The following is a 60,948-nucleotide window of genomic DNA, read 5'->3' as shown; positions in this document are numbered from 1 at the left end:
GTAGTTGGAGTCCCAAACACCCCTGCTAAAAAGATGTAAGTACTAGGCAGCCATGGAAACTGGACACAACCTATGTCACTGATGATTTCCCTGCTGAATAAGCCTCCATGACTTCAGAGCCCAACTGTGCCAAGCAGTTCCCCTATGTTCCACGCTATGGACTGATTTATGCCCAAGTTTGGGTCCAATCACAGGAACTAATGCTTAGTAGAAATCACTTACATTTATTACTAGGATAATATTATTTTTTTTCAGTTCAACACAACATGGCGTTGTGGCGCATCTCTTCATAGAACATGTCCCCAAACAAGCTTTGTAATTAAATAAATGGTGAGCGAGGAGGAAGGGTCTTAAAATACTGAATCGCTTAATTTTCAGGAATGAGAAAGGCAATGTAATATATACTATGTAATATATAGATATACACTCTATATACACATGCAAGTTATGCTGTGCAGAAGGAAATATATTTATTATTTCTCTTCTAAGGTGAGTTCTAAATTTGTAAACATTGCTCTTCTACTTCAAAAATGGCTCTCGCCTTTTTGAATAATTTTAAAATTTCTTAAACATTTAATGCATCAGGGGGCTGATCTGAAGCCCAGAGATATCACAGGGAGTCTTTCCATTAACTTCAGTGAGCTCTGAATCACATTCTGTGTCTTTAATATCCTGTTAATGGGAAGTGATCAAACTCCTTGTTTTTTCTCTCTCTTCTCTTGCTGACGCACGCAGCTGGTGAATATGAGCAGCCCTCTTCCTTTTCGTGGGCTTCTGATTTGCAGAGTTTATTGTCCATAAGCAGTAACCTGAGAGGCTTGTGGGGGCCGGTTCAGTCACTTCAATATCTCATCACCATTTTACACAGGGTGGCTGTTTCAGCTTTGAAAAGGCTATTTGGTGTCAGAACTTCTTCTGAATTATTCAGGCACTTTTCAGAGGCTAAACAAGAATTCCTTTACTTCTAAATTATTAACCTTAGTGTATTTGTATGTGTGAAGGACAGTGCGATTAGACATGCTGTATAAAGGCAATGAATTGCATATCGCAGATATCTTTTTATTTCTCATAGTTTTTCAAAAGTAACCTGGATATGCTTGGGACCATTCTTTCTGAATGTTTATTCCTACATATATGAATTTCCTGTGTTTTTAAACTCTTCTGCTTATCAGAAAATTTTTTTGGTTAAAAAGACAGACCAATCTTGAAATCTGTAAGATTCAAAGCAGTTAACCTTATTGCTATGGTTTCAGTGACATGCTGGAATTAATTGATTCCATTTCCTATAAGTAGACTTCGAGTTTTTAATAAATGAATATAACACTAAGGGAAGGAGGGAAATTTTGTCCTATGTTTTCACTGGGGATCCATTCGGATGCCAGGATCTGCTTGCATGGATCCTGGTGCAGGATCTGGGCTTAAAGGTCAAATTCTGGTTGTTTGCAGAAAGTCTGGATAAAAGGGAGTCATGGGAGTTGTGAGATAAGATGGAATGCTCCCCCAGAAACAGGGCTTGTGGGAGTCCATTGGTAAAATTTTGCCATCAAATTAAAGCAGGGTGGAGTGATTTCCTTGCCTCCTGAGTTCACCTCTCCCTGGATGCCATGAGATTTTTCCCACTAGAGATGACTCTTACCACCAAGAATCATAACAAGATTGCCCCAAGCATTACATATTTTCAGTATCCTTTCCCAAGGTAGGATACCTCAGACCCCTGTGCCAGGCATTCACTCCCCTCTTCATTTAAATTACACAGCCTGAATGCTGTTCTACAGTACTGAGTATATTTCTGGCCAAGTGCATCTTATCATAAGTTTCTTTTCCAAGTGGTGATGCCGTTTTCCTTGGTTGTGAGAGTATTTTTGTTTTACAGAGAAACAAGTGGATAGGTTCCAGAGTTCCTTACTTCTCTTTGCAGGCACATGCATACCCAAGGCACGGAATTTATCACCCACTGAAGGGGAACATCTTTGTGCGAGTCACTTGTTTCAAATATTGGCAGCACATCGTTGCCCTGGTCACCCATGCAGTTCAGCTGTAGGTGTTTCTGTAGCCCTGAGCTGTGTTATTCTATGACACTCTGCGTTTCCTGCTCTCCCCCACCTAACACATGATCTGTGGCCAGTGGATTCACACTTGTCTCTGATCTACTAACCAGGTCCGTCTGCAGTTCCACGGAGGGACTATGTGGTTTGGCTTTAGAAGTGTTAAGGCATAAAATAGATAGAAGGTCCTTTATAAAAGTGGCCATGGCTGCTTTATTCTGTGATGGCTGCAGATGCACTATTCAGTGGGATTGAAACAAATCTAGAAAATGGCCAAGTTGTGGCTGGCCTTTACGCTGGTATGTGGAGGGGGAAGATACAAAGAGCCTTCCTATTCCTTTTTGCATGGTCCATGTGAGGGCCAACCCAGTTGTAGTCCTTGTGCCCTGAGGAGCAGAGGTACTTTTTCCTCCCTATTTCTCAGGAGTGCATCATGCTCTGAATGGGCCAAGAGGTGCAGAGACAGGGTCACTGCCCTGCTCAACCAGCAAATTGGCCGAAGGGGCAAGACTTTTCCAGGGGTGTGATATGTTGAAGACTGTACTGTATTGGAATCGCAAACTATCACTTTGAGAGTGGGGGTGGAGGGAGAGAAAGGAGAAGGCTTCCTGGTCCTACTTTCAAGCTAGGGGTTCTCTGTAGTGAAGCATGTGATGTGGGAGCAGCAGTCAGTCTGGAAAAAGCCAGCCCTGGACAAGGTAGGGTGAGTTATACCTCTCTGCTTTAGGGAGCAGCCTGCTTTCTCTCTCTCTTTTTGGTTACTGTGTGTTGTTCTGGATTCTAAGGATAAAAGTACTGTAATTACGTTGCAACCTTCCAGAAAGAGTATTTGATGTGTTTTTTTATCTAACTTCTCTGTTGATATGCCATGAACACAACAACAGGGGAGAATGCTGTACAGCAGAAGGGGGATAGCAATGGATGTGTGCCAGGAAGGCTTTCTGTCTTTTTGAGTGTTGGTACTGTCACTTGGAATGCCCCTGGGACAGTGCCTCTACATCGCCACCAACACAGGGCTGTGCCTAGCAGGCACAGCTAAGCCCCAAAGTGTGTGTGGAGTTGGGGGATGGGGAGCAGAAATAAGGATTTTGCATTATTGGGTATGTGGGAAGGTTAGTTCTTCAACCCAGTGAATGGCAATATACCGCAGTGGATGTATCCATGATGAATATCATGAATCCACTCTGCTGCTGAGCTGGACCTTTTCAATGTTGGTCTTTCAGGAGGTGCCACTGTGGGAATTGCTTGTTCACTCACGGCTTTATGTATTTATGCAGATATGTATATGTGTGCAGCCCGTGTGTGTGTGTGTGTGTGTGTGTGTGTGTGCAAGGAGTCTCCCCCTCCAATCTTGCACTGTCTACATAAGAGACAAGTAGAACTGCAATTCTCTTTGGGCAGGAGTTCCTCCTGTGCTGTGGTTTAGTTCTGCATTGTCCCCAACTCAAGGCTATGCCTAAATGTCATCAGCTGTCTGTGATGGATTTGGAGCAGCTCTGTAATAACTGATGAATACTGTATGATGACCTGGTTATTGGAATGCTTACTGTATGAATATTTGGCTTAGTTTAATAAGGAACACAAGCAGAAAGGAAAAATAGTGGCTCAAGGTAAGCCCCTTCTTTGCAGATACTTGAGGGCTGTTAAGAGACGATGCCAGGACAGGAAAGGCCTGGGATCACAGATCAAAAGAATGGTTGCAGGTTTATAAAGGAACTCTTTCAGGAAAGGGGTCAGTTGTTCGGGCAGTCAGACTGACAGGGGTACCTGCTGGGTGTGTGTGAAAAAGTTAGGCCTGCTAGGTTACCATCAGGGAATAGTGAGCCTTTGGGTAAGGTAGACATGCATGTAGATTGTTTTAAAAACCTTTTGTCTCTAAAAGCTTTGTTCCTATTGCAAAATAAAGAACATGTTTTGTTTTGTTTTAAGAAGACTGTTTGATCACTGTATACTACTGCTCACAGACTCCAGAAGGGAAGAATCATAGGAGTCTGAACTCAGTCAGACCTGCAAGGTAAGCCTGGGGTCACAGGCTACATCTACACTACAGGGGGGGTCGATTTAAGATACGCAAATTCAGCTACGTGAATAGCATAGCTGAATTCGACGTATCGCAGCCGACTTACCCCGCTGTAGGGACGGCGGCAAAATCGACCTCTGCGGCTTCCCGTCAACGGCCCTTACTCCCACCTCCGCTGGTGGAGTAAGAGTGTCGATTCGGGGATCGACTGTTGCGTCCCGACGGGACACGATAAATCGATCCCCGAGAGGCCGATTTCTACCCACCGATTCAGGTGGGTAGTGTAGACCCAGCCTAAGAGTGGGAGAATTGCAGAATTCTGCCCAAGGTTTGATAAAGGCCCATGGTGTGCCATGACATTTTTAGTAAGACATGCATGCAAGGCATGACCTCACATGTATGGTTCCTTCAGGCCCATCTGGGGGCCAGATGGAATCATCCAATGGGCACAGTTGGTGAGAGTCACATTCAGGGCTTTCATGGGCATGCATTGCATACATAGCATGCCACCAGTAAAGATACAAGGCCTAAAACCTTCGGGATTCGCTCAGAAAGACTCATAGACTTTACCAGGAAGGGGACTGAGGTGTAGCTAGCCCTGTAACTGTGACACTATCCTCAATTAATTGTATGGCATCTTGCTGAGAAGAACTAGGAGAATGTTCGGTCTGCATACATGTAAATCATTAACAGATAAGGTGCCAGTAGCTGGTGCAAAATAATACATAGCATAGATCCTGGCAGAACTGTTTAGAAAATTGAATTTCCACCCCAGAGAAAATTTTGATATTTTGTCATTCATTTTCATTAAATGAAATGTCCTGAAAAATATCGATGTGGAAACATCTACGTGAAAACTTGAAAAATGTAATCAAAACTGGCATATTCCCTGGGAAAATGTACATTTTGGGAAATGACATTTTCCAACAAGAAATACTTTTGCTGGAAAATTTTTAACCAGTTGTAGTTCCTGGCATCTGTAGGGCTAATAAAACTTGTTATTGTGTGTACTGCAAATGATTCCTTTGCGTGCAGGTCTTTAGATCAGGCCTTAGCAAAGGGGAGCTCCCATTTCTGTGTGTGAATGGATCAAGCTTGCATGTGTATGGTTGTATTTTCCCACTCATGTTCTGTGGTGGCTACTTTGTTTTTAATTCTCTCTTGTGTGTTGTGCTACTGTTTGAAAACATACTAAAGAAAGAACTGTGAGAACAGCAAACATTGTCTTCCAGGAATTCTAAGTGCACGGGAAGGGATTTTTCCATTGTTTCTTCCCTTTCATTGACTGACTAATCCTGGGGATTGTATTTCAAAATCCAATGGTGTCTCTGCACTTTGGATGGCGTGGGGAAGGGAAACCTTCATTTTCAAGGGAGGGGTTTTGACATAATTAGACAATATACAGAGGTTTGGGATTGTATCTATGATGTGGCTGGATATACATACTGTGCAGGAGAAAGGGAATAAGTAGCTTCTCTTTTTGTTGTTGTAATGTCTGTTCAATATACTGAAGTTTTCGGAATGATTTTCAGGAAATTGCTTGGGCTCTCTGGCAATTTGAGTCATGTATCATAGCACACACTAAGGCCAAGAGATATCCTTCTTGGCCACCCCCATTTCATGTGGCCCATAAGACAAAACTTTAAAAAAAATAAATCCCAAGCAGTTTATAAGAACTGTCCTTTGCATCTCTGTTTATAAAGATTCTTATAGCATCACCAGAACAAATGGTGGTGAAGGGTTTTTTGCACTAAATCCAAAAGGGGCATTTGGCCTTTTTGGTGATTTTGAGAAAAAGCAGCAGATTGTTTCCTGGCTCAGAGGTGCATTCGGCCTTAGGATAGGCGGACACAACCCTCGTCGGCTTCAGTTTTGGATGTGTTTGCAAATAGCTTCAGGGAGGAGTCATTGCTTTAGGCATTGCAACGGCTTCTGTGCTCATAATGTTGTGCTGGAGGGTGTTGATGGCTGTCATCGGGCATATCTTTGACCTATAGTCAATCCCAGACCTTGTAGCTTTTGGTTGTGTGACCTTCATTCAGGTCAAATGGAAGAAGCAATTAAGCTCCTTTTCTATAGAGAAAGCTAGCTGGAGAAAACAGAAGCCACTGCCCAAGGCACTAAGCTCACATGCAATGCCAAGCAGCAGCAAAACTGTAAGCAAGGAAATTGTCTGGTGGTGTTTGTTCCTACTGTGTTCCAGGAAACAGGACACAGTCTTTGTAAATAAACAGGATTGCACCAAATAAACACCTGACTCATCAATTTCTCCTCCTAATGGAAATAACCGGACAAGGCCGTAGATACTGGCTAATTATTCAGGCTAAGGATCAACATTGTCTTACTTTACAGTCCCAATTCCCAAGTCAGGAAGTACCTGACACTGTTAGTAGCCCAAAGAAACTGATGGGAGTGCTCACAGCCTGAGATGGAATTGAGCCTCAGAAAAGCACAATTCCTCCCTTGCTCTGGGAGGAGTTGTCAATATGTTGCTTTACTCCTTATGGGTTGTAGTTTACTCCTTTTGTGTGCCTACCCATCTACCCTGGTCTCTGCCACTTCCTCCCACTTGCTCACAATGGGGAAGATATCAGGTGTTCCTGTTCTCCCGCCCCGTGCAGCTGGGGCCACAATCTGGGCGGCCTGTATTCAGCTGAGCCATGTGGGGGCTCACTTTTCTGTGCAGCCAAGTAAAGAGCAAGGGATTGTCTAGCTCAGAGAGCGCACATTTATTTGCTACCTTTGTTGTTATCAAAGACAGTTGTGCATATGTTACCTCTGTCCTCTGCTTAAAGCCAGTTCATGGTAATTTTGACATTGATTAAATTTTCACAGACACACAAGAAAATATTCTTTTTATTTGTACAAAACCAAGCTGTGTACTAAAACTGGATCCATTTCAAATAACTACAGACAAAACAATGTGGACAGCCAGGTCGCAAATACTCCCAGTTGCCTGTATCACCGTAGCTTGGATCACCCTTCATCCCTTTTCTCAACACTCACCTCCCTCAGTTAGCCTTCCACCACTGACCTCCACTCCTTTGTCATCTGCTTCTGCCCTCAGGCCTGACCCTGTGTTCTCAAACTGAAGAGGAGACGAAAAGTGCAACTAACTGGGGGGAGGATGGGAACTAACAAGCATACACAGCTTTACAAAGTAAAGCATGTGATCTTATTCATTGTTACCCTCTCCCTTCCCGCCTAGCACTATTTGCCTCTGACATTGTTCACTGTATTCAATTGTATTTAAGGTCCAATCCTCTGCAGTGCTGAGCCCTTTCACGTCCCAAGCATTTCACAGCAGGCACACAACAGCTTGTAGGGTCGAGCCTTTAGATAGTGAACTTTGTGGGGCAATGATCTGTCATACAGTTTTGAAAGCAACTGGGCACCTACATTTGAGTGCTGTGTAAATATTTATCGATAATTATACATTGTTTTCTGTATTTCTTTTAAAGATTTTATATCTTAAGCCCCCCCCGCCCTTTTTAAAAAGCTTTCCATTTCACTTTTAACTTTAATATTATTTTGCACCAATACAATTAATTTGAGTGGCCCCCATTTCCCTAAGGGACAGACTGTGATTCTCTTCCTCATGTTGAATAGTATCTTACACCATGAGCAATCCCACTAAGGTCAGCTCTGGCTCATAGTAAACACAATGGTACAATTAAGCACGGTTAGTTGTAACAATAATAATTAAAAAAACTCCAACTGTATATAGTTATACACTGACTTCTTATGGCACAGATTTTAGAGATGCTCCCTATGAAAGCAGAATAGATGCGCACAGCTTTTGATATGTGAAATATAGATGAAAGAAAAGACTGCTACCAGTGACTGAGCATAATTAATACAAGTTTGGCAGATCTTTCATATGCCATGGCTAGATACTACCATCCTTACTCACATTGGATCCTTGTTCCTTCTATCTGAGGTACTTGTATGGATCACCATAGCATCTGTGCACCTCACAATCTTCAATATGTTATCCTCACAATACCCCTGTGAGGTAAGGAGGGGCTAAGAGACTTGCCCAAGATCACATAGGAAGTCTGTAGTGGAGCAGGGAATTGAATGAAGGTCTATCAAGTCATAGGCCAGTACCCTAACCACTGGACCACAAATGAATGGTTCTAGTTGATAGGTGAGATGCTATATCATGGGTATGGGTATTAGACCATGGTCTTATGTTAAAAAGAATGATGATGTAATTTTTAGAGCTGGTCAAAAACATTTTTTTTATTTAAAAATAAGGGAATTTTTTTTCACAAAACAATTTTCCTATCTGTTCTAGTGGTTTTTATTAATGTTGAGAAATTAACACTTTAAGGGCCGGGCTGGAAACCCTTACTTCCACGGAATAGTACCCCATACCAGAAGAGGCCCCACAGGAGTCAGTTGTGGAGTGAGGGGGCTGATAATGTGGCCCCAAGGCAGTTTGTTGGTCCTCACTGAATGTTGTGTCTACTTACATTTTCTATATGTAACAATGTGAAATGTTTTGATTTAAAAAAGTGAACTTTTAGCTCTTAAAGTCCTTGGCTGCCTTTTTAGCAATAGCACTTTTGGGCTGCCACACTTTATACAGCAAAGTTTACTGGAAGGCACAATTATTCTGTCCTTCAAGCAGGTCAGAATTCATGTGTAACTGCTGACCGGTTTTATACCTGGTCTGTAGTATAAAAACACAAAGACAGTGGGACAAATTGTGAGCTGACCTATGTCATTAATCTAATTGGGGTTGCACGGGATGTAAGCAAATAAGAAACTTAAGTTGATATATTGTGTACAACTCATGTGGAGCAACAGGATGCACATTGAGGCCAGATTCTGCTTTCAGTTATGTCAGGCAACTCTCTTGAAGTCAGTGAGTGCAACTGAGAGCAGAACTTAATATGCTGTATCTGGCTTCCTTTATCCATTTCCATCTGCCTTCTGAAAAATACTGTGCTAGAGCTTAGGAATTCCTCTTTAAGCTTTTAAAATGTCACCTTTGATTTCTGTATTTCAAATCATTGTCTGGAACATGACATATGCAAACTAGGGGCCCATTCCTTCAAACTCACATTTGGATAACTTGAGTAATCCCCTGAAAAGTTACCCAAGTATGTGTTTGCAGAATCACGCCTTAAGTAGGCAATAAAGCCTCGTGTCAGCAAGGTACTTAACACATGCCTGACTTTAAGCATACGTGTAGTCCCACTGAAGTCAAAATTCTGACATTTCACAATTCACTTCAAGGGCACTACTCATTTGCTTACAGTTAGACACATTTGTGTGAGTACCTTGCTGAAACAGGCCTAAAACACTATAACTAAGGGAGCCATGAGGTACAGATTAACAGACATTACAGTCAGGGTCTCTGGAAAACCGGGGTGCACGAACATGGAGGTTCTTACAGCTTTAATGTCTCTTCATATTTGTTGTTTGCATTTCTTAGAAGACACTGCTGCTTGTCTTCTCTCTGCCAGCAGAACCAATATTTAGTATGTCACCACTGTTCCCCATAGAGTTGCCAGGCATCCATTTTTTGACCGGAATGCCCGTTGAAAAGGGACCTTGGCAGCTTACTGGGCCGCTAAAAGTTCAGTTGGCGGTGCAGCAGGGCTAGGGCTGGCTTCGCGTGGTTCCCAGAAGCAGCTGGCATGTCTGGCTCCTAGGCAGAGGGGTGGCCATAGGGGCTCTGCACCCTGCCCCCGCCCTGAGCGCTGGTTCCGCAGCTCCCATTGGCTGAGAACCATGACCAATAGGAGCTGTGGGGTGGTGCCTGTGGACAGGGGCAGTGTGCAGAGCCCCCTGGATGCCCCTCCACGTAGGAGCCGGACAAGCCGGACGCTTCCGGGAGCCACGTGAGGTAAGCGCCACCCAGTCGCAGCCCCTCCTGCACTCCGACTCCCTGCCCCATCCTGGAGCCCCCTTCCACACCCTGAACCCCTAATTTCTGCCCCCATCTTGGAGCCCACATGCCCAGTCGGAGCCCTCACCCCCTCTCACACATCAGCCCTCTTCCCCATCCCGGTGAAAGTGAGTGAGGGTAGGGGAGAGTGAGCGATGGAGGGAGGGGGGATGGAATGAGCGGGAGGCAGGGCCTCAGAGAAGGGGTAGGACCTCGGGGAAGGGCAGGGCAGGGGACAGGGCAAGATTGTTCGGTTTTGTGCGATTAGAAAATTGGCAACCCTAGTCCCCCAGTCTACTTTTACCAAAAAATGGAGTCAAATCCTGTTTATTTCCCCCCCTTTTTTTCTGACAAAACTCCAGGAAACTGACCACAAGGTTGACAAGTTTAGAATGAATTTACAAAATTTTGTACATTGGGGGGAAATGTTTACAAAGCCCTGTTGTCTGTGAAATATATCCATCCAGCTTTAATAATGAAGATGATATATAAGCTAATGGCCCAATTCTGGGAGTTACACCCATGTATGGCCCTAGTTCAGGAAAGCACTTAATCACATGCTGAATTTTCACTACATGATGAAGTCCCATTGCTTTCAATGGAACTGAAGCATGTGCTTAAGTGCTATCTTGAATAGGGATACTTTCCTGAATCTTGGCCCAAGGGAGGGCAGAATTAGGCTCTTGAGCATTCAATGCAATTACTGTGGGCTCCATGGATATACCTTCTTTGTATCACTCTAAATATTATATTCTATTTTTGCTCTTGGAGGTGAAATTTGACCATCTCCCAGAAAAAACAGCAGAATTCATAAGTGGCTGCACAGCCTTTCTGACTGCTGGCTCTTACACACAAGACACACTGGCATTTGAAATTCACACATTTTTCACATTTAGACTCATTCTTTATCTCCCTCCAAAGACCTTCCCAATATATTCTTTTATGGCAGCCATGTTGGTAGAACAATGGTTCCCAAACTTGTTCTGCCGCTTGTGCAGGAAAAGCCCCTGGTGAGCTGGGCCGGTTTGTGTACCTGCCGCGTCCGCAGATTTGGCCGATGGCGGCTCCCAGTGGCCGCGGTTCGCTGCTCTGGGCCAATGGGGGCTGCGGGAAGCGGCGCAGGCCAAGGGACGTACTGGCTGCTGCTTCCCGCAGTTCCCATTGGCCCGGAGCACCGAACCGCGGCCACTGGGAGCCGCAATCGGCCAAACCCGTGGACGCGGCAAGTAAACAAACCGGCCCGGCCCACCAGGGGCTTTCCCTGCACAAGCGGCGGAACAAGTTTGGGAACCACTGTGGTAGAAATATGGGAGGGCAAATCTTGACAAGATGACACACAATGCATTCCAAATACAGTTTAGAAATCCTTTGTAACCCTTAACTTGTAAGCTCACACCTCACATGAACATTTCAAAGCTGCAAACACAAAACCTGATTCTCCTCTTGCTCACATAAGTATCAATGAAGAGTAACTCCACTGAAGTCAAGGAAGTTATATTAGGATGAGAAGAGAATTAGGCCCAAAGTCTAGTAATAAAAAAAGGAAATGTAAATAAGGAGGATTAATCATTGGAATTTAAAACAAAAGGGATACATTTTACTTTATCACATGTGTGTAGCCCTAATTAATTAATTAATGCAGTGAAGTTGGATGCAAAATTTGTTCTTCTCTTTTTGGAACATAGTTGGGTTAAAGTGCCATTGTCTGGTTAAAATTCATATAGCTAATACGAAAAAATTCCTGACGTCTTACTAATGCTGTATTTTATTAAAATGGAAAGAGGATTTTTAAAATCTACTTTTCCATCATTATAACAATTTGTTTATATTTGCTCTTTATTCAGCTAGAACAATCAAAATAGACTAGTTAGTTTTATTTTCTGGATCTTTTGCCCTAACACAATGATCCACAGCTTGGGTGCAAACAATGTACATAGACAAAAAATTCACAATCAAATATTATTGTGAATTGTCTTCTTACAACCTCAAATTTTGCATCTACATTAAACAGACTTCTGACATCATGTGACATCATGGTATTCAGCTAAAACCTATCAGCTTTATACTTTGTGGAAAGTTTACAGATGCTGTTATTTTCTTTATCTCTCACACACACACCCCTCCCTTTTTTCTTATATGGCTGTGCACTGTATTTATGCAAAATCTAACCTTAAAATCTCAGACTTTTTCCCTGACCTGGTTTGGTATGGTGGAGATAATACTGGAAGATTCAGGTCTGTAACTTTATGGGTATGCTTGATTTGGACTAAGTTTCTTTTAATCTTCATGTTGTTGTTGAAAAAGGTTTTCGGGTTTTCTTTAGATTGCCTCAAACTTCTTACCATATGTGTTTGCAGTTGGGATATAGGGAAAATTGGTGGTCTTGAGCCATTGACCAAAAATGGAGGGGAACCACTTGTTTGTTGATGTGATGTTCCCATACATGAAATCTTTTTAACTATGGTGTCTCTCAAGGCAGCTTGTCTCAGCCTGGGCAAAGGGGAAAGCTGTGGTGTTTCAATCATTAGTAGATTAGGACTTTCTTTTTCTGAGTACAGCCATGCTGAGGTTGGAATAGTCTCATCCATTGCTGTGAGAAGGTCTTTAAATTTTGTATCCTGATGAGGACTGTGGTCTACAACTCTATTTTCTATTAGAGACCGTGGGGTTATTCTGCTTGTACATGATCTTTGAGACTGGTGATTTGCAGAACGTGTTGGGTTATTTGCTAATGTAGGAGGTGGTTTCTCAGGAAGATATAATTTCCTCACATCAGCTAAGTCTTTATAATCATCCAAATTCTCCTGCAGATCCAAAAGGTGCTGATTCATTGGCTCACATGAAGTATTTTTATTTGGTGATTTAGGAGGTTCAAGATGAACCCATTCTCTATCTGCAAACATGGAAACTAAATGGAATATAGAATGGATAAGATCAGTTCACGCTGGAATTATAGCGTCAATAAAAGTAACAAGTTATTACTGAAAGTACCTCCCCTGGGGACTGTGAATTTTGCTGACTGTTGGTAGAGTTTTTGCAATATTATAAATAATAAACAATCTTGATATAGTGCCATAAGTTTACACATAGGCTTTCAAAAGTAACTAGTTGCATCCGAAGAAGTGAGGTTTTTACTCACGAAAGCTTATGCCCAAATAAATCTGTTAGTCTTTAAGGTGCCACCAGACTCCTTGTTGTTTTAGTAATTTTAGTGGCCAACTTTAGATGCTTTAAAGGGTCCTGATTTTCAGAGGAGAGGTGATCAGCACTCTGAAAATCAGACCCCTTTTAAAATGCTGGCATTCAACACTGAGGCACTCACAATTGATAATCGTTGAAAAATTACACCTGTGTGTAACCATAATTGCTTATAAGTGGTGTAAGGTTCAGTAGCAGTGATGACACAGCATAGCTCACATCCAAATGAGGAGGAAGCTATTGATGCTATGATGGAACAGAAAGGGGACAGCTGGGCAGAGGGTTGTCTCCCTTTTTGTTATTTCTGTACGGCTATTACTGGGGCTATTACTCAGTATTTATTAAAGTCAATATGAATCTAAAATATTTAAGTGCATAATGGTCGGGTCAGAATCAATTGACATTTATTGAGAGGTCAAATTCAGAGCTAGGGTCTGACTATCCATGGGTCTGCACCGTGCACTTGTTATTTACATCATTGCAAAGAAAGTGTAAACTGCCAACTTTCTGATTTGGTGCAGAGCAACGGAGAGTGTAAGTGGGTGCAACCATCTTGAAGTTAACTAAGTTGTGACTCTTATACCAGATCTGGATTCAGCCTCAAAGTCTAAAGTCACTTTCTGTCTTTCTCTCCCAGAATAATCAGTGTTTGGAATTTCTTGACCTTGGAGGATCCTCACAATACTCCTTACTAGGACTCATGAGGAAAACAATGGAAATGACTTGGAGAATGACATGTAATGGACAGTTACTTATAGTCAGTATATCTAGAGTAACAATTGGGTTGATGAAGCAACAGAGGGTCCTGTGGCACCTTTAAGACTGACAGAAGTATTGGAGTATAAGCTTTCGTGGTGAAAGCTTCATCAGATGCAAGGGTTGATGCTTAGTTATGGCTATTCTTTCCTACATGTACAAAGTTTTCAAATTGATCACCAAAACTTGGGATCAGGAAAGAATTCCTCCAAGAGTGTAATGGGAAGGCCCTTGGATATATTGAATGATTTTTTTGAGCATTGATCATTATCTATTGGGCATATCTCACCCAGTGAATTTTTTCTTGTTGCAGAGGAGGGTGGAGACGGATGGACCTTGTTCTTTGCCATCACACTCCTCTCTGTTTCAAAGATGGTGTTCTACCACTGACTTCAGTGAGTGTAAGATCAGTCCCTAAATCTCCTTCACAGTGACTTAGACACACTTCCAAGCCTTTAAAAATCTGTTCTGAGGTAACAAACATTACAGTAGTGTAATGCTGGAGATAGTTCTATGAGGAGAAAACTGTGTGAAGCTGGAGAACTAGAGCTGAGCTACATTTTTTTGAACTCCCACCTCCCCCTCAAAAAAAAACCAAAAAAAAAAACACCCCAAAACCAAAAACAAACAAACAAACAAAAAACAAACCAAACAGGGAAATTTCTAAAAAACAATCATAAAATGTTTTCACTTTTTACTGACTTGCGCTAAAGGAACATTTTCAGATTAATAAGCCATTAATAGATTTTAGTACAGTACCTTCTGGTATATTTTCTTGGTTATCCAAAGTAATTGCAATTTCATCTTCTTGAATAGCGTCTGGGATTGCTGAGGTTAGTGCAGAAGGAAATGTCTTATTGCCATAGTTGTTGAGGTTTTCTGTTGTGACCAGTTCAGCCTTTTGGGAAATCTGAATATCTGCATCTTGATTCAGGTTTCTAGGAGGTTTACCATCACATTTTTCTATTACATTTTCCCTCTGAAAATAAAACAGTCATAATTAATATTGTCTTACATTGAAAAGAAGCTTGAACGTACTAGGAAATGAAATACCACAAGCTCAGACATGTGCGAGGAAAATGTGCATCTTCCTTCCCCACCAGTCCTGCAGAAATCTCCTCCCGCCCCGTGCAATGTAATACAGAATGAGCCAGCACAGAAGTTGTTCATTGGTCTCCCTCTAATCCCCTAGATCCACATGGTTTGTGAGCTGGCAAGCCCTGCTTCCTGGCAGAACAATTAGGGAGAGGTCTGCAAAGAGACCCTAGTAGATTTACTCTCTCTTAGCCCCCTCCTGCTGTTTTACCTGCAGAAGGAGGTGATCAGAATCTGGAGCAATAATTCCTCTTGTCCATTCCTTCTTTGCATCTTATTAAATTCTTGGCTTTAACAACCTCATGTGGGAACGAGTTCCATAGTTGTGTGAACAGTATTTCATTTGATCAGTTTTGAATTTTCCACCTTTCAATTTAATTGAATACCCCCTTGTTCTTGTGTTATGAGACAGGGAGAACAGAAGGTCCAGATCTGCATTCTGTAAATTATTCATTATTTTGTATACTTTTATCACATCCTGGCTTATTTGTCTCTTTTCTAAGGTAAATAATCACAGTCTTTTCAATCTCTTTGTATATGAGAATTTTTTCATGCCCCCGATTAACTCCCTTCCTGTTCTACAACGCTACCGAGGAATCTGTCATCTACTCACGAGCACAGCAATCCATAAATGCAGTGATCCTACCTCAATGATCCACTTAAAGTGTGGTTAGTCCTGTTCTTAATTCTAATGATTTATTTTGAAAATAATTGATTTGCAATATTTTAAGTGAGAAAAAAGAATTAATTTCTCTCACTTTTAAACTTTGGTTAACTTCTCCCCCACGTAGGGGGTGTCTCACCTGAATGAAAACAAATTCAAAACACAAAATGAATGAAGAATGAAAAATGTTTCTTTCCACGTTTTTCACCAAGCAAGCACTGCTTTTTTTTGGGACCAGATCTGCTAGTAAAATGCTTCAAATAGCAGAGGCGCCTGCCTGTAGGACAATAATGTGCTTTATTTTTTAAGTAAAAAACAAGTGTTTTATTTTAGCCTTTTTTCCTCTATTTTTCTTAGCTGACTCCACTAGTTGGCTGCAGCCCCATGATAAGCAGCAGTAGGTGGGAATCTGGAACTTGCTGCTCCGTCCTCCAAAAGGAAGATCCAAACCCAGGTGACGCTGGGAAGCCAGCAGAGGGATGAGGGATACTCAGGCCAGGTTATTGGGGTGGGGGTGTAAGGAGAGATACTAGGGGTTGTTGGAGGGGGAGAAGAAAAGGAAATGAGAGAGGATGCTCTGAAAAGAACATTGGGTCTAGGAATGGGAGCAGCTGAATGTGGAGCGAGAACAAAAACAGACTGGGGAAGGGAAATTGCTCAGTGTGTGCATTTTTGGGGGGGAGTTGGGGGAGGGAGAGACAAGGCAACTGTGGACAGGCAGGAGAGGAGGGAAGCTGGCCTGGAGATAGCTTAGTGGAAAGGATTTGTTTTAACTCTTTTCCTCCTTGCAGCTGCCCATCTGGCTCCACAGCGCCTTTTCCCTGATCAACTTCCCTGCCAGCATCCCATTGTTGTATGCAGTATTGTAACCATGTTGGTCCCAGGGTATTGGAGAAACAAGGTGGGTGAGGTCACATCTTTTATTGCACCAACTTTGTGGGAGAGAGAGACAGGCTTCCAAGTTCATACAGAGCTTAAAGAAGAGCTCTGTGTAGCTTGAAAGCTTCTATCTTTCACCAACAGAAGCTGGTCCAATAAAAGATGTGACCTCACCCATCTTGTCTCTCTAACATCCCACTGAACAGTTTCCCTTCCTCAGTCTTGCTGAGCATCTGCTCCCTGCTTAGTTGCTCCTCCACTCAGCACCTTCCCTGCCTGGCCCCACTGCATTTAGTAACCTCCTTCCTTTTCGCACAGCAAGATCCCCAGAATTACTGTTCTGTTTCTCAGCAGCCTCCTGAACTTGCAGAGTTTTGACTAGGGATTAGAAATACATATAGGAAAATCAGGACCTGTCAGTCTGAGTAATGGGGAGAAAGGGAATCCTGCCGTCCTGACATTGGTGCTTTAGCTCTTGAACGTCTAGGGTTCCCACCATCAAGTGTGATGAAGTGAACTGGCTCGCTTGTTACTCGCATTGGGATCCTGTCCCCCACCCTCCCGCTGTTCAACATTCAGCCAGCAGAGGGCTTTCTAAATCCCAAGGGTCAGAAAATGGAAGTACAGCCTGAGGTTTGAAGGGACTGGACTTGGGAGAGAGCTGGAGGCTGCCTGGGAGCTGGCTGCAGAAGGAAGGCCAGGCAGCAGGCATCCTGAAGGCTATGAGTCAGACACACACCCTGTTGCTGGCAGGGGACTAGAAGTATCTTCAGGAGAAAGATACAGAGCTGGGGGCTGCAGGCAGGAAAACGACGTAGAGAGCCCCCCAATGAGACTTTGACCTTATTACCACTGTGTGTCTAGCCTGCCCTTAGAGGGTTTGAATTAGCAACTGTTGGTCTATCTTACGTTGTAACTAGGGCTGTCAAGCAGTTAAAAAAATTAATCGCGATTAATCGCACAATTTAAAAAATTAAGCGCGATTAATCACACTGTTAAACAATAACAGAATACCATTTATTTAAATATGTTTGGATGTTTTCTATATTTTCAAATATATTGATTTCAATTACAACACAGAATACAAAGTGTACAGTGCTCACTTTATATTTATTTTTTATTACAAGTATATGCACTGTAAAAAAACAAAAGAAATACTATTTTCAGTTCACCTAATACAAGTACTGTAGTGCAATCTCTTTATCATAAAAGTTGAACTTACAAATGTAGAATTATGTACAAAAAAACCTGCATTCAAAAATAAAACAAAGTCCACTCAGTCCTACTTCTTGTTCAGCCAATCGCTCAGACAAACAAGTTTGGTTATCATATAATCATAGAATCATAGAATATCAGGGTTGGAAGGGACCTCAGGAGGCCATCTAGTCAACCCCCTGCTCAAAGCAGGACCAATCCCCAGACACTTTTTTACCCCAGTTCCCTAAATGGCCCCCTCAAGGATTGGTTACATCTGCAGGAGATAATTCTGCCCTCTTCTTGTTTACAATGTCACCTGAAAGTGAGAACAGGCATTCTCATGGCACTGTTGTAGCCAGCGTTGCAAGATATTTACCTGCCAGATGTGCTAAAGATTCATATGTGCCTTCGTGCTTCAACCACCATTCCAAAGGACATGCGTCCATGCTGATGATGGGTTCTGCTCGATAACAATCCAAAGCAGTGCAGACTGACACCTGTTCATTTTCATCATCTGAGTCAGATGCCACCAGCAGAAGGTTGATTTTCGTTTTTGGTGATTTGGGTTCTGTAGTTTCTGCATCAGAGTGTTGCTCTTTTAAGACTTCTGAAAGCAGCCTCAACACCTCTTCCCTCTCAGATTTTGGAAGGCACTTCAGATTCTTAAACGTTGGGTTGAGTGCTGTAGCTATCTTTAGAAATCTCACATTGGTACCTTCTTTGTGTTTTGTCAAATCTGCAGTGAAGATGTTCTTAAAATGAACAACATGTGCTCGGTCATCATCTGAGACTGCTATAACATGAAATATATGGCAGAATGCGGGTAAAACAGAGCAGGGGACATGCAATTCCCCCCCTCACCTCCAAGGAGTTCAGTCACAAATTTAATTAATGCATTATTTTTTTAATGAGCATCATCAGCATGGAAACGTCCTCTGGAATGGTGGCTGAAGCATGAAGGGGTGTACGAATGTTTAGCATATCTGGCACATAAATACCCTGCAATGCCGGCTACAAAAGTGCCATGCAAATGCCTGTTCTCACTTTCAGGTGACATTGTACATAAGAAGAGGGCAGCATTATCTCCTGTAAATGTAAACAAACTTGTTTGTCTTATCGATTGGCTGAACAAGGAGTAGGACTGAGTGGACTTGTAGGCTCTGAAGTTTTACATTGTTTTGGAGTGCAGTTATGTAACAAACAAAATCTACATTTGTAAATTGCACTTTCACAACAAAGAGATTGCACTACAGTACTTGTATGAAGTGAATTGAAAAATACTATTTCTTTTATCATTTTTACAGTGCAAATATATAATCAAAAATAATATACATCTTGATTTCAGTTACAACACAGAATATAATATATATGAAAATGTAGAAAAACATCCAAAATATTTAATAAAATTCAATTGGTATTCTATTGTTTAACAGTGCAATTAAAACTGCGATTCATCATGATTAATTTTTTTGAGTTAATTGCGTGAGTTAACTGCGATTAATTGACAGCACTAGTTGTAACATTGTAAAAACAGGTTTTTAATCTAATGTCTGATGAAAAACGTTCGGTATAATTTGTGGGAAAAACAGGTCTCTCAAAGCTTGAATGCATTTCGCGAGTTAGTAAAATGCTTGGAAAAGTTTGAAGCTTACCAAACTTCAAACTCTTAGGTTAGTCCATGCCTACTACACATTTGCAACACCCAAATCACAATTAAATAAATTGTCTTTAGAGTGTATATAAAAAACAAAATAAAATATGTTTAATTTGACAACATATTATTAAAACCACACTATATCAACTGGGAATATGAGATGTCATAAGCGTTTTAGGCAAAGCAATCAAATAGTCTCCTAGGATTTTACACGCTGCTTGTTAAGAAAACAAATTTTCATCTTACGTTTTGCAAGCTGTCACCTTATATACAGTACATCAGAAAACTTGCCATGACTGGTTTTACTGCCAGACCTCTTAAGAGCTAATTGGTTAAGCACCTGGGCAGGAAGCTTTTTGGCAGAAACACTGTTTTCAACAAGGGCTAGCTATAAAGTTCTGGATGGCAAATTATAATCATTAAGGCTCTCTTCTACAAAAGAACACACATAATCCAAATACATTGCTTGGAGAAATTACCATGCATGAAAGGACGGGCCATGTGTTATATTTATCCAATGGCTTATGGCTCAAATTTGAACATGGAAAGAATCTTTTAAGGGTCAAACTTTCAACAGGCTTCTGTAATTGCACTTACAAAAATTGGAATCGCGTCTATTTGCATTCACGAAAACCCTTATCTTCATGTAGAAATGCCAGTTTGAGTGTAAAACCAGCATTTGCAAACATAGCTACTCATTCGACTTATGTAAACACAGTTTGTTGTACATGCAAAAGAATGCACTTGCAATTTTTGCAGTTGCAAATCAGAAGGCTTGTTGAAAATTTGTCCTTAAGAGTTTACATTTTTCTTTGATTTTGTGTGGAAACACTTGATTAATCTATTGATTGGAGCAGGTTGAATACTACAAAAATAATGTTTGTGAATATTTGTTTGAATTGCAAGCAGTTATTTGGTTTGACCATGTTACTATCTTTTTATTATATGCCATTCCTGAACATTGTTGCCAGTGTGTATGTTAATATTTGGTGAATCTTTTGGTTCTTTTTGGCCAGAATTTTCTCAAAGGAGTTAGGCACTGAAGTATCATTGAATTTCAGTGAGGAGTTGGGTGCTTTATTTCCTTATGCTCCCTTTGAAAATCTCAGCCTCTAGAATATCCATGTTCAGATGAAAGCAAGAGTACATGCTGAACATTTTTGCCTGATCCAAAAACAATGGAAATTTGTCCTCAATGGGCTTTGGATCAGGCCATATTTGCTATTTTTTTCTTTGCTACACATTGGTTTCTCTCCTGGTTTTAAAATGTTTTAGGCTCCGGTTCTGCAAACATTACTTTGTGTGCTTTCATTTTTATGCGCCCGTATATTCTTATTGAGCTCAGGGAGACCCCTCTTGCACTTACAGTAAAGCACATGCATAAATTTGCAGATCTGGGGCTTTTGTTATTCAGTTGTGGATTGGAAACTATATTTTGTGATTTAGTGACCAATCACAGACTGCGACTAACAAATAGCAAATATTTGGCTTTATAAGGAATAAAAAGAGCATCTATCCATCCTCTTTAGGCACCTTTGATGAAATGTGACATATAAACATCAAATACCCACATCATTATAACTAAACTGCTGCAATATCGTCTCATGTAAATCCCAACCAGAAGACCAGACAAACTAACACATGAAAAATCCTCCCTCTCCATCAGTTAGCCACCCTCACGTCTCTCCCCCACTTTCAAATACTTATGGCGGTGTGAGGGGGGTGAGCTGGATTGAGTGCTCTGCTGTGTGCTCTACAGGCCTTGGGATCTGGGCTATTTCAGACCAAAGCAGAAAAGCTGCACGGAGAGAATGTTGTGGTGAAACTTCGAACAGGTACCTCTGCAGGTGTTGGCAGCACAGTCCAGTGGCACTGGGCCTAGGACTCAGCAGACCTGGGTTCTATGTCTGCCTCTGACCTGCCGTGTGACCTCAAGCAAGGGGAGGGATCACTTGATGATTACCTGTTCTGTTCATTCCCTCTGGGGCATGTGGCATTGGCTACTGTCAGAAGGCAGGATCCTGGGCTAGATGGACCTGTGATCTGACCCAGTATGGGTGTTCTTAACATCACATCTCTCTGGTTTTGTTTCCCCTCCTGCCCTTTGTCTGACCTGTCTCTTGGTGTATAGCAAGTTTTCTTTCTTTCCTTGATTATACGTTTAATATTTTTTGGCCTGAGTTTTGCCTTTTTGTAGACATAAGCATAAAATAGCTGTTGCTAAAGAACAGGCAAGGGAATACTGGGCAAATATTAACATATATTTAAAAAAATGGTCAGTCTAGATGATACATATTTTAGGATGTTAAGGGAATTGGCAAGTGGACTGTATCACTACTAGTTATGATTTAAGAGATCTCATTGCGGGGAATGATTAGAAGAGTTAATCATGTGTATGGCTTGGACAGGTAAAAATTAAACATGATCAGTTACAAATATTTGTAGAGCATAAACACCAAGGTAGAGAAATTATTTATGGTCATGCAAAAGGGTGTAACTAGGAGTAATGGGATGAAATTAAGAAACAAACAATTTGGGCTGAATATCTGGGAAAGCTCCCTACCAGGAAGATCTATTGAGTTATTGAATAGTCTCCAAATAGAACTGGTAGAAGGCTTGAACCTATGAACTTTTAAATGTACACTTTACCAACCACTTATTAATTAACAATAGGGAATGGATCTGCAATGGCAGGGCCATGGACAAGATGGGACTACTCGTTTTTTTCTATTCGTAATTTTTGTGATTCTGTTATTCATATTGACTCAGATGCTAAGCGAGTCAAGGGATTCTTAAGTTACCTGGCTTTGTCCCCATTGCAGTAGTGACATGTGCCCTGTTTAAATGTATGACTCATTTTATTACAGAACACATATACGATTATAGTGAAAATACCTATTATTTTTTCTCTTAATCTGATCAGAAGCCAAATGCTAGTGAGGTGTTTTCATTACATTAATTCCCCCATGTAGGATACATAATGGGAATCCACCAATTTAGGAAAACCAGTTTCAATGATGGCTTAAGAAAAAGTGATTAAAATAATAGGAATTTCCTGTGAAAATTCCTCCATTTATTCCTTATTTTTAATTATTTTATTAAAACGGAGTCCTGTGCTTCTATTTATTTTTTTATTTGTAAATGTGTTGGAGGTATTTTGGCCACTTTTAAATATGATTTCTGATAATTTAACACCTGTAATTAAGAACTTACTAGTTTAAACTTTTATTACAATATCTTTTGGGGATTATAATTTTTAATTCCTAATTGTTCCTGCCCTCTCCCTGGAAGAATGGGCTATGCAGGCTTCTTCCTCCATTTTGCTGAGTAACCTTCATGAACTGGCTCTGAAGCTGCTCTGAGGCCTATGGATGGGATTCCTTCCCCCACTAGGACCTGCTACTCAGGCTGGTGAGATGGAATTAGAATAGAAACATGCATATGCTAGCGTGACTCCAGGGCTATGTGCTGGGATACAGATCTAGACCTACTGCTCACTAATTTCTAGAGCAGTCAACTGGACTGTCTCAAAATACAGTTTGTCTGGGGCTAAGACTTTGACTGGGATTCTAATCTCTGATGTGCATTGTTTAGTAATTGAAACATTCCCTACTGCACTTGTATGTTAGAAGTTGGAATCTGGCTTCCTGTCTGTCTCGTTTCTGCCTGAAGCAAAATTTTTATGACTGAACTGTGAACCCCTTAGTAAAAATGGTTGTAAAAGAAAAGCTTACAGACTTTTTAGCTAATTGTGTCCTCAGCAATTATTGCTATATAGTATTTTCTAATCTTAGCTTCCTTCTCTCAGTTAGTCGGGGTTAAAACCTGAACCTAAACTACGGTGGTAGAAATTCTACAATGCACACAGGAGACAAGAATGGAAATGTGTAACTTTTCAGACTCCCATTCACTTTACTGAACTTAAAATTAGGCCCTCACTGACCAGTCACAAGAGCAAGGTGGTGTGTGGTCAGGCAGAAACGAACTTTCCCTTTTCTGATTGGAAAAATCATCTGTTCTGTAAAGAAACAAATTCCCATTAACATTGCAACTGTCAGTTCCAATTTGACTGCTTGTAGAGAAAACGATATAAATTTTCTCTGGGAAAAAATCTGTTACAGTAATCACCTCTGAGAATGCCACGAATGAGTCTCTTTAGACTGTATATATGGCTGTACTTCTGTTACCAATGTTTCCATAGTTTGCAGCATTAGTGCTATACATAATGTATTTAGGGCTACTTTACTCACACAAGCCCTCCTATTGACTTTGTTGCTCACATGAGTAGGGTGAACAGAGGTTGGTCCTTAGCATGCTGTTTATGAATTGATGTCTTACCTTCATTGTTTCGAGTTCTTTTTGATACTTGGCCAACTTCTTCAGTAATAAGCAATAAGAAGCCATGATAGAAGATGGTTTGTTATTTATCAAAACATTGATAACTTCTGAAAGCCTGAGCTCCATTGTTTCTGTCATGTAGTTTAGAACAACAGGGCTCAGTTCATCAGGACGAAGTCTGAAAAATTAGGAATGCTCATTTTAACAAAAAACAAAAAACAAAAACCCAAACCAAGAAATGTACAAGTGTAGTTGCATGGATTTATAAGTGAACAGTGCAGTCATCAGTGGGCTATAAGTAATTTGACAGTCCGGATACTCAACATACTTTACATATACAAAACTTTGAGATACAGAGTTACATAACCTTAAATATTCTGTTGGACAACACCAAGATCATTGCTGGGCTAAGACTCGGTTACAACATTGTTAGATATTCCACTGCTGATGCAGAGTGGATGGATTAATTTGAAAGGATGTTTCCCAAGATTAAGATTGCAGCATGACAAGAAGCAAATAGTTAATGATCTGTCATGATTTTGTTTGTTTGTTTATTTATTTATTTATTTATTGGTCTTCAATATAGGAGTCTGGGAGGGAGTGATACAGAGAAAATCTGTGTGTGGAAGGATGGGAAGATCTGAGGAGGTTGGAGGATCTCAAGGAGTAAATAAAAGATCTTAGGGAAGTTGGAGAGGATTTTTATACATAAAATTACTCAGTAAAGCTACAATTATAAATAACTTCCAAATAGACATGTAAGTGTTTTCATAAGCAGATTGAATGAATTTGGAGGAGGCACTTTAGAAATGTCTAGATATCTGGTTTAAAAAATTCCAAAGATTCTTTTCCAAACATTTTTATAATATTACAGGAAGCAGGGACAAAGTCAATGCAGCTGGTTTGAGCCCCGCCATAAAGGAACTGCAGGTCAGTTTTTTTTTATTTGTTTCCTGGGTGCAAACCCACTGACTTCTACAGAATTGGGCCCAAACATTTTCCCTAAATCAAATGATTCTTAGTTAGAAATAATAAAAGCTCTATCACTGAAATTAGATATTTTAGAAGAGCATGAAAATACTAATATGAAACTAATTAATAAAACTATGAAGGTGGAGAATTCATTTATAAAGTGTCATATTACCTCTTCAGAGACAGATAGTTAAGAAATAATAAGACAGTGGGCCAAATTTTATCCTCAGAGTGGGAGCTGCATATGCATATATATGAGAAAACAACTGGCCTGAAAAGGCAGTGTTTGGTGGTGTCTTGCATCTGTTTGCACACTTCTGCTGTTTAATAGGTGCAGTGATTTGACTGGGAAAACATGAACTACAGTAGAGCCCAATTTTGCAGATACACCTCTACCTCGATATAACGCGACCTGATATAACACGAATTCGGATATAACGCGGTAATGCAGTGCTCCGGGCGGGTGGGGCTGCGCACTCCGGTGGATCAAAGCAAGTTCAATATAACGCGGTTTCACCTATAACGCAGTAAGTTTTTTTGGCTCCTGAGGACAGTGTTATATCGGGGTAGAGGTGTATGTGAGAATAATATCAACGAAGCAAATTCAGCGTAAGCTTTTTCAAAATCTCTCAGATGGGAATATACTATGTAATTTTGTAGTGAAGAAATAACTGGAATCAAAAAATCTAGAAATTTAATGTCACCAATTAAACATATCCAGAAAAAAAATAATGCAATATATGCACATAGCAACATAAATGCATTTTGTGTACTTTTTATGTAAAGCAGATCTAAATTAATGAAGGATAAAGTAAAATTTTACTAATTATTGGTAGTACTGGGATTGGCTAAAGCCTCTGAAACTCCATGGGGCAGATACAAGTAAATGGAAGAGAGATTTGAAATTACCTATTTTTATATGTAATAGAATTCAGTGATTTCCTGATGAATACGTCATTCAGCCATTTGTCTTTAATTGCGTCTTTAACAGCAGGCCGCTTAGCAGGATCAGGCTCAAGTAAGGAATGTATGAAGTGCACAGCTCCTGTACAGAAATTCAGATGAAATGGCTTGACCTCTATAGTAGTGTCCGTTTATTCAAACAGTGTAAAGTTACTCATGTGCAGAGGCACAAAGTCAGCCCTATTCTGAGGATCTGGGGCATGGTCAGGTATTTAAATGGGTTATAAGCAGAGCTGCCTGGGAAAGGATTTTCCTGTCCCATGAAAATTTTTGAGATGTCAACATTTTTTTCCCATCCCAGATCAGGATGAAAAGTCAAAATCTTGAAATTTTTTGCAGAACAACGATCTAAAAAATATTTCAGATTGGGTGGTCAATCAGAATGTTTCTTTTTGATAATTTTGAAATGTTTTATGTCAATTTCAACCTTTTAAATATTTTAAAACTTTTTTAGTATATTTTCTAACATTTTGAAGCAAAAAGTCATGCTGAACTTATGAAACTTTTAGTTTTGAAAATGTCAAAACTATTTGACAATTTCAAAACTTTCCAAAATTTTTCAAATCAGGAGATTCATCAGAACTGACCCATGAACAGTTTGAGTTTTGACGAACTGGCATTTTCCTTAAAAAAATTTTTTTGTCCGAAAATTTCTGACCAGCTCTAGTTATAAGTCTTGGGCTGATCCTCTGCTCAGTAGTAATTTCACTCACACAGTAAAGCTAATCTCACTGACAAGATTTATTGTTTTGTGTGCTTTTGGCACATTTTAGCACTCATGAAAGAGAGCAACTAATAATTTGGCTTCAGCCACTTGTAACACACACAGATGAAGTACATGTAAATATCCCTGTCTGTATATAGTTCTGCTAATGGAACTCAGTCTCCTCTTTAATACTGCTAATATTCCAGTTTTGGCACATTCCTGAGCAAAAAATGCTAAATGGGGAGCTTTAGAAGTGGAAAAAAATGTTAGATGAAGATTAGACTAGGACCATAACATTTATTTCACCTGTAACCTACCTTAGAAGAGCTGAGGTCTTCAGATATGAAAACCTCGTTCATTACTTCCCTAACATGTCTAACCTCCAACTAGGATGGTTATCAATTGGAACAACTGAAATTTTCACACTGTCCCACTAACAATAGCTTTTAATGTAAGAAAATAGAGGATGAGATAATACACTTCCTGTTAACAAGCAAGAAATCATTAAAATGATGAATATGTATGGTATTTATCCCACCAGCATTCTTTGGAAGCAATCATCTACCTTATCATGTTACCTCAACATTGTAATTCTGAACTAGATCTAGACAGATTCAATGAGCTGGAATTCTTCACTGCATCTATACATCTATACAGAGTTTGAGCTCAGTCAGATTCTACTCATCCTGACCTCATGCAAAGTTAAAGTTATGCAATAGGGGAAAACTTTAATATATGCCAGTGGTGAACTGGGCAAAGCGGAGTCTTGCTCTACACTCTGTCCCCTGCCCTTCACACACTGCCCTTGACACGAATTGAAACCAATGGCGTTAAAATTGCTGTGGGAAAACAACCCAAACCTGTAATGTGCAAGCCAGATGATGCTAAAATGTTATCAGTACAACTGTAAGGAGAAGGTAAACTAAAACCAGAGATACTGAATAAAAGAATTGTCGAAAGTCTAATGCCAGTGAAAATAAATGTTGGACTTCTAGCACCAAATTCATATTCACCAATATTATCTCTGGCTTTTAAAACCTAGGGCCAAATCCAGAGCTAGTGATTATGATAACTGCCTTTTGAAAATTGAGCCTAAAAGTCTCCGTTGACTCTGCCTCGCTAATGAAGGTGATGACTACAGCTGGTGTAAACATTTTGAGTTTCAATTTTTTTAAATGAAAAAGTTCTGTTGTCAACCAGCTGTAGTTATACGTTTGAACTTTGAAGAATTATGCTTAGAGCAAAAAGTGAGGGAGCTCTTTCACACCACTTATCAAAGGTTTTCACAACTCTGCTTTTGTGTGCATTAAACAGTTTGTGTCCTAAACTGGCACACAGCCCACTAAACAAAACCCCATGGGTTTGAATCTCATTTGCACTTAAGGCCACTTTACATCACTCTGGCAGCATAAAGGGTCCTTAAAGTGAGTGTAATTTTTATGTCCGCTCCAACTTTCTTTAAATGTAAATGAGAATTGAACTCTGTGATCTCTCAAGTTTAGGCAACAATGTTATCGTCTCTCTCATCTCTGAGGCAAGATTGAGACAGTCTAGATACCGTGTGATCTTGCCTGTAATAAACAGAACAAAGAAAATGGAAGAGGTGGCTCTTGTCCACCATAGGAATATGATCACATTACCTCCTGATAACATGGATACTAAACAAGGTAATCACGCTGTCTTCCTTATTGTGAGGTTGTTACATTAACTTTGCTACTTAGGTTAAAAATGTTATCTTATCTATATTATATATCTCTATATATAAAATAGGAGTGGGTTACCAGAAGAGATATTGGATGGAATGGGGCTGATCTCACCGTTGACCATCTTTTGATGTAGTTGCTTGATGTTGAATGGTTCCACAATGAAGGGCAATGTGCCAGTTAGCATAGCAAATGTACAAACACCTCTGTCAAGGAAAAACACAATAAATACATCAGAGCTACAGATAACTGTGGTAAATACAGGAAACAAAATCCAGGGTTCAAGTTTCTGAGTCTTGTCTTTTGACATCAAGAGCAGGTTGAAAATCATCTCTAAGTAGTGATACACGTTGAATCACCAACTGAAATTATTTTCTCTATGTGCATGCCATTTAGCTTTAGAAAATCAGTCTACAGCATAGACAGCAAAAGAATAAATTGTGGGTGGATGGGAATATTAATCTGTTTGAGTGGAAGATGCGGGATGAATAGTATTGGAAGTGGAAGTCTGCTATTTGTTCACAAAATAAGTACAGCACATGCAGTGACAGTGCACCATTCTTAGCCCATCCAACCCAAAGGCTTTGGTTCTGACATGGAATGGCCACCCAACAGGGGGTAAAATGATCATTCAGTCCTTGGAGTATTTGCAGAGACTGCCAACCTAGGTGTTAGGTAGCACCTGTTGTCACTAGCAAATTTCATTAAAGGTCACAGATTCAGTGTGGGTAAGTATCCACGTGTCTGAATGCTTATCCAACTGTCTTCAGTTTTCAAACTTGGTCTGAATATCTCATGTGAACAGGCCATTTCACACTATTCATGGCACTTCCTGAACTAGTTGGGTCAGAAAGACCACAGCATCAGCCTGGTATTCTGTCATTCCCTGCTTCCAACTGGACCAGAAAGTACCAAAGACTGTGAAAATGAAAAATCTGGTCAAACTTTATTGACCTGGAAATAGGCTTGATTCACTTCAAATTTCAGGCACTTCTTATTTTGTTTGAGCTGGTATACTTATTACTGCAGATAATTTTGATGATGATACATGTGATGCAGACAACTATATTTGAAGACCACTGTCTTTTCTGTAATCACACCAAAGAACGGTCATGGGATGGGCTGTGTGACATCTTCTGCTAGTTACTAGCTTGGACCAAAATTGAATCAGCCACCTCGAAATGAAAATCTTTATTATCCTCATTACCCAATCTTTTGATACAGTCTTTGAATGTAATATTTCCCCAAAGTGTCCTGATTAAGCTTTCCGCCAGAACAATATTAGAAGGGGGGGTGTTTGTGTGTGTGTGTATAATATTGCAGTGAAACAGCATTGATGTTCAAATTGATTTAATTAGTGGCATCCAAAGTTCTAGATACACAGTATAATCTCATTGAAAATGGATTAAATTTAGCTGGACTGAAAGTGAGAGAGGGTCCCTAAATATTTTCTGATAGTTGGAAAGAACACATGTTGTGCAAATGGATGTGTAATGGCATATAACATTAAGTACATTTGTCTTTTCAACATTGTGAACACTTCCTTTGCCACGCACTTTAAATTGCTGTTGATGATATACATGAGTGGTGCCTTTATGACCGGCAATAGTTCTTTTCATCAGCTTACTGGATGTGAAATCCCCAATGTATGAGAATTTGGGAGTGGGTGGGAGCTACAACCATAATATCTTTAAAATATATATATATATATTAAAAAAGTAATGCACAAAATATAGTTACTTAACAACAATGTATTTAACATTTGAAGCTGGAAACTGACTATACATTATGCTTGAAAATTTATGGTCTATAACAGACTGCTGCTCTTCCGTCTTGCTGAAATATCTGGCTATATTTATACAATATAGCAGCTGTTTTCTTAATTCAGCTGATGTATGAAAGCTAATAATTTTCCATTCCTCCAAAGAAGTTTAAAATCTGATGCACAAAAGCCATGTATGGTCAAAGCTAGAGCTGGTGTTTCCTCAGTGGAATCCTAGTTGTATTACTGTTCAATCTGATTTGGTTGGCTAAAAATGATTTTGCAACTCTTTGTTTCTGGTGACAACCATTACCTATCAATCTGTCTCTATAAAATCAGCACTTTTACACAAACTAGTTGATATCCTTATTTCATGATAGTTGAACTGAGATAGAAATAACATCATGAGAGTTAAAATTTCACTCTGTCAAAGCTCTTTTTCCATGCTGAAGGTCTCAGCAATAACAAATCAAGTTGTAAATTCATTTTTTATGTCTCAGACACAGAAAAATGTCTAAATTAAATACCAAAGGCCACATATAAGTTTTATACAACTGTGTGTGACTCATTGACAGAATTACATCAGTAAATGGCTTTAAGGTTACTATTTTGCATTCATTTTGCAGACATCTCAAACATGAACTAAACTATATCAGATTTTAGGTGCTGACAACATTCTCTGGGACAAATTCAGCTGTGTAACTCCTTTGTAAACTTAGAGTAGCACTCTTGAAGTCAATGGCAATACTTCAGATTTTTACCAATGTAACTCAATAAAATTTGTCCCTCTGTGCTTAACTTTCTATATCCTGTATGTTTGCGGGGGAGCAGGAAGGGAGAGATGTAAAGAGTCATGGTTAGGCCACAAAATACTGTTATATGGTATGTCTGCCACAACAGTTCTCAAGAACAAATGTGCAGTTAGTGTATGCTATAAAGTCAGTACTATGAAGGTCTAGTTTACACTCTTGGTCACCTGCAGGTATGTAGCTTGACAGGGAACTGTTTGCTTACATACATTTTTATACTCAATTTCAAATGCAAACTATCACTCAGGGACATCGGGTGGACATGTTAGCATCCTGGTAGACTTTAAGTCCAAAAGCCAAAGAATGGATGTATTTTTATATGTATTGTAACATTTAATGTCTGTCTCTGTCTGTCTATCATTAATACCTGTGTGTTTGTATATGCACTTATATATATGGGGGAATTCTGCGCCACTGCATACGTGCATAATTAATGTGCCGTGCATAATTTTTTTCAGAAGAAAATAACTTCTGCTGGAAAGTTGCTGCAGTTCTGCCTTTTGACCAACAGGGTCCACTGTAGTGCTAGAACAGAGCAGCCACTCCTAGGCGGGAACAGTCCCAGCTGCCCATAGGGAAGGGAAGAGGTTGCCTGCCCAGCACCATGCCTGTGGGACCAGATCAAGAGACAGGGGATATGGGGGGACAGACAGCATGAGGCTGGGGTGGGGGTCACAGACTGGGGTTCATAAGGGCTATTGGGGGAGGACAGATTGGGGCAGGGGCTGAATGGGAATGGAGGCACTGGGCCACATGGGGATGGGAAGGAGGGGGTGCAGGGACACATGGGGGAATGGGGGTGGCTGAGTGGGGGAACAGAGACACATGGGGATGGGGTGCAGGGCCACATGGGGGAAGGGGCTGGCTGAGGGGGCATAGAGACACATGGGGACAGGAAAGCAGGTGCAGGGGCACATGGGGGAAGAGGGTGACTGAGTGGGGGTACAGAGACACATGGGGATGGGGGAGGGGGTGCAGGGCCAGAAGGGAGTGGCTGTGTGGGGGCACAGAGACACATGGGGATGGTGCGGGGTGCAGGGACACATGGTGGTGGGGGAAGGGGATGGCTGAGGGGGGCACAGAAACACATGGGGATGTGGGGAGGGGGTGCAGGGCCACAAGGGGGAAGAGGGTGGCTGTGTGGGGGCACTGAGACACATGGGGATGGTGTGGGGTGCAGGGACACATGGGGATGGGGAAGGGGGATGGCTGAGGGGGCACAGAAACACATGGGGATGGGGGAAGGGGGTGTAGGGCCACACATGGGGAGGGGTGCAGGGACACATGAGGGTGGCTGAGTGGGGTGCAGGGGCTCATGGGGATGAGGGAAATTGATGTTTGAGTGGGGGTGGAGGAACATGTGGGAGGAGGGGATGCAAGGACACTTGGTGGCGTAGGGACACATGGGGATGGGGGAAGGGGGTGCAAGGCCACAAGGGGGGAGGGAGTGGCTGTGAGGGGGCACAGAGACACATGCAGATGGGGGAGGGGGATTGCTGAGGGGGCACAGAGACACATGGGGATGCGGGGAGGGGGTGCAGGGGGTAGGTAGGTGCCTGAGTGGGGGCATAGAGACACTTGGGGATGGGGGAGGGGTGCAGGGACACATGAGGGTGGCTGAGTGGGGTGCAGGGGCTCATGGGGATGAGGGGAATTGATGTCTGAGTGGGGGTGGAGGAACATGTGGAAGAAGGGAATGCAAGGACACATGTTGGTGTAGGGACACATGGGGATGGGGCGGATGTGCCTGACTGAATGGGAGAGGCTAGCGGTCAGCCAGGGTCTGCATGCGGAAGGCTCCCTAACAATCCCTCCCTCCCCCCCAAAAAAACCCTGTTTGATATTTCTCTCACCCAACAACCCTCCAGGTTCACTCCTATGCTCCTTCCCTCTTCCTCAGCTTCTCTGTTACCCCTGACTCCCCCAGGCCTTTGCACTGCTTCTGGGGGTGGAGGGTGCGGGAAATACGGTTCTGTATTGTAGTTTAAATTAATTATTCAAAATATTATTCAAATTATTATTCTGTATTTATATGGCTAGCAAGGAATCTATTTGACAATAAACATTTGCTGAATATTTTTCATTGTCTGTATTGTTACAGTATCAGAGGGGTAGCCGTGTTAGTCTGGATCTGTAAAAAGTGACAAAGAGGCCTGTGGCACCTTATAGACTAACAGATGTATTGGAGCATAAGCTGGTATTCACTCACGAAAGCTTATGCTCCAATACATCTGTTAGTCTATAAGGTGCCACAGGACTCTTTGTCGCTTCGTATTGTTACAGACATACTTGCTGACCGGTATTTTGAAATAAATTACCAAAATAATGGAAACTCATGTGATTATATTGTGTTATTTTGACAAATAAAATATGACAAATTTTGCAGAATTTTAAAATCTTGTGTGGAGAATTTTAAATTTTTTGCTTCAGAATTCCCCCAGGTGTAATATATATGCACAGGTAGATGAATAATTCAGGGAAGTCCTGTGGCCTGCGTTATACTGGAGGTTGGACTACATGATCACCAATGGTTCCTTCTGGCCTTAGTCTATAAGCTTTTGACCTGGGTCCATTTTCTTTTTTTTTTTTCTTGATGAAAATTGGGTTTCTGGTAAATGAAAAGTTTTGAAAATGGTTTTAAATAAAAATAGTGATAAAGAATGTTTGAAAAATTTGTGAAAAATGGAAAATGTTGATTAACGCTGACAATTTCCTACAAAAAGCCATTTTCAGCAACAAAAAACCCTTTCTGTTTGAAAGAAGTTGACCATCTCTAGCTACTAGCATATGAAAATAGTTTTATGTTAGTGAACTTTTTCAGAATCGTGAATGAGATGGAAGTTACTTATACCAATAGATTTTTCAATATGTCCTGGTTAAATATGATGTGTTTGTAGACTGCCTGTTATTGTTAGTAGTTATTATTCATAGTAATAAAATATGGTCTATTCTTATAGTATAAAGTGTGCATGATGCCTTACAGATAAATAAAATACATGGTCATTGCTCTCAGGAGTCTACAGTTTAGGGACCTAACCCTGAAAAGACCTATGGCTGTGCTTACTCTGATCAGGTTCTATGAGTTATTCCACTGACTTCAGTGGAAATATTCACAGTGCATGAAGTTAAACCCATGCATAAGTGTCTGCGTGATCGAGACCTAAAAGTAGCATAATGTCATAATGGCTAGAGGTTGCCCCAAAACACAAGTGCAACCAAACCCTGTATTATCAGAGTCTAAATCATTCAATTTCATAACTTTCTGATGAGTATATTTTTATAGATCTACTTACATGGACCAGACATCCACCTTTGGGCCATATTTCTTATGAGCTAGGAGTTCTGGGGCAGCATAGGCTGGGCTTCCACACTGGGTGTTCAACAGCTCCTGAGAGAGACCCTCAAACTTAATAGTATTGCTCAGTCCAAAATCTGCCAGATTCACAAAAACAAAGAGTTAGTAGTCTCCTCTGGGACTTATTTATCCTTAACATTTGGCCAAAGACAGGGAAAAAGATACAGAAATAATACACTGAAACAAGCAATGTTATGAAGGAGACGACTAGGTACTATTCCCATTTTCCTTTATTTCTTTTTTAGCATTGATAATTAATATTGTAACTTTGTTCTTAAAATACAGTACTGCACTGATTGCTGAATGTGCTCTAAATTTGTAAATAGAATAAACATTCTGCACATAGGGTTTGTGCACTTATACCAGTGCAACTTCCTTAAATTAGAATATGAATTTAAATCAATCTAGTTAAACTGATGCCAAAGACTATGAGCAACCTTAGTTCAGTCTAAGTGGCCTATTTCACTTTAGCTAAAGTTGATTAGTGTGATGGTTCCAGGGTGAGCTGTACTTTTGATGCCCCTCCCTCTGCTGTCTCCCCATGAGCGCCCTTTCAAAGCAACGGGCTTGTATGTCTCTCAGGGTTGATTTTCACAATTCAGCCCACTCTTACAGTGGAACCCCAAGTCATGCTACCCCTATTTAACACTGTATTACCTCAGCAGGCCCAAATGGGTTTTAGCCTGCTGTAGACTTCCCTTGAAGAATCTGGGACCTGTATAAAAATGTAGTGTTCAAGACCACATTGTTAAATAATACTTTGTTTTGATCTATCCATAAGAACAGAACAGGGAAGAAATGGCAAAACAATGAAAGCCTAAACTTTTTTCTGTTTTCTTCTCTAAACTTGGCATATCTCTCAAACGGGTAGGCCCAACAAGCCTGGGCACATCGTCACAACCTTCTCCCAGGGACCAAGTGACAGCCTGCTCCTCTGCAGACCTTCTGTTTCCCCTGTGTGCTCAGAGGAGCAATTTAAACCATTTTAAAGCTCTTTGTTTAAGAATTCCCACCTGAATCTCTCTGAGGACACAAGACAGGGTCTTACTGCTTCCCATCCACTGGATAAGCCAGACACTTGATTCCACATGTGGGGAGGTGAATTCCAAAGGAATGAACTCCTGTATTGTCTGGTTGAGTACCAGCCATTGGGGCTATCTACAACCATTGAGTTTGATTTCTGCAGGCCAAAGCTAACTAAGGCTTTATCTACACTAGTGACTGTACAAGTCCATGCATGTGGTTGTGCTCTAATTCCCCTGTTGTGCACATCTAAACTCCAGAAACTTGTCTGAAGGTGAGTACAGGGCGAGTAAGCTAGCACATGCCTTGGCTGTGGCGTGGACCCAGACCCATATGCAGTGTGGACGGGGGCAAAGGGCACGTTCCAGGTCTTGAGTTTGGATCGTCCTCCATCCCTGTTTCCATAATGTAATGAACCCCTTTCTGCGTGACCCTTACCAATCTATAAAAGTCCCTGGCCCCCTGTTTTCACCAGCAGTACTGAGGTGCACTGAGCATATCAGAACAGTTTTCTGCTGCACTATTTTGATCTGAAAAAGGGAACATGGATCCTACTCCAAGAGCAGCTGCTTGGCCTGCTGACCATACCCAGATGCTGATCAGTGTGTGGTCAGAGCATACTGCCCTCCACAACTTTGCCTGGAGTGACAGGAACATTCACCTGCACTGGGAAATGTCATGGAGGCTGGAGAAGGCGAGCATTGAGCAGACACCAGGCCCATGCCGGCAAAGCACTTGAGCCTCCTGTACAGAAGGTCAAAAGACTCAAACAGTCATTCCTGGAGGGCTCATTGTACATGCCCCTTCTACGGGTGCTGTCAAGGGCTCCCAGTACAGACCCTGAAGTGGCTCATGATCCCTGCTCCTCAACCCCACTGGCCTCATTGTCTGATGAGAGCCAGAGTGAGGAGGCAGCAGGGACTGTGGAGAAGCCCTAGAGGATGAGGAGCATGTGATTCTGCACCTCTACCTGGAGGCGGAGCCCCCCCTGACAACTCAAGGAGAACTCCAAGCAGAAGCAGGAACCAGAACCCAAGTCTGGTAAGTTACAATGGACCCCCATCCTGCCGAGCAATATTCCCTCTTGCTCTGGTGCTACATTCCTGATGTTAAGCCCAGCCCCTGCTTCACTTCAACCCTTAAATGGTCCTGAGCAAGACACGGCTGTAAGTCGATGATTTTATTGATTTCTGATGAACTACTAATGCAATTGGCAGATGCAATAAAACACATTATTAATGAACAATCATTGTGCTCCATGTCTGTGCATTTCTTGGACAACAATCAGGCAGTGATGGTCCTGGGGCCATGCCGACTGGAGGAAGGGAGTGGGCAGGTGGAAAGGTCCTGGCTGGGAATGGGACAGTTGTAAAGAGCATGTAATTGTTTGTCTAAAGTTAGTAACTGTTGTCTTCTGTCCCTGGGAAGATTACACAGTTTCAGTGCTTCAACCCTTGCTTTCCCAATCTTATCATCCCCTTACAAATGGGAGCCACTCAGAATGGTGGGTGGATTGAGTTGGAGAGGGGTTAGGTCCAGGAAGAGGAAGGAAACACTTTGCTTGTCTGAGGAAGTTAGTCATAGCCATCTTTTCTCCCTTGGAAGATTACAAAATTTCCCCATTCTTGTCTCTGGTTTTGGGCCTCTCTCCACATGGAACCGTGCTGCACAAGCCAAGGGAAACAGGTGTGAGAAGTAAGTGTGGGGTGGGGTCTAGCGGTTGGATAAACATAGTGTGGTGTCCCTTTGCTGTGAAGAGGTGAGGGGCTTGTGGTGCTGATTGGAAGTGGTAGGGAAGGAAATAAAGTTGTGGTGTGTTTCTTTTCCCCCCTGTCCATTTCACCATTGCTAGGCAGACATGGGAAAGATTTTCTGGTGATGCTGGGGGTGAGATGAGGTGGGATGCATGGGCAATGTCCATGGTTCACAACTCCTATTGCATGGAAACTCTGTACACTAGCTGAGTATATAGTCAATTTCCAGTTGAAGTGCCTCCTAGTCCTGTAAGCATATTAGCAAATTTCTGGTGTAGCAGAAACTCCAGCTGGGTCTTGACGTTTAACTGCAGTGCAAATCTGCTTGGTCTACCTTCATAGCTGCCCAAACCCCTCCATTCATCAGTATGTAGAGGGATGACCATCAGCAGAAACATCTCTCTGGCATAGATTGCTGGATCTCCCCCACAGGACTGGAAAGCCACCTCTCTCCTATTCTGATACCTTGAAAACTGCTGTGTTCTTCAAATGTTGGCCAGCCTTTAAAGAAGAAATTGCAAACTGGTAACATAGCTCCTGGAAGGAACTGCCCATCTTCCCCTCCTCCCCTTGAGACACTATGAAAATTTAAAATGTTTAAAAACATGACTCCATGTCTCTTACCATTAATAGCCTCTGCTCCTTCCTCATGGGCTGCAAAAGTCTGAGAATTGAGGATAGTCAAACATTCCTGGAATGCTGAAAAGTATCAAAATTGTGGCCTTCCACAGCAAAGTTATGTTATGTGGGGAGATTTCTTGCCTTACTCCAAAGGAGAAAAATGTATAATGCTGCACTTGTCTTTGAATGGCAGGACCTCTGGTTCCCAAGAAGGAAACCAGTCTGTTGACCAGCAGGAGCAACGCCCCAGAGATAGCAGAGGCAGACAGAGAAGGACCTTAGAGGAGTTGCTCATTGGAGTGGACAGGAAGAATCAGGAACAACTGGAGTTCCTCAGGACATGGGAGGATCAGGCTCTTCAGCAGAAAGAGGTACTGATAACTGGTTCATGGAGCAGGAGGCACACCTTAGGAATGGGAGCACATCCATAGGGAGTGGCACCATTTCCTTATGGAGAGGCTGATAGACCTGGTGGCCAAATGTGTTCAGGGTGCACCTGCTGCCGTGGCCACTATACCTGTCTATGTACTGTTGCCGCCACAACCACCTCCTCCTCTGGCTACCACCCAGCGTGCTGCTGAGGCAGAGGACTCCTCCCCCCCCGAGTTACTGGAAGGAGCCTGCAGGACTTCTGGGACCACACCCTCCACTGGAACTGAAAACCTTTTGCAGGGGAACCCTCCTGAGCATCCAGAAAGGGAACAAAGAGTCTGCAGGAATCTCTGAAGCCCACCAAGTGCCCAGCCTCCAAACATACACAGGAGACATCCCAGTTTGTTCCCAAGAACAATTTTCCCCAGTTGTTCCCTGCTTGTCAGGGGAGGAGGAGGGCAAGGAGACAGGTGCAGATACATTAATATTTGCCCGTTGTACATGGTTTTAGTCCCATTATGTTTTATTGGTTTCCATTTCCTTTTAAAAATATTTCTAATACCCATTCTATAGTACTTTGAATCAATGTTATAATTTCCTTGACACGTGTGTGGACCCCGCTTCCTAAGTATGATGAGCATACAATGTTTTCAGGTTTGAGACTGGGCCCCACAATTCACAGCACATGATCTGGAAAGGTGTAACTGTCTGGTGCCATCATACTGCAAACACTTCTCTGTCCATTCCTCCCCCCCACTTTCAGATTAAGAAATATCTGAAGTCCTAAGGGTCCACAGGAGGGATGTGGAAAATGTGTTGTTAAGTGCTTAGAGAAAGCACTGCTAGTTGTAAAAGCAGCAGAACTCAGAACACAGAGCTGGGATAGATAAACATCTTTATGGCTTAGGGCACAGGCTGAAAAATGAAACACAATTAAAGTAACAACACAGGCATCTGCCACTATCCAATGATTAAATGCCCCTCCCCCACCTTGATCCATTTTAACATTGGGATTAGTGCTCCATGACAGCCACTCTTAAAAAAAAATGTTGATAAGATCATTAAGAGATTGAGCGCTCCTGATAACAGGTCTGTAAACAAGTGTGAACATTTAAGACAACAGTATTACACGATGACCGCATTACAACTGGGCTGCCACCCTCCACAGCACAAACCTAGCCCTAAGTTGATATGGTGGAGGTGCCTGTTATAATTGCCTGCAATGGGTGAATAGTCACAGAAATGAATGTCTAATGGCCATCAACTACAGGGGAACAAAAACCCAAACAAAGCTATGAAGCCCCACTAGTATGTGCCAGTGGTCCCTCCTGTTTTTTCCAGCAGCTTTACAGAGTGTGAAGTTGTCCCATGGCACAGGCAGATGTCATCCTCTGTTTCCCTGCTGTGCCAAGATGTGTGCACATCTGGCATCCCTGATTCCCTTGCCCACTGGGAACCAGGACCAGTATGCATGTGTGTGGGATCCAGCTGCCTGTACAGAGTTTGTAAACCAGACTTGTCCTGTGCCCACTCGGGATGGAAGCACTCCCCTTCATCTTCACAAACATGGAGTGAGCAGCAGCTGACGATTATGTGAACAGTGTTGGCCACATTGGCATCCAAACAGCTGTGTAGGCAGCGCCAACAAGATTTCAGCCTACCAAATGTGCACCTCACAACTATTCTGGAGCTACTGATTTTGTAATTGAATTCTCTTTTTCCATGGAACCATTCTTCATGTTGGGGTATGGTTTCATGAGACAAGTTAGTAGCTGGTATGCATGGTTCCCCCAAAATAACAGTTGGCACAGACACAGCATGAAGAACCATATGGCTTCTGGGGAATAAAGTCCCATCTTCCCCCTTCAAGTACAATCCCAATCACCTGAGCACCCTGGTGTCATGAATCTTTCCCATGTTTCACACGTTGGTATTCATGCATCAATCTTTGTGGGCTGCTAAGCCTTACAGAATGAATGAATAGTTTTTGGTTCACATACTCATCCTTTTTGGTGGGCAAAGTATCGGGATGTGGGTGCCATCAATGGCCACTGTACTGTTTGGAAACCCATCCTTTGAAATCCAGGTATTATTTCTGGAACTTTGCTTACGGCAACCACCCATGGGTGAATCACAGTATTAGTTGCCTCGCAAACTTGCAGAACCACAACTCCAGCAGTGGACTTTCCAACCCCCAAAGTGGTTTGCAATTGATCATTAACGGTCTGGTGTTGCCAGCTTCCATAGTCACCTGGTATGGCTTCCCTTTATTGAGTGTTCTGGTGCTGGAGGTTTGGTGCAAGCTTCTCACACAGCTCCATAAAGGTCTGTTTCCTCATTTGGAAATTCTGAATCCCAGGTCATCCCATTGTTTCCAAAACAATGTAATCCAACCACACTGTGCTGGTTCTCCTGTATCAGAAGGGATGGACAACCCATTGGCATACTGTAGCAATACCGGCATTCACTGTATCTGTTCCATGGGAGCCAAACTGGATTGTCATTGACCCTCAAGGTCAGCCGTCTTAGTCATGTTAGAAAGTTCTGCCCAAAGTCCATCCGGCATCTCGCCACTCACCTACTCCATAGCAAAAACATTTGTCCTGCACTAAGGAGCAGGAGTAGAACCACATCATCATTCCCTTGATGCATGTCTTCCACCCAGTTTGGCAGGAGAGAGTGGTGAGCAGGAACCACCCCTGGCAAATGTGTGAAGGGCTGACAGTACCAACAATACGCAGCAAAGCGGTTCCTAGACCATCTCCTTCTGATGGGTAGAATCCTGTGATACCTCCGATGAAATGGTAATGGTAACATTGCGTAACAACCACTGCAGTGTGGATGTGTGTATATGTGTGAACACAGCGTTATAGCCATGTCCAGCACAGTATACGTGGACACTCGGCATAGCTATAGGGAACATGCGCAAGCATATACATGGTCTAGTAACCGAGTATGCACACCTAAGACTGATTTAACTGTGAGCTACAATAATCACCAAACCCACAATGATATATAACAGCTATAAAATAAATACAGATTTCGCCCACATTCTTTACAATTAGGAACAAGTTTAACTAAAGCCAAATAAACCATGCTTAAAATTTAAATAAGAGTCCACATAGCGTTTTGGAATTTTATCTCAGTAAAAGCCAAGTCAAGCTATGCTAGTGTAAGGATATCTCTATGCTACGGAGACTATACTGGCATAGGCATTGCCACAGCTTTTTTGGCATAACCCTATAGCATAGAACAACCTACACCAATGGAAGGGTTTTTTCCATTGAAACACCACCTCACTGAATGATGGTAGCTAAATTGATGGAAACATTCTTCCGTTGACATAGCGGCAGCTACACCAAGGGATAGGTTGGCATAGCTGTTTCAGTTAGGGGGGGTATTTTTTTTATACCCCGACTGACTGACAGCTATGTTGATCTAACTTTTAAGTGTAGACTGTGCCTAACTTGAGTAAGTAATCCCTCTGGTGTGGCTCTGTAAGATGTTGAAGTCACTGGGAGATGAAGACACTCAGAGCCCTGTTAGGTCAGGTCTATAAGAAGCTATGACTAAAGCAGTGTTTCCCAAAGTGCAGGGTTGTACCCCATTGGTACAATGATTGGTGGGACTTGAATCTAGGCCTGCAGGGCTACCAGGCAACCAACATCCCCACAACACCACCTGGCAGCAGCTATAGCCTGCCTACCCTCGGTGACCCACTATGCACAGAGGTTTAATGCCACTGTAGTAGTAGTACTTTATGTTTGTATTTTTTAAAAACCAAACCAAACCAATTTATTTTAAACCTACAAAACAAGAGTTTTACAAACCAGGAGTGCTGATTTAGATCCTTAAAACTCACATATTTACATAATATATTTACACACAGCTGTACATAGCTTACATTTGTATACATTTGGGGGCAGTTAAGTTCCAATAGAAACCCCTTATGTTCTTTTAGCAAATTTGACTAAATTGTTCATAGTCAGATGATTTAAATCAGATTGTCTCTTTGCCTGGCTTATTTACAGACATTCCTTTGGAAAAGGGCCCGTTTTTCCTTCAGAATGGCTGCAAAGAAACCAAGAATTCTCTTTCTATAATACTTTTTCTTTTTAACATTTTTACAACGTTCAACTGCTTAATTCCCTCCAGCCTCTGCAGAGTTAACGTCTCACTTTCTTTCCTTAAATCACTTGCTTATTTTCCAAAATGACACCTTCATCAGCCCAGATATCACCATTCCAAGTATTGTCCCAGTATCTGAATTCCCCATGCCTGTACTTACTCCTTTCCTTACTCCTGCCACTAAGCCCCTCAGGGCTGCCAACCTGTTTTCCAATCTCTTTATCTGTTGCCTGCCTGTTTGTCTGGGCCCGATCCTGCTTTCCTCACTGTTGCCATACTGGCAGCATTTTAGAAAATAATTGTTGTCCCATTGCTAATGTTGATAAGGATGCACTGATGGGCTTTCCCAATTCTTGTATTTTAGCTGTGGTATGGACATAGGCTAATGCTTGTTCAGTCCATGGGCTGTGCCCAAACTTTTGCAAAATTGTCTTAAAAGGAGTAGTTTCCTGTATGAATGGTAATTTGTTCTGCTTTTCTTGAGCTTTGTCCTTAGGGGACTCTTTTCACCTGAATATATTTTCCTTATGAATCTCGTTTACCTTTATAACTTTTCCGTGCCAACGCTTGTGCTGGGACTTACACAACAACAACAAAAAAAGTCTGTACCCACTAAAACCTCTGACTGACAAAGCAGGAGGGGGGAACGCTAATCCCCCTACATTTTGGGCTCAATCCTGCTACGACCGAGGGTATATTCACCTATGCAATTTCCCCCCCCGACAGACGGGTAGGAGCGAGGACCCTAATCCTCTCCCTTGGGCCCAGTACCTCTATGACTGGGGGTGTATATATCTAAGTCATTTGTACAAACAGTTTACATATATATTTATCTGTATAGTTTTCTCCGACAGATGGGTAGGAGCATCAAGGACTCTAATCCTCCTCCAATTGTTTGGTATCTCGACAACCGGGGGTGTGCACACCTGAATGATCGATCACTTTATACATATGGTATACCTTTTAGCAGTATTTTCAACAATCACGGTGCATGTCTTCCCCCTTTCACAATTCTCCACCAAAAATGTTATGCTTATAAGAAGCACAAGGGATCTTTTTCAGGGGAAAAGGCAATACCCCTTATTTATTGGAAATACAACAATTAGCATATGCATTCAATCACACACACACACACACACACACAGGCCCGCCAGTCGATGTTATAGTTACCAGTTCAAAGTCTGGATCAGTCTAGTGGCCAGCTAGGGTTGATCATGGATAGATAGGAGCCGGGTTCTGTCAGTCGAAACACGATGCTCCGGGGAAGTCTTGGCAGGATGAACCCAAACTTTTATGGCAAAACACCCTGTTTATATAGTGATTTTTCTTCATTGGGACCAATGAGTTTTGCACCGTCATGCTGTAATCAATTGTCGTTTGACGAGGGCTTGTTGTCTTAATTTTTTTTTAATTTTTAATTTTGTTTTTTTATTACATTTTTTAGGGAGTTATCCCATACTGTTTTTGATCACATCTTTAGAGTTGTCAATCTGCCCACCTCTGACATCTCAATAGGGGTGTGTTGCAATCTCCTGGTGCCCTTCCATCTGTCCTCGGTTCCTCCCTAGAACATCTGGTCCGGTGATGGCCTTCACACTTATCTTCTAATACACACATTCCTCATTCACACACAAAACAGGATTGATTTACTCAGAGCATTTGAACTGAAACATCAAATTGCAATACAGGAAAAAACAATCATTCCCTTCCTTTACTTATTTTAAAATGCTAAACCTATAACAAAGTGGTGACCCTAAAGGTCTGTCACTGCCTTGAAATCAGCTTCAGACACAGAGTCTGGCTGATGCATCTTTACCAATGGCCCATTAGGCCATTCCTTTCTGCTTTCAGAAAGGGTGGCTGGCAGGATATGATCAAATCATACATCAATACATTTAATACATGCTACACAAGATTTTTTATCCTTCTTTCTAAATGATACAAAATACAAACATAAAATCCTCCTACTACACCACAGGGTGTTCTGCCTCAAATGAGCTGACTGATAGTGGTCTTAGTGATCCCTAAATGGCTCCTTGTCCTTATATACACCCACGAGAGCATACCAGGAAGTGTCCAGGCCACAATGTGGATCCCTAGCTAGCTTCCACAACTGCCCTGCTTCTCTGGTCTTGAATGCCTGGTACTGATCTCGACTCTGACTTGGATTCTGACTCCCAAATGTCCTCTGGAACTCCAGCAAGGACCCTTATCCCTGGTATGGACCCTCAGCCTGATACCTGACTCTGTCTCTAGCTTTGACTCTTGGTTTAACTCCTGACTCTGGCTTGACTCTTGACCCTGATACTAGCTCTGACCCCTAACTTCAGTTCTGGAATCCAAAGCTCCTGCCACTAATCTTTCCTACCTTCACTCAAGATCTTGACAATTGGGGTGTGTGTGAAGATCTTGCCAAGAGAAGTCTGTCAGTTGTTGTCCAGAGTTTTGACTTTTGCTTTTAAAAAAAGTAAATCTCTAGCTGCTATATATGCAAAGAAAATCTTGACAATGTGGCCCAAGTGTAACTGATGAAGCAATATCTTAATGAGCCCAAGTTCTTAATGAGCCTGAAACAATAGCTCTGAGTATTAACTGTCCCAGTCATTTCAATGGGTGCTAGCTCAGGTCAAAGGATGACACATTAAATGTCAGCATTATTATCTGTTGCGCTACTTATCAAAGCACATAAGAAAGGAGTGGAAGTGTTGTATTGTGAAGAGCTATGTAAACATTTCCCCAAATGTGTAGGAGGGAAAGAAGGTTGTGAAGGACTAGCTGGGGGGGCGGGGGGGCGGGGAAAGGGGGGCGAAGGTGTGCCTGTTTGGTTTCCTTTTCCTGATGGAAACGAAGCTTTCAAAAGTTTAGGAAATCTGTGCTATGCAAAGGCAAGTTTATCTGCAGAATTCTGTGAGGTTTCTGTAAAATATATAAATGCCTTTCTGAGCCGTGTTAACTGCTTGGTGCAAATTCCCCCAATTTAACAGTAGTTTGCCTCACCTTTTAGCACTCTAGCAAAGCTTCCATTACTGATAGAAACAGTTTTCTTTTCAAAATGTTTAATGATGAGGAGTCCAATTGAGGGCATTAGTTCATAGAAGCCTATGGAGTTGTATGTGTTTAGTCTAAAGCAGGGGTAGGCAACCTATGGCATGAGTGCCGAAGGCGGCATGTGAGCTGATTTTCAGTGGCACTCACACTGCCGGGGTCCTGCCCACCAGTCCGGGGGACTCTGCATTTTAATTTAATTTTAAATGAAGCTTCTTAAACATTTTAAAAACCTTATTTACTTTACATACAACAATAGTTTAGTTATATATTATAAACTTATTGAAAGAGACCTTCTAAAAACGTTAAAATGTATTACTGGCACACGAAACCTTAAATCAGAGTGAATTAATAAAGACGCGGCATACCACTTCTGATAGGTTGCCGATCCCTGGTCTAAAGTTTATTTGCTTGTGTCTATAATTCACCTCTGCTTTTCCCACAAGAGATCTATAATTCTTGAATTGTTTGTTGCCCCACAACACACAACAAAAGAAAACTGAATCCTATGCAAAATACTCTGCATATTTTAAAAATAAATTGAATAAAAGCACAAATACAGTGTAAAGGCACACTTGGGCAAAGACTGTTCCATTTACATCTGATACATTTGTTAAATAATCACTAACTCACCCACAAAATGTGTAGTTTAATCAATGGTTGATAGTCATAGAAAGCTACATGAACTATCAAGTCCAGTAACAAGAATCAACCTTCTATGTTCTTTTATAGATGATATGCACCTACCAACGATTTTGATGTTGTTGTTTTCATCCAGAAGAAAATTCTCAATTTTCAGGTCCCTAAGCAAATCAAGATAGAAAGCAAACTTTAAGATGTATATTGAAACTTAACATTTATATTCTAATTCTTAGCAGACGTTTTTTAACAAAAGTTTCATTACAATAATGATAGTACCACACAACTCAGAATGTACAATTATAACAGGGTCCTGCAGTTTCAGTTAGTGGAATGGAAACTTTCATTAAATTACTGAATATCTTACTGAATATTTTTAATGAATACTCATTTTAGAAATCATCCATTCTGTTAATATCTTTGGATTAAGTCAATACCATTTCATTATTATTTTGTATACTATAGTGGTACACTATTTATTAAGTGGCTGCATAGTAATTCTTCAGTGCTTCAAAACTTCAAGGAAAATATCGAAAATATAGCTATTGATTTTCCTGTTGCATTACTTCAGTTTCAAGACAAAGGCAAGTATTTTTATTTTTGTCTTTTTTATCTTTGCAAAGATATACTTTGAGTATAAAGCACTCAGATTTGCACTTCAGGTTTATGGAGAATTGAGTGTATTTTCTCTGTTGCATTAAAGAGGTGATTATATTGCAGTTGCTTTCTATGTGAGTAATTTAATTGTGTTCAGGCAGTATAAAAGAAAGGAGGTAAATTGAGAAGTGAGATCTGCCTTGCGTATGAAGGAGAACAGTCGGGTCAAAGAAGGACAGAAAATAGGGACACTGTAGATGGAACCATCCTTGCAATGATGTTCACGTAGACAGGATCAGCCAAAATCAACTCCTTATAGCAAACAGTGATGACTAGGTCAAAATTATAGAGGAGATACTATAAATTGGCTTAGCTGACCATGTGTTTATTATGGGAATATTTGATATCCTGACAAAAAAACTAAGAACTAGAACCTGGCTTCTGCTTTGATGGTGTCAAATGGCTAGAAAATTGTCCCAAAAGGGCAGCCGAGGCTTTTCCATAGCACAGGGGAATCCTCAGATGGTGTAATCTTGATATTGGGAGCATGTCCAGAGCCTCTTATGTTCCTATGATCCCTGGTGGCATAACAGACCTTTGGACACCATTGTAAGCTGGTGTAGTTTAGATCAGTACTAGGGCTGTCCTAAAGTACGCTGGGGTCAGGTATGGCAGAAGTGGGATGGAGAACAAGCAACTCCTTTGAAACTCCTCCCCTCAGTTGTAACCAGCACTTACTGGAGGCAGCTAAGGACTCATTGAGCCATACAGCCCTATCTTGCAGAGCTTAAAATGTAAGGTAAGACAAGACCTAAGGAGGGATGGAGACTGTGAGGAGAGAATGGGGAAGGGTGGTGAATTAACAATCAAAATAGGGAAAAGGATTCCTGATGACCAATATTCCTTATTTCAGTACTAGAAGTGGTCAAGAAATGGACCAGTATTTAGTTAAATATACCACCAACTCAATAGAAATTGTTATTTGTTCCAAGGTATATTACAGAATTAAGTCAAGAGTGTCCTAGTGCCATTTCTAGGCAAAACCATTGATAACCAAGCTCCAACATGTGACATGTGCCAATGTCATGGCTACTTTGCAATCAAGCTTAAAACCAGGATATAGCATGTAGGTGGCCTTAGGAGCACTAAAAGATGACCTCATAGCAATAGGATGAAAAGTTTGTGCTAATTGGCGAATCTTCTGTTTTGTCATTAACAATCTGTGTATAAGTATACTCTGAAGTGAGCTCATATTTGGTGGAACCGATTCGAGCTGCGGAGTTGCAACCCAGATTGGTTGTATTGCCTTTCTGTACCGTGCAGCTCTATCTTTGATTAATTAACATCTTTTATTAATAATAAGCTTCACTATTTGAGTTCTCGAGCAATAATCTAAATCAAACCCATCTAACTCTATGTTGGTGGGAACTAAAGAAAAACCCTAAAATAGAATAGCGAGGAACCCACAAAGACAGTGAGGTCAGACTGGGATAGTCAGTGAGGCTTCTGTTAGGATACTTTGCTGCTTATAATACCTAAGCCATGTTTTTATTTCATAATTTTGTTCAGTTAATTCTTTATTTTTGTGAGTAAAAAGATTAGTACAAAGCAACGGATACAGGCAGATATTTACTGTTGGATTACAAGAAAGCAGAAAACACCACGCAAAGCACTTGTAAGAGAGTTAATGTGCTACCTGCTAGATGAATATTTAATGCTGCTTAGTGGCTATTGATAAGTTACTATAAGTTTGATTAAGTGCGAGGGTAGCTAGAGCTTTATATGTGGGTGTTTTTATTGTTATTTAAAGCTATAATAAATTACAAATTATTTATATAAATACAGAAAATGTGAAAGATCACTGCACAGGGGAGTTAGGAGGCATAATGCACCCTCTTAGTCCATTGTGCCCTCTACACACTCCATGATTCACAGCCTGGGGTAGGAGAGCAGCCTCCATAGAGTGGCTACCCATCCATGAAAGTGGATGCACATACGTAAGCCTTGACTTTGATTCTACAACTCACCAATGAGCTCTGCCAGGCCAGCACGGAAAGGTAAACAATCTATCACTGGTCTAGAGCAATGGTCCACTGCTTGCTCTCTGGAGCAAGTGGGGAACAAGAAAATTAACTGTGACTGAGTTGCAATGTTCCCTCGTCTGCCCTGCGGACAACACAATAATCTGCTGCCCCTTACTCAGGTCAGATTAAGTCACAATGGATCTCATCACAACTAAACCAGTATTTAAATTAACAAATATATTGAATTATTTTTATTTGGTGTGACAACACTTTGACCCAAATTAATTCCAAAATAACCAAAATAACCAAACTTCCAGGTTAGTTCCCTAACCTACATTATAAAATTCGTCCTCTGCCCTGGCCCTGGATTTCTCCACTCATCATAAACACCATAAACACTTTATTAGAAAGGATTGAAAAGTGGGGGTAGGGGTTGTGTGAAAATATTGAGATGAAAAATTGAAAAATGTTGATCTCTGGAGTTGACATTATCATTATCATTAGGGCAGGTGAAATAAATAATTTCCATAAAGAAAAATGCTACCCATTCTGGAATTATTGATTTTGTCACTTTTATTTGAAAGGGGGGAAAGAGCCCTACCTGTGGACAATCCCATGGCGATGCAGATGTTCAACTGCAGACATGATCTGCCTGGTATAGTCCCTTACTTCCCTTTCTTCCAGTTTCTTTTTGTCACAGATTCTGTCCATGAGGTCTCCACCTAGGCATAGTTCCATCACCATGTAATAGGAGTTTTCAGTCTCCAATGTCTCATATAGCTGAACAATATTAGGATGCTTAATCATCTGGTGTATCCGGGGCTCCCGCTTCATATTTTTTAAAACGTAGGAATCCTGCTTGGCTTTTTTCTTGTCAATGACTTTTATGGCTACCTAAATTGTAGAATATATGCAAATTGGCAACACCCATTTCAACTTTGAGCAACATAGATCTATTTTCAATATGCTTGGGGACTAAGTTTATTTTAGTGAACTCCTGATTATTTAGATTGGTCTTGACAATTTGATGGTGCAGAAAGGATGCATTTCCAGAGTGAAGCCTAAGCTTCCTGTCTCCCTCAAGGATCAAAATCTGCTGTCTGATATCCACATCATATCTATATCTGTATCTTTGTATAGCCTGCTGATTGCAGTAAGTAAGGTGCGCATGTAAAGCACACCTAAAGACAAAAAATAATTATGTCCCTTTAAATGAACTGTATACTGGAAGGTGGTCAATGTGTTCTTTTTCTAACATGTTCCCTTAGGGCCTGATCCAAAACCCACCAAAGGCAAAGGAAAGACTCCCTTTGGTATTATGGCCTTTGATCGGGCCATAAATAACAAAATATCATATGTTGTTTAGAGCCATTCGAAAAATAAAGTTGACAGCAAATACAAATGTAATAGTACATCATACAGCTCCATAAAGGAGACTTGTGGCACATATTTTTGTATTTTAGCTGGGGAAAATATATATTAACTAACTACATCCTGCCATCTAAGATATTGCTGTTGCAGTGGGTAGTTTTTCTATAAGCACTTCTCCATAGCTTTAAGGATCAGATACAGGATATTGACTCAGGGAGGATTAGTGCAGAAAATAGATTTGAGGTTGTAATTATGCCACTATCTTTTCCCTCTTTCAACAGATGATGGCTTTGCTGTCAGAACTAGCTCAATGTCCAATTACAGCTACATGAAAACAATGATACAAATTTACATTCACATGTATGACTGGCTTTTAAGTGAACAGTAAACTCCATTTCTGAAGCCAGACAGGTTCAGTTTTAAGGCTTAGAGTGGTAGTTCACTGAGTGACTGGTTTGTGGGATTAAAAACAATCATCTGAATTCCTCCCACATACAATGCAGTGAGATTAGTGGCAATTATTAGTTAAACTTACTCCATTATGAGTTTACCTTCTCCCCTGTGGGGATGTGTAGTCCCTCCATCACCTTGGCAAAGGAGCCTTTGTTGATCATTTTCCCCACCAGGTAAGTCCCAACTTGTTTGGTGTGAGGGAAATTCTTTCCAGGCTCTTGGGTAATCTTGCTAAAACAAGAAGGTATCTGCACATCCCTGCTGTTTTTCTCGAATTCTGGTAATGTCCCATCCAGGTTGCTCGTGTCTGTTGTTATGCCATCCAAAGTTGCTTTGATTGCTGTGGGCATCCTTGGGAGGGTCAGATTTACTGACCCCACTCTCTAAACAGTGCTGCTTTCCAGGTGTAGCCTGTGACTAATAACAAAGATGAGCATTAAATCTGTACATCTCGGGATGCAAGTACCATCCCATTGACTATCCAGTATCTAATCCTTTCCCCCAGAGACTTCCTTTTCATCCCTGATCTCTACCCCCCAGGCATTCAGATCTGCTCAAGCAGAACCAAGATGCAGATTATTAACCTAACCTGATACATGATGTCAATTAATGCCCCAGTGCTGCCAGCTCTGATGACACACAATCCCAGCATTAGCATGGAATAAACCATCCCCTTTCACATAGAACGAGACTGCGACCAAATGGTCAGTGCACGGGCAAGTAACACCAATCAACTAAATGGGACTGCAACCTTCTTTGTCTGTTTTTCAAAGACAAGAGCATAGCTGCTCATTGTAAAAACATCTCGTTAGTGTGCATTTAGAGAGAGTTAATCAAACAGAAGCTGGTAGTAAATGTCTAAATATATCTCTTGCGTCATCATCTTTAAGTCACAGAATCTTAGCTTGCATGTGGATTTTATTTTCAGGAGATATTTTACATTTCCTGTCACATTACAAAATTAGCTTCTGCAAAATATCCCCCATTCATTTATCATAGGAGTGTTTTCCTCTTTACAGAGAGGATTTCTAAAAGTTATTTAGAAAAAAAATTGCCCGTAAAGACTATTTTGTTTGTGTTTTGTGACTCATGTACTTCAGAAAGGGGCTAGGCACTAGTCCCCAAACTGGGTGAAAGGGAGGGGATGAAAACTGTAATGAAAAACTAGGGCCTACAAACAGTTAACTCCATACATGTGAATAGTCCCATTGACTTTAATGGGGCAACAGTTGCACAAAGTGAAGCATGTGTGTAATTGTTTGAAGGATCAGGACCTAGGACACCTTGTTCAAATGACCATCAAAAAGGTAGTTCAGATAATTTAATGTAGGCCACACTTGAATTTTTGATGAACTCCTCTCCATGTCACCCAGCTGAAATGTCGAGTACTGTTCTCTTCCTCTGACTCCCAATCACTCCCATCATTAACTGAAAGATAAGCTGCAGCTGAGCTGAGCAAACTCTGGATTTTCATAAAGTATTTAAATTTTGTTTTCTGATGATTGTCACTTGCTATGCTGGGTAGTTGATATGCTGACTATGGCTGTATTTCTGCTCCCCACAGAGATTCAGAACCAGAGGATGGGACTGATAGAATTGAGAAATGCTTCCTGATTAGTGCTTAGTACTGGCTGTGCCTCCTGCCCTGCTATCCATTCTTTTGTTATTGGCTTTCCCATTGAAAATCAAGACAGAAGAGGTAACATATTAAAAACAAAAACAAAGAGAGGAACCACAGCATGAAACAGAAAGCCCATATTTCTGGCACTTTTCAGAAGAAAGGCAAAAACCTCTTAAAAAATATAACCAACCTTAAAACATGATCGCTGGCTAAGTTAATTATTGCTATTGTTGGGGAAAGGCCCAACTTGACACTTTGAAAAATCTTGAAGTAGAAAAACTACCAAATATATTTTAAAATAAATGTTTTGGCATAGTGGAGAATTAAAAAGGGGTAAAAAGTAAGTATATCTCTGTGTTGGGGAGTATATTCCTAGTCTTGAGCACAAGCCAGCTGAAGCTGAAATCTTGTATGAGAAGGCAGCCGAAAGCCAATGCTAGTAGTGTCCATGTTCACTGTTATTTCTATTACATTCAGTGTGAATTTAGCAGCACAGGCAGGAATTTGTTTGGCACATCACAACCACCATACTGGATTTTCTTGTGTGACGTAGGAAAGTCTGTGGCCATATTTGAAGGTTTTATGGTCTTGAATGCATCTGAAGAAATTTGCTCCTGGTTGCTCTCTTTCTGTCATTGCAGGATGGATTTCTAACTGCTTTAAAAGCTGTGCCGTACTTCAGAAATTATCCTTCGATTGTTGTGTAATATAAAACATACAGAATGGGGTTTTCAAAAGTGCCTAAGTGACTTAGGAACAGAAGCCCTATTGAAAGTCAATGGGGCTTGTACTCCTGTGTCACCTGGGCACTTCTGAAAATCTCACCCACTCCCTTTTGTGTGTTTCCCACTAACCACTTCCCTCACTTCCCTCTGCTTCAAGTAATGTCTGTGGGGGGCATGGAGCAGCATTCATGTTGTGCTCCCTGTCAGTACCCAGCCTGGGCCAGGGAAGTTAATAATCCAAGCAGTGGACCAAATTCAGTGAAGGGTCCATTGCATACATGCTAAGAAGAAGGAATGTCTGTGAAATGCACACTGCTGTATGTCAGTCCCTTTGCTGGCTGAGCTAATGAAGTTGCTTCCTTCACTTACAAGCTAGGCCTACTTTTTAGGGCCTGCAGGTTCTAAACTGTTCACATTTACACATGTTTTAGTTTAGCTGATGGTGGTGCATGAACACAGCCACATATGCTCAAAGAGTTGTTTTAAGACTAAAAGCTTTTGAAGTTTCATACTGAGAAGTGGAGATTTCCTCCTCAGAAGGAAATCCAAGATGGTGGTCTTACTGTGGTGAAGGGAGCAAAAAAAATACTGTTTGAAATACAGGGTAGGAATTGTAGGACAACATTACATTCTATATTGTAATAATTCTCAGGGTCTGGAACTACATCAATGTCATGCTTCCCAATGTACCTAAGGCATGGCTTTATTACACTAAAACACCTGCCATGCTGTATGTTATTTCTGACTTCTTATACAGCTTTTGGCAGCCATAGACTTTATTTTAGAAGTCACTGTATGTACAGGTTCAGCAGATTTTCTGCAGAATTTACTTACTGCAATGTGTTTAAGGAGTTGAGAAGGCATAAAGTTCTGGTGCCTTATTCTTCTCTAGCACTGGTGTAAATCAGGAGTAACTGTTGAGATCAATGCAGTTAGAGTAGAATCAGGCCCATGGTATTTTATTTATACCATGTCTTTATCCATGTATAAACAACTAACTGCTCTGTTCCATTGTGGGAACAGTGGAGATAGAAACCTATGGGGGTATTTTTTTCTGATTAGTGAGCTGATCCAACTCCCACTGAAGTGAATGCGAGTGTTTCCAGTAACTTGAAAGGGAGTTGGATCAGGCTTTAAAAGAGCATAATGAGTTTGTTCTTTCTGATGTTTTATTAAATATTAACTTGCATGTGAATAATTATAATACAAAAAAGTTTCTTACAAACCTTCATTTTTACTCTCACAACCCATTGCTAGACTCGTGACCAATTCTATAGTGATTTCTTAGATTAGCCTTTAAACCAAAAGAAGGATGAACGGATTTACCTTGCTGATGTCTTTGCTTTTTTGCAACATTGCATGAGTTTAGCATATTTGTTATTGGTTCCCCCCAGGCCTCTGTGTGTCAGATTATTTTCCAGTTTTGAAAATAATCTTGCACTGTTTGTTAATCCCCAACAATCATCTGTGACTATTTTAGATTGAATTGATAGAAGTCAGACTTGTGTTCACCATGTGTGTCTTTGTAGAAGGATCCACTTTATTGCTCAAGTATGAATAGGGTTGGTGACTTGTGTTCTGCACCAGCTGTTCCACTTCTCAAAGTAGAGAGTTTGACTCTCTTCTCAAGGCATAATGAAGGTTGTATCAATTCCTAAATGTTCCCTAGTATCTGAGGCAGGTCCGTCAGCAGACAAATGCAAAAGACCTAGAAACTTTCAGGTCAATAACAGACTAAGCTGCCAGATATTCAGCATCAACATCAGAGGTTTCTCAATAGTCATCTTCTACTTGTGTATTTAACAATTATACATCCAATATATTTCAAATAGACTTCTTCCAAACCTCAGAGTGGCCACAGTCTTGTCTTCACATTGAATTTGTTCTAACGGAACAAATTTATGGTGACAGCCCTGGAGACACCAGTCTTTCTTTTATCTGTGGACTAAGCACAGAAAGAGTAGTAGCCAGGCCTCAACAGCATGCATCAATTCTGCCCTGAAGACGTCCCCTGTAGGGAAGGGAAAACAGTTCTGGTTTCAAACACATTCAGTCTTTGGCTTCTCTACTGAGACAGTCAAATGTGCCAGCCAATGAACTGGAACATCTGGCTGCTGGAAACTGGCCTGAGAGCACCAGCTCATTTCACATAGGCCACCAAAGAGCCATCAGATAAGGACTTTCATAGATTCTAAGGCAAGAAGGGACCACTGTCATCCTCTAGTCTGACCTCCTGCATAACATGAGCCATGTTTTAGGATATCTCAGGGGTTTGAGCATTGGCCTGCTTAAACCCACAGTTGTGAGTTCAATCCTTCAGGGGGACATTTAGGGAACTGGGGTAAAAATCTATCTGGGGGTTGGTTCTGCTTTGAGCAGGGGGTTGGACTAGATGACTTCCTGAGGTTCCTTCCAACCCTGATATTCTATAATTTAAAAATTGCCAGTGATAGAGAATCCACCACAATTCTTGGTAAGTTATTCCAATGGCTAACTACATCACTGTTAAAAACATACACCTTATTTCCTGTATGAATTTATTTAGTTTCTGCCATTGGACCTTGCTATACCTTTGTCTCATAGATTGAAGAGACCATTATCAAATATTTGATCGGTATGTAAACTATGATCAAGTCACCCTTTAACCTTCTCTTTATTAAGCTAAATAGATTGAGCTCCTGAAGTCTCTCACTATGACATATTTACCAATCCTTTTATCATTTTTGTGGTTCTTCTTCCTCATTTACAATTACATTTTGAGACCCATCAGTTAGCCAGTTTTTAATCCATTTATTTTGTTTGCAGTGTTGTTGTAGCTGCAATGGTCCCAGGATATGAGGGATACAAGGTAGGTGGGAGATCATATCTTTTGCTGGAGCAACTTCTGTTGTCCTAAAGAAGAGCTCTGTGTAGCTCGAAAGCTTGTATCTTCCACCAACAGAACTTGGTCCTTTAAAAGATATTAACTCACCTACATTATCTCTCTCATTTTTAATTTTGTATCATTCTAGTTTTTTAATCAAAATGTCATGCTGTATCAAGTCAAATGCCTTGCAGAAGTCTTAAGTATATTACATGAACACAACCCAGCAGAAGAGTCTGTCCTATCTCGGGGACTCTCTTTTTGCCCCAGCACCCCCACGAACATGATACAGTTCTGCGGTGATCTAGAAGCCTACTTTCGCCGCCTCCAACGCAAAGAATACTTTCAAGATAACACTGAACAGCGCACTGATACACAGATACCCTCCCACCAACAACACAGGAAGAAGAACTCCACATGGACTCCTCCTGAGGATCGAAATGACAGTCTGGACCTATACATAGAATGCTTCCGCCGACGTGCAGAGGCAGACATTGTGGAAAAACAACATCTCTTGCCTCATAACCTAAGTCGTGCAGAACGCAATGCCATCCATAGCCTCAGAAACCACCCTGACATTATCATCAAAGAAGCTGATAAAGGAGATGCTGTTGTCATCATGAACAGGTCTGACTACCAGAAGGACAACTCTCCAATACCAAATTCTACAGGCCACTTTCCTCAGATCCCACTGAGGAATACATTAAGAAACTGCACCATCTACTCAGGACACTCCCTACACTAACACAGGAACAAATCAACATACCCTTAGAGCCCCGACCGGGGTTATTCTATCTACTACCCAAGATCCACAAACCTGGAAATCCTGGACGCCCCATCATCTCGGGCATTGGCACTCTCACTGAAGGACTGTCTGGATATGTGGACTCCGTACTCAGACCCTATGCCACCAGCACTCCCAGCTATCTCAGTGACACCACTGATTTCCTGAGAAAACTACAATGCATTGGTGACCTCCCAGAAAACACCATCCTAGCCACCATGGATGTAGAGGCTCTCTACACAAACATCCCACACACAGATGGAATACAAGCTGTCAGGAACAGTATCCCTGATGATGACACAGCACAACTTGTTGCTGAGCTCTGTGACTTTATCCTCACGCACAATTATTTCAAATTTGGTGACAATATATACCTCCAGGCCAGTGGCACCGCTATGGGCACCCGCATGGCCCCACAATATGCCAACATTTTTATGGCTGACCTGGAACAACGCTTCCTCAGCTCTCGTCCTCTCACGCCCTTTCTCTACCTACGCTACATTGATGACATCTTCATAATCTGGACCCATGGAAAGGAGACCCTGGAAGAATTCCACCATGAGTTCAACAGCTTCCACCCCACCATCAACCTCAGCCTGGACCAGTCTACACGGGAGGTCCACTTCCTAGACACCACAGTACAAATAAGCGATGACCACGTTAACACCACCCTATACCGAAAACCCACCGACCTCTACGCCTACTTTCATGCCTCCAGCTTCCACCCCGGACACACTACACGATCCATCGTCGACAGCCAAGCGCTGAGGTACAACCGCATCTGCTCCAACCCCTCAGACAGAGACCAACACCAACAAGATCTTCACCAAGCATTCTCAAAACTACGATACCCACACAAGGAAATAAAGAAACAAATCAACAGAGCCAGGCGTGTACCCAGAAGCCTCCTGCTACAAGACAGGCCCAAAAAAGAAACCAACAGAACTCTACTGGCCATCACCTACAGTCCTCAGCTTAAACCTCTCCAACGCATCATCAGTGATCTACAACCCATCCTGGACAATGATCCCTCACTTTCACAGACCTTGGGAGGCAGGCCAGTCCTTGCCCACAGACAACCCGCCAACCTTAAGCATATTCTCACCAGCAACCACGCACCGCACCATAACAACTCTAACTCAGGAACCAACCCATGCAACAAACCTCGATGCCAACTCTGCCCACATATCTACACCAGCAACACCAACACAGGACCTAACCAGATCAGCTACAACATCACCGGCTCATTCACTTGCACGTCGACCAATGTTATATATGCCATCATGTGCCAGGAATGCCCCTCTGCTATGTACATTGGCCAAACTGGACAGTCAATACGCAAGAGGATAAATGGACACAAGTCAGATATCAGGAATGGCAATATACAAAACCTGTAGGAGAACACTTCAACCTCCCTGGCCACACAATAGCAGATGTAAAGGTAGCCATCTTACAGCAAAAAAACTTCAGGACCAGACTCCAAAGAGAAACTGCTGAGCTCCAGTTCATTTGCAAATTTGACATCATCAGATCAGGATTAAACAAAGACTGTGAATGGCTATCCAACTACAGAAGCAGTTTCTCCTCCCTTGGTGTTCACACCTCAACTGCTAGCAGAGCACCTCACCCTCCCTGATTGAACTAACCTCGTTATTGCCATGCTGATTTATACCTGCCTCTGGAAATTTCCATTACTTACATCTGAAGAAGTGAGGTTTTTACCTACGAAAGCTTATGCTCCAATACTTCTGTTAGTCTTAAAGGTGCCACAGGACCCTCTGTTGCTTTTTACAGATTCAGACTAACACGGCTACCCCTCTGATACTTGACTATTGCTTTTATCAACCAAACAATCAGCAGTGTGAATTGCATTTAGATTGGTGATAAAAGTGCAAAGTTTCAAAGCTTATTACCAAACCCTTGAGGCAACAAGTTCCCTTCTGTTAATTTAATTCACTGTTTTGTTTAAAAAATTCTCTTACATTTTATATTTTTGAAATAATAGAGTTCAGTTGATTCATAAATGTTGCCAGGACAAACCAGAGAAGACATTTTATCTGTTACTACACTGTTAAAAAAGCAGCCAGAAGCAGGACATTTACAAATCACTGCCCTATAGACTCTAGGCTCCCGTGTCATAACTTAAAAATACATTCTACAGCAGCAGTACAGTTTAATATCACCCACACCAGGAAGCCATGCAATTTACAAACTCAAATCCCCCTTCCCCTCCAACAATTGCCCACCCTCACAACTCTCCCACATTTTCAAATGGCTGGGAAAAAAGATGAGCTTCACAGTGTATCTTTGAAGGCCATCAGATTCCTGGTGAAATCCTGGCCCCACAGAGGTCAATGAAAGTTTTGCCACTGATTTGAATGGGGCCAGGATTTCTCCCTTAGAGTGTTTCAGACCAACTGGAGGAGAGTGAATTCCAAAACCCTCCCAGAGAATGCCCTGCCAGAAGTCTCCTCTCATTTATAGCAACACAGCTCCAGCCCGAGCATCTCCGTCGATCTCCTCTGCCACACCATGACACAGGGAGAGAGGCAAGCTCCCGAGTGGGTAGATCCTAAGATTTAGAGCTTTATAATGGGCTGGTCAAAAATGGGAATTCTTTCCCACAAACATTTTTAGAAGAAAACAAAACATTTGTTTCCTTCAAAAAAAAATTTGTGTAAAGGAATTTTTTGTTTCCTTTGTAACTTTTCCTGAAATCTTGTGATTTTTTTTTAGGAGAAATATTTGGAAATAAAATGTTTTGTTTTCCTTCAATTTGAATGGAACCTGAAACTTTTTTTTATTTTGTTGTTTTTCTTGGTTAAAAAGTGATAAAAGGGAGATGAGGGAGGAAACTGAAAAACGTTCATTTAATATCCATTCAGTACAAATGGAAACAATTTTTTCTTATTGCATATTTTTATGAACATTTTCTTATCCTTCAAAAAGGCATTTTTCATTTGGAAAAAGAACTTTTTGATGGAAGATCATAACCAACAATGTATTCTTCACCCACTAATCCATAGGCCGCCAGTGCAGGTCACTGAATTAACATGTTTGTGGCCAGACATTCCACTTACCAAGCAGATTTCCACCTTCTGCACTAGCTTCAATTTCTGGATGGTATTACGGTTTTTATATATATCATGCAATGAGAGACCTCACTGTAATACATTCACACAAGGGGGCAGAATTAAGTGTTAGTATGCAGCCTGTGGCCTGACTTTTGAGTGTATAATTGTGTAATCTTAACACTGTATGAACATTGTGTATTGTATTTAACATTCAGCTAATTTTATAGCTTCTTTTATGACTGGAGCATTTTTAAGTGGCATACGTTACACTGCCTTCACCTGGCAACGTGAGACCTCAGCATATAGAATCTCATTATTGAGAATGAAATTAATTGATTAAATCATCTTCTGATGGCACCAACAACGGGTTAGATGTTGGGTAAGTGATGTAGTCACTGTATCACGGCAGCATCATCTGGAGACATTAAGCATGTCCATCCCCCATCAAGATGAAAAAGAGGGAAGTCCATAACCAGATGGCAGGCTGCTTGTTCTTGGGCTGTACAGGGGCAGGGCGGGGAGGTCAAGAAGCCCTAATGGTAAAGATGTTAGTTAAACTGCTTGTGACTACAATGTATCCTGTTGTAACGAAGAAGGATCTTTCGGTTCATATGATTGTTCTGATGGGCCTGCAAGACCTGATCTGGATACACTAGGGGATGCAGATCTAAGTTGTCTATCTGCCAAGAAATGCACCATTGATCCAAAGCATAGTCCTGCCCACCTGTTGCCACTGTTCATTAGAAAGAGTGTTGTCTGATGTACTGTCTGAGAGGCTCAGCTATTTCAGAAAAAGGGCTGTCATTTAGCTGCCATTTTTGATGTGGCTTTGAGATTAAATTGTGACGTAAGCTGTCTTGTGTGGCGCAATGCAACCAAGGCCCTGCCTTCATGCTGGAGGAGCAATGCCAGCCAGGTCTGGAAGGTTGGAGATTGGAGTTGCCCCGGGCACACCAATAATGATATGAAGGGCAGAGTTGATCACTGAGTCCAACTTGCCACAATGTTGACTGGAGCCCCATCCTCCTGCACAGTATTTGGAAGTGCAATAATTAGGGCATTGGTAGATGTCCATAAGGTTGCAGCGCTAGCACTCTATGAATTGTTGGCAAGTCTGAGAGGAGTGTGGTTCTCAACAGGATTTTAGCGTCTTCTTGATGTGTTGTCAAAAGGACAGACACTGGTCAAGATTTACCCCGAAATAAGTAGGGTACAGTTTAAAAACAATTGGCTGATTGATTGTTCAGAAGGACCTGCAGCTGTCGATGAGCTCACCAGTTGGCGAGATGGAAACAAGGTGCCATTAGCTTAAGTGTGTTTAGTTTAAGTTGGTGTTTCAAAAAGTACTTGGCCAAGGTGTCAAGATCAGATGACAGGCTGGACTCCAGTTTCTCAAAGCTTCTTCTGGCTATTGCCAGGCAGATGTCATCAGTGTAAATGAATTTAGTTGCCGAGGTGGGCGGCAGGTCGGCTGTATATATATTAAAGAGCATCGGAATGAGTACAGATCCCATTGTTCATATGATGTGGTCAACTTGAACCATCTCCACACTCGACAATCACGGTTCTGTTAGAAATCATCTGCCTAATAAACTCTACAAGTTTCGTATTTTGAACCATGGAGAATAATTTTATGACTAGTCCATGGTACCAAACTGTACCGGATGCCGATGACAGGTCAACAAAACAGAATCACAGACTTTCTGTCCTGCCTCAAATGCATCCTCAGTAAAAGATGTCGGTCTAATTACTTGATCCTCAGCACTATGCCCAAATGAAACCCTCTCTGAAAATGAGGTAATTGTGGGTTGATTAATGTAAAGATATGTTTGTAGA

The 60,948-nt window shown here is 41.4% G+C and overlaps 1 protein-coding gene across 2 annotated transcripts; it reads right to left on the bottom strand.

The window, feature by feature from the left end:
* Positions 1-11,520: 11,520 nt before the first annotated feature.
* LOC101943991 (serine/threonine-protein kinase MARK1-like) lies at positions 11,521-50,554 on the bottom strand. Of its 2 annotated transcripts, none has more exons than XM_005310748.4 (9): positions 50,144-50,554; positions 48,823-49,115; positions 45,709-45,764; positions 33,957-34,095; positions 28,171-28,298; positions 25,630-25,765; positions 23,749-23,926; positions 14,681-14,900; positions 11,521-12,875 (listed from the first exon to the last, which is right to left on the bottom strand). In XM_005310748.4, exons 1-9 carry the CDS (start codon positions 50,393-50,395, stop codon positions 12,121-12,123), a joined length of 2,157 nt encoding a protein of 718 aa, XP_005310805.2. In that variant the 5' UTR covers positions 50,396-50,554; the 3' UTR covers positions 11,521-12,120. The 2 variants fall into 2 exon arrangements, with proteins under 2 accessions (XP_005310805.2, XP_042713494.2); XM_042857560.2 differs by having other exon boundaries at positions 50,128-50,252.
* Positions 50,555-60,948: the final 10,394 nt, after the last annotated feature.

This window comes from Chrysemys picta, chromosome 3, assembly GCF_011386835.1.
Source record: "Chrysemys picta bellii isolate R12L10 chromosome 3, ASM1138683v2, whole genome shotgun sequence".
Lineage (NCBI taxonomy): Eukaryota > Metazoa > Chordata > Testudines > Emydidae > Chrysemys > Chrysemys picta.
This window is presented reverse-complemented; position numbering and strand designations above follow the sequence as displayed.

Bases quoted from the DNA above. Each gene is read 5' to 3' on its own strand.
- LOC101943991 (XM_005310748.4), bottom strand. From the start codon at position 50,395: ATGCCCACAGCAATCAAAGCAACTTTGGATGGCATAACAACAGACACG. The intron at 45,765-48,822 runs GTAGGGCTCTTT...TGATTTGCTTAG, and splicing joins CGCCATGGGATTGTCCACAG to GGACCTGAAAATTGAGAATT. The intron at 25,766-28,170 runs GTAACCCACTCC...ATTTCTGTACAG, and splicing joins TCCATCCAATATCTCTTCTG to GAGCTGTGCACTTCATACAT.